A 72,089-nucleotide genomic window follows, 5' to 3' on the forward strand; every position below is an offset into this window, starting at 1 on the left:
TTGTAAGTTTATGATTAGAAATGGACATGTGAACGAAAATGAAAAGAATTAAAACATGAAATTACGGATAATGACTGTGAAGGACTTTTACAACGCTGTTTATCAAAAAAATGAGGGACATTGAAAAAGTCTATCGCAACCTCTGTGTATGTGTGTGTGTGTGTGTGTGTGTGTGTGTGTGTGTGTGTGTGTGTGTGTGCGTGCGTGCGTGTGCGTGCGTGCGTGTGTGTGTGTGAATGATTACCTTGATATTAGTTCATTACAGATTCATAGTAAATTTTTTTTGCGTTTGATTTCAACTGTAACATTTTCAGCATTTTAGCTAAGTAGTAGCCTAATGATACTCATCACCTGATAAATGGCTTTTAAAAGTACTGCATCACTACAGTAAAAGTTTGATTTTGAGTGTGTTTGCGCCCCCCCCCCCCAAATTTTTTTAGCACCAGCCGCCACTGATAGGCTATATGATTTTGAACTAACACCCCCTCAACATTTTATAACCTTTTATATTGGTGTTAACCAGTCCCATACTTTATGGAAACTGTACATTTTTCTTATTTCCGTAACTCCAATAACTGAAGCTATAGCCTCAATTTTGGGGAAATGGTGAGATTAGTGATATGTAAATTTTTATTGGCAGTCCTAAGGGATTGTGGCTTTTTATGCTTAATGCAACCAGAAATTTGTACATTAGGTGGTAAACCATTGTGTTTTTCCAATGTTTGTATCACACAGGTATTGCTTGATTTTTCAGAACATTTTAACGAAATGCTTTTAAAAAGTGGTGGGGACAAAATCAGCCATTTCAAAAAGTGGTGGGGACATGTCCCCAGCGTCCCCAGTGTAAATGACACCTATGATTGAAGTACAGGAAACATTAGCCTATATTAATCCATATATCACAGCTGAAATAACATATGGTTATTATTTAGGCTCATTGTTTCTTATTAATAATGGCAATGTTATGGTTAAGTGAATGTTAGTAGTTATCACTATAACCACTGCATATAGAGATGTTTTTCATATTTTGTTCAAATGTTTAATATATCTGCTGTTCATATGTTCATTTATTAGTGTATTATATTATTAAAATGTTTTTGATGATTTGAGAGCGTTTCTCCCTTTTCAGGAAAAGAATAGAAAATTATCGGAACCGTGATTCTTGACTTGGTATCTGCACCAAAACAAAATACTTGGTATCGTGACAACACCGTGAGTGTTTAAAAAAAAAATGATTACTTAAAAAAGGTTCTCATCTCACAATATCCACACGTTCAAAGTCATCATATACAATAAATATGTAGTGTAGTGTCACAGGTCGGAGCAGACCACAGATGTCGTGAGTCTCGCCCCTCCCTAGTTTCCACCTCAAGGAGGTCCCAAGAACACCCCAAAGACCAGACACACAAGGAACGCAAGTAAAATTAAAACAAGCTTTATTTAATTTAATTGTAGGTAGGGGAGGGGGAAGGGAATCTAAAATGTAACTCTCGGGGCCAGAGAGTGTCAGTCCGAGTCGCTTCTGACTCCGTCACGGGGGCTCTCAGGTAGGTCTTCAAAGGGCACACTGGGTCTTCACTTTGGGCATACAGGTGAGTATACAAAGGTAATACGCTGGCTCTTAGCTTTGGGCATACAGGTGAGTAGACAGAAGGGCAACTGGATCTTTACTTTGGGGCATACAGGTGAGTATACAAGGGTAATACGCTGGCTCTTAGCTTTGGGCATACAGGTGAGTAGACAGAAGGGCAACTGGATCTTTACTTTGGGGCATACAGGTGAGTATACAAGGGTAATACGCTGGCTCTTAGCTTTGGGCGTACAGGTGAGTAGACAGAAGGGCAACTGGATCTTTACTTTGTTCATACAGAAAAAGGGGTCAGTAGTCACAATTGGGCGTGTATATAGAAGAGCGGTCGTCCACCGGCACCAGTACACGTTCTTTCCACAGGGTTTCTTTCCCGGCCTAGGAGGTGATTACTGACAACATGGACACAGCACGACACTGCAATTTCCAAGTGTACACACACATCAAAGGAAAAGACTCACCCACTGCACTCCACACACTCACAGTGAATTAAGGTCAGAACCACGTGGGGCCGGAGATTCGTCCTGGGTTTCACCCACAATATCTGCTGTAATAACACACCTCCACTGTAATCGACTTCGCACTTCTGTGAAGGCTACATCACTTCGGCCATTGGCCTAGTCCTCCAAAACTCGTCTTCAGTCACAATTACAGTTTCAGTTCCAGTTCAGCTTTGGTGTGCGGACTTCCCCGCGCCCGCCCCCTTTCTGTATCAAAGCCCAGCGGGCTCCAAGCGCGAACTCGCGGTGCCAACTACCCTGCTCATTGTTCTCCGGGTGCCTTATTTATATTTCTTCTCTCCACTGAATTGCCCAATCATCGATCGCCACACTCATCTGTACACCTGTTCGCAATAAAACCCAAATTTGGGTTGCCAGGAGTTACGGGAAATGGCTGGTGTTTCAGGGACCGTTGTCCGGGCAGAATTTATCTTCGCCATTTTTAGGTTCCGCTTGAAGTCACTCCGTGACAGTAGCATTAAAAATAGATGCAATATTTGCATTTGTTTAAAGCAAAACATTTAATTACTTACTAGGCTACAGGTAAAGCAGCTCTTTATGCCTTTTAACGTCTCATAATCGGTCCTCATTTATGTCCAAGAGACTCAATAATAATCTTTTACATTTAAATCCTTAAATTTTAATATTTAAACACGTTTATATGCTGCTGCTCATCCATGTGTGTGATAAGCAAATGCGCGTTGTCGTCCCATTAATAAATTCATATTACTAACACCCTCATTAAATAACAAAAAACAATATTAATACTTTAGACCAGGTTTTAGGTGGTCAATGGCAAAGTCTATTCTAGTTGTCCTAAAAATAGCAACACGCCAACAATGCGCCTGAACACACCTTGTTTTCAGACCAAAATGCCCATGAGTGCAAAATTGGGCGCAAATGCATTTGCTATTTAAAGAGCTAAAAACTTTATTTTGTGTATTTGGTATTATTCAATGTGTTCGCTGGGTTTATGGTTAAAAAACACAAATATTTTAATAATTTTCCACAAATTGTAAATTTCTGTAGCTCCAGATTTTACTCTCTTCCTAAAATGCACAGATTTGAAAAGCTCTGTGACCCTGATTGGCCAGTGTAAGGGTTTTGTCTTGTGTTCTGTTTGTATTCTGTTTTTAGGTCTTTTATTTTGAAGTCATGTCTCTGGTCTTTTATTTTGAAATAATGTCATGTCACACTTCACAATTCACTTCCTATTTGTTTTGTATAAAGCCTGTTCACACACCCAGACACCTTCCGAAGTATTGCCAGTGTAACACCTGTTTTACCGAGCGTTTTTGGATTTAGTCATTATTTCTTGTCTGATATTCTTGTTCATGATTTTGACCCTTGCCTGTTTATGTTGATTAAGATATTGGATTACCCTGTTTGCATTTGTTTGCCTGCCCTTCTGGAATACTTTAATAAAACCTCAGCATTTGGATTCTACTTGCTCTCTTACTTTGTGTAAGCAGCCCGCTCGTTACAGAATACTTCGCCTTACCAGAATCCAGCGGAGGTTTGTAATTTCCAGCCAGCAGCCTGAAACCAGTGTTTGCATTATTTGAATTATGCCAGGACAACCGCCCGATTGAGGATTACGTTCAGGATTTTCTTAAGTTACCAGTTAAACTACAATGATGTTATGTTTAAGGCCTTTTTTTATAATGGACTAAAAGAGACTATAAGTGATCGTATGCCACATAATGCCTCACATTGGACTTTGGAGAGATACATAGAATTCGCATTGCTAATAAGTGGCTGTCCCTTTACTGTGGGAACGGTAGATGATGAGCACTACAGTTCTACCAAAGCTACTGCACAATAACCAACTCATGTTACGTCTGGTTCACTAAAGCCAGTTAAAGTCATGCCTGTCTCGTTGAAGCCTATGCCTGTCTCTGATACTAATATGGCCGCCACCAAGCCCGTCTCTGTACCCAAGATGGCTGTCACTTTACCTGCACCTGTTTTTAAGATGGCTACCTCCTTACCTGCACCTGTTACCCAAAGAGCCATTGCCACAACCACACCTGTCGTCAAGAGGGCTGTTGTTACCCCTGCACCTGCTATCAATATGGCTGCCGTACCTGCACCCGAGCCCTTTCACAAGATGGCTGTCACACCCGAGCCACTTCACAAAATGGCTGTCATAACAACCTCTCCAGTTCATCCCAAGACTGGACTATTGATGTCAAGTCTGCTGGATACCCAGATGGTGTCAGTATGGGCGTCTAGGACCCAACGTCAAGTTTTATCCTATCCTACCATGACTAGAAGGTCCGAACCTGAGCCTCATGCACATTCTGTCACGAGTGAACCGTCTGGTTCACTGGAGTCTGATTCACCTGAGTCGTCTGGTTCACCTGAGTCACATGCACTTTATGTTTCGGTTGGAAGGTCCGAATCTGAGTCCCCTGAGCTTATTGTCCCGAGAACGTCTGCTGAGCCTAAGCTTCCTGAATTGCCTGTCATGACCGTAAGGCCTGTTTCTGAGTTTTCTGAGTTCCTTCGGTCCTGTAGATCAGCAAGTATGGTCACTCCTAAGCTCTATAGACTTTCTGCCCTTACCAAAATGGCCGTGCATGACTCCCATAGACTCTTTGCCCTGCCTAAGATGGATGTTTCTGAACTCATTGATTTCTCTGCATTTATGCAGCTGTCTATTGCTAACCTGGCTATGCCAGCCTCTATCTATGCTATCTCTGTCTGCAGGTCTAGAGCGCCACCAGCGCCACCCTGGTGTCTTATGTCGCCTGTTCCCTGGATGGCCGAAGTTCCCCTAAGTATTTTTTTGGGGGGGTAGTACCCGGGCACATGGAGGAGGCAGAGGACACCGAGAACGAAGCCGAGGTGTCCAAATTCCCACTGCTACCTCATGACCCAGGTCCACGCCTGCCCCATGACCCAGGTCCACGTCTGCCTCATGGCCCAGGTCCATGTCTGCCCCATGACCCAGGTCCACGTCTACCTCATGGCCCAGGTCCATGTCTGCCCCATGACCCAGGTCTGTCAGGACCTCACGACCCAGGACCGTCTGTGCTCCACAGTCCGGGCCTGCCTCTGTTACCTGTCCGTGTCTGCCTCAAGGTCCTTGACCCTAACCCTGTTTATGTGGATTAAGCTATTGGGTTACCCTGTTTGAATTTGTTTGCCTGCCCTTCCGGAATACTTTAATAAAACCTCAACATTTGGATTCTACTTGCTCTCTATCGCTTTGTGTAAGCAGCCCGCTCGTTACAGCCAGCTAATCTTTACATTGTTATTGGCCTGAATACCTCTGACATCAGCAGGAAACATGACGCTCCTTACCATGTTTGAAAGATTTGGTTGCTAACAGGAGTTAAATTACAGGCTTTGAGTCCGAAGCAGGAGGAATTATGTTAATGTCGATCTACATCACCAATCCCAGGAAGTAAACTGTTGCCAGCAATCCGTGTGTTAGTTTTATTCCAAAAAAATAGATTTACGTCGGAGACAATAACTCACGTCATCGTTTACTTTGGGGTTTGTGCCTTTTGCATATTGTTAACATGTTTTAATACACACTTACACACCAAAGGAAATTTAAAAACGTGAATCAGACAATAGGTGCTCTTTAAACAACATGGCAGTAAATGTGAAAATGATAATTGTGCCAAGATAAAACTAACAAAAGACAAGGTTTACAGAAGTTGGAAACAATCGTGTTTGAGGCTCATGATAAGTCATTACCATATACAGAACTGTTATTATTCATCTATGCCTATACATACAGTTTTACATTCTATGGCACCTTTAAAGAAATGACGATGATGATTTAAAAATGTGTAGTAATTCTAGATTTGCATTTCAATCAAACACAGATTTATCTCAGCCACTATTACACAGTATTTAGATATTTCTGCAGTGCCTTTAATTTTAATGTTTATAATTTACAGACTTAAATAATTTTTTATAGTTACATTTAATACATTTGAATATCTTTTAACTGTCTCATCAAGATTGTTTACTATATTTTTCCTTCTGGGTATATAAGCTCATTATTAGATGGTCTTGAAGAGATCAGACATGATGTAGTCTGTGTGAACTCCATCAAGAAGTCCAGTGCCATTATTATGAATGAACCAACAAGGCTTATTTTCTCCATACTTCACATCCTGTCTGAAATCTTTCTGCCAACCTCTGTTGATAGAAAATAATGCAGCATTTTGTTAACATCAAGGTCTCACAAGTCCATGTTCAATTCAAGGGCTTAAATTCACCTGGTAACAACAAGCTCATGTCCTTTCAAAAGCATGATGGCATCTGGTTTGCTTGGATCTTCTCCTGGAAAGAGGTCGCTGACCTGAAACTCCACACCATGATAGAACTGTCCTGAAGAGATCATGACAAAACATTTCAGAAATAAGCACGTACTAAGTAAGTATTATGTGTTAAGGTCTTCAGATGTTTTACCAAGCAGGCCGTGGACACTTTTAGATAGGAGGTGACTGTCCAAGGTGTAGAACCCAAGATAGTCTTGGTGATACGGATGATTCTTCCAAACTTTGTGCAGGATGATCAGAAACTTGACTGAGTCCCTCAAGGTCACCGTTAAACTACGATCTTTGATTATCTGCAGATCCATGCTGGAGGATGAATGAAATACTGCAAGTGTTCACTTTACTTTCTTGCCTCTGTACATGTACTTAAAATAGGCTTAATTTAATCAAATCTATAAATAAAGAGCTAAATCTCACTTGGTCCCTTTGGTGGTGGCAGTATCAGACCAGAAGAATTTTGCATCTTTTCCCTCCTCAGACACAGAGATCTCCTTTGTGCTCACCATTACTCTAATACCAAACCTCTCATGAAGGATTCCAAAGCGCCCAAAATATGTTACCACCTTCTTCCCTGGGACAACCTTCTTATCTCCAATGGTTTGTCCATTGACCACAATTCCTGTGTGCAACCATCACATGTAACTATATGGACTTTATCTATATATATATATATATGTACATGTACATGTACACAGTATTTTTCTGATGCTGTCGTCTTGTCTAGCAATGGACTTGTCTTCTAGTTATGCTCACCTGTAAGTGGGTCTCTAACCAGGTTAAATATGGTACCAGGTTTGTCATCAATGTTGAAGCACAGGGCATCATTCTGTTGTAATACCTCAATAAAAAAGTGTGGATCTCCATCAACTGTTCAATTGCAAAGAAAAGCTCTGGTTGATATACAGTAAGTGAAATCTGACTATTTACCTTATATTTTAAATGCATTAATTTCTCATTACAGAAAATAAAGCTCTTACCATGACCTGCACTGTAACCTGCAAATAAAAAGTTTTAACTCAACAAATACACTTAAACATATAATATGTTGCAGTGTTACCCTTTACATGCTTGCAGTGTGGCAGCGTATAGACGTACCTGTACCAGAGAACTGAGGTTTTCCTCGTTGCTCTGTGAATAAGTGTATAGAAAGTAATGAGTGTCATATACTGTAAGTTAAATGCATTAACAAAATCCTTTTCAAGAGGTTTCAGATTTAGTACTTTTGATTGTGCCATACAGTTAATGGGCTTTTTGCGTTTAATGTGACACTTTTATAAAGCTGTATTTATAATGCCTTATAAAAACATATTATTATTACATATTCCATAAGCATAATAATCACAACAACATTTACAATACATTATTCTTTATTGTGTGTGGTTATAACTTTCAAAATGAACATATAATGAACTCCAAACAGTTACCATAGTTATAGTGCATTATAAGTACAAGTTATCATTAAAGATGCACCAATATATATCTATATCTATCTATATATCTATATATCTATATATATCTATATATATCTATATATATATCTATATATATATATATATATATATATATATATATATATATATATATATATATATATATATATATATATACATACATACACGCACACGCGCACGCACGCACGCACACACACACACACACACACACACACACACACACACACACACACACACACACACACACACACACATATATCGACCAATAATCAATATCTTATGTTACGGCCGTGTTTTGTATTTATTATTATTATTTGTGTGGTATGTTGTATTGATTTGGTTTATCCTTTTACCGAGGAGAAGCTCCGCCCTCGTGCACCTGCGGCTCATGATGAAGTTTGGGGTGGAGATAAAAGGAGAGGGTGAATGCGTGAGAAGGCTGAGTTCCCTATGCTGTTTCCATCTGAACTCCAGTCACCCGGTCGCCACTGCCACTGTCTTTAGCTCTACGTGAGCGTGGCGCACACTTGAGGGGAAGCTTTATTTGTCCCGCTGCTTTGAAAAGAGCTCCGTGTGCGTCCTGAGATTTCGCTGATGCTGAGAAACTGTGTATTTATTTAATTTTTTGGCTGTTCTATGTTTTTGGTTTTTGTTAAACTGTTTGTGAAAGTCTTTTCGTCCGCAACCCTTATAAGTAGTTGCCCGTGGCACGTGAGTGAAACGGCATTTAATAAATATTTGAATGGTGCTTTGACTCGCGTGTCCTTTTTTATGTTGCGTGAACCCCACTACCCTTACGAGCAATTTTGAGGGGTTCGTAACATAAATTGGGGGCTCGACCGAGATTCTTGTTGTAAGCATTGTTTCCCGAGAGTTTAATCAGCTGCCGGTAATTAACGTGATTTGTTTGGTGTGGAGCAAATCTGGTCTGTCCTACACATTTTCCGGTAAGTCAGAGTAAGCCAACAGGACTGTGCTTAGCGCCAGCTCTGGCTACGGTTTACTGTTTGTTATTTTTTTTATTATTTTAGTTTGTTTTGTTTGGAGGTACTCCGGGGGGGAGAGCAATCTCTTAATCGGTACCCTCTGAAGACTAGCTGTAGGATGTAGTTAGACTTCTGGTTAGGTAGGTAGGTCCGGAGTGTGTGGATTTTCCTTATTTGTCTCCTCACCGTTCGAGTAAATATGGCAACTTTTGATTTGAACCAATTCATAGATCAGCCTAGTGTTGAGGGGTTAGGGGCATGTCGGAAAAACGATTTATTTCTGATAGCTCAACACTATGAGATTTCTGTTACTAAAACACAGCGTAAAGCGAAGATAAAATCTAGTATTATGTCTGCGTTGGTTCATAAAGGGGTTTTTCCTCAAGAGGCTGTTCCTGTGGAAGCAGCTGGTCCTGCGAGATCTGCTACAGAAAGTCCTTCACGAGTACTGATCGGTGATCAATCTACTCCAGTTGCTGATGGTATAGAGATAGTTCCACCGTTTTCAATGCCTAAATTCGAACCGAGTTCTCTTTCTACAGAGGCTTCGCCTGGAGTTGTTTCAGATTTACGTTTGAAAGTTCGTTTAGCTCGTCTGCAATTAGAGACTCAGGATCGTGCTCAGGCAAGACAAGATGATTTAAAACGTCAAATTGAAATGTATCGAATTGATGCTGATACGAAAGTGCGACTTCGGCAGGTGGAGTTGCAGGCTGCTCAAAGTCTCCCTAAGCAATCGATTCCTAAAACATCTATTAGTTTGCAAGATGGCTCTGACGCAGTGGCTGGTCCGTCAAATTCGAATAGTGTTTCTAATAATTCTGTTTCTTCAGGTAACGTATCCGACTCTGTTCAGTCGTCTCAACATTTTGACGTAGCTAAAAATATTGCAATAGTTCCGCCTTTTCGTGAGAAGGAAGTTGAAGCTTACTTTCAAGCGTTTGAACGTATTGCGAGTGCTCTGAAGTGGCCAACTGAAGTTTGGGCCTTGATGTTACAGTGTAAATTAACAGGTAAGGCGCAAGATGTGTGTGCGTCCCTTTCTTTGGAAGAGAGCGTCCAGTACGATGCGGTGAAAAATGCGATTTTGAGAGGTTATGAATTGGTTCCCGAGCATTACCGACAACGCTTTCGTACTACGAAAAAATCCGCGTCTCAAACGTATGTCGAGTTTGCTCGTGAGAAAGGAATGTTGTTTGATCGCTGGATAAAAGCGTGTAAGGTTACGGATTATACCTCTCTGCGAGAGCTGATATTAATTGAGGAATTTAAGAACTGTGTCCCAGAGCGTACTGCTTTGTATTTAAATGAACAAAAAGTCAGTACGGTGCAGCAAGCTGCTGTATTAGCAGACGAATATGCGCTGATGCACAAAACTGTGTTTGTTAAGCGTTCTAATGATTTTGGGGGTTCAGCACCACATGAGAGCGTATCTGATGTTAAAAGCAAGTGGGTTCCTAGCAGTCCGACTACAAAGTCACGTAAAGAATGCAGTTATTGTCACAAGCTGGGACATTTGATGGCCGATTGTCACAGTTTAAAACGAAAAAACGAGCGGCAGGATTCAATGCCTGTTCAACCCCGTGGTACAGTTCTGGTGAAAACTGTCTCTTCGTCCTGCGCTACTTCTACCCCTGATCCCTGTTTTCAGCCTTTTGTGTTTGACGGATTTGTGTCTTTGGATGGTGTCGAAAGCCGTAAACCAGTGCGAATTCTGCGTGACACTGGGGGATCCCAGTCCTTTATACTGTCAAACATTTTAGATTTTTCTGGAGGTTCTGCGTGTGAAACTAGCACGATTGTGCAGGGCATCGAGATGGGGTTTGTAACTGTTCCTCTCCATCGTATATGGGTGACTTCTGAATTGGCGTCTGGGTGCTTTGAAGTTGCGGTCCGCCCATCGCTACCTGTGAAGGGTATTGATTTTATAATGGGTAATGATATTGCGGGTGGTAAGGTTATGCCGATGGTAAAGGTAACTGATGCTCCGTGCGGAGATATGCAGTCTGATGCGCTCACTGAAATGTTACCTGATGTATTTTCAATAAGTGCTGTTACGACCCGAGCACAAGCAAAACGTGATGTTCAGGAAAGCACTAACCTTTGTGACTCTGTTTTTTCAGATATTCTCGGAAATGAAACATTCCCAGAAGTTTTACCGGCACCTAAAATGCCGCAAAGTTCACCTGTTCCTCTTGATTTCGTAACGGATGCGTCAGTTTCACACAAAGCCCTGATGGATGCGCAGAAAATTGATCCGACTTTACAAAAATGTCGTGCGAGCGCTGACGAGATACTGTCACCGGGTAAGCAACACTTTTATTGGCGCGACGCAGTACTAATGCGCAAATGGAGCAGTACGCCGAGTGCTGAGCAGACAGATGATTGGAATGTAGTGCATCAAATTGTGCTTCCCTCGCAATTCCGACAACAGGTATTGAACTTAGCTCACGATCATCCCTGGTCTGGCCACCTCGGAATTAATAAAACCTATAATCGAGTGCTCCAGCATTTTTTCTGGCCAGGTTTAAAATCTGATGTTATTAAGTATTGCAAAACATGCCATATCTGCCAGGTAGGAGGAAAACCTAATCAGGTAGTGCCGCCTGCTCCTCTTTGTCCTATCCCTGCTGTAGGAGAGCCATTTGAGCGCGTTTTGGTGGATTGTGTGGGACCACTTCCACGCGCTAGGTCTGGATGTCAATATTTATTGACAATCATGTGCGTGGCTACTCGGTTCCCAGAAGCGATTCCTTTAAGAAGCATAAATGCTAGGTCTGTGACAAAAGCCCTTACAAAGTTTTTTACGACTTTTGGTCTCCCAAAAACTGTTCAAACAGATCGGGGGTCGAATTTTTTATCTCGCGTATTCCGTAATGTGTTGAAAGCTCTAGGAGTGTCTCACGTGGTTTCGAGTGCCTATCACCCTGAATCGCAGGGCGCATTAGAACGTTGGCATCAGACATTAAAATCAAGTCTGCGTAAGTACTGCTTAGAGACTGGAAATGATTGGGAAGAGGGGGTTCCCTTTGTTTTATTTGCGGTGCGCGAGGCGCGACAAGACTCATTGGGTTTTAGCCCTTCTGAACTAGTCTTTGGGCATAATGTCCGTGGGCCTTTGAAAATGTTAAAGGAAGAGTTTCTGTGTACAGGTCTTTCCGAGAAGACGAATATACTTGATCTTGTGTCCCGCACCCGTGAGCGTCTACATACGGCTTGTAGTGCTGCTGAAGAAGCTCTTGCCCGGTCGCAAAAGAAAATGAAGCGCTGTTTCGATCGGAAGGCAGTTGCGCGTAATTTTCAACCGGGAGAGAAAGTTTTAGTATTGATTCCTACTCCTGGGTCTGCTTTTGCAGCGCGGTTCTCTGGCCCTTACGTCGTTAAAAGCAAGGTAAACGACACGGGTTATGTTATCCATACTCCTGAACGGAGGAGGAAAACTCGGTTATGTCACATCAATATGTTAAAACCATATTTATGCCGTCCTGATGTTAAAGATGAGACCGCTGTTCTTAATGGGAGTGTTGATGTTTCCGGATTTGAACCGGTGACTGAGTCAAAGGAGAGCGTTTCGTTGCTGACGTTTACTCTGCCTACAGATGAGGTAGATGATGGATTGGAGGTATCCATGGAGGTTGTCAGGGGTGGTAGTTTGAAAAGCTCGGAAGTTTTGTCAAATATTCACTCTCAGTTGTCCTATTTGTCTGATGAACAACAGCAGGACATTCAAAAGTTGTTGGATAGTTTTCCGAATTTATTCTGTGATGTTCCTCCAGGTACTAATGTCCTTGCGCATGATATAAATGTCGGTAATGCCATACCCATTAAACAACATGCATATCGTTGTCCTGTCAGCAAACGGGAAGAAATGAAACGCGAGGTAATGTATCTCTTGCAAAATGGCTTTGCTGTTGCGAGTACAAGCCCTTGGAGCTCGCCGTGTCTTTTGGTGCCAAAATCTGATGGATCTGTTCGTTTTTGCACTGATTTTCGAAGAGTTAACTCTGTTACTGTCCCTGATGCTTTCCCACTTCCGCGTATCGATGATTGTATTGATAATCTTGGGGTGGCGACGTATATTACAAAATTAGACCTATTAAAAGGTTATTGGCAAGTGCCTCTAACTGAGCGCGCCTCTGAGATCTCCGCGTTCGTCACCCCAGATTCTTTTTTACAGTATACACGGATGGCCTTCGGCCTTCGAAACGCGCCGGCGACGTTCCAGCGTTTGATGTCTATCGTGTTGGGCGATGTTCCTAACTGTAACGTCTATTTGGATGACGTAGTCATTTATTCGTCTAGTTGGGCTGACCACTTGTCACTTCTGCGCGATGTCTTTCATCGTCTATCTGTTGCGTCTCTCACTTTAAATCTTAAAAAGTGTGAATTCGCTAAAGCGTCGGTCACGTACCTTGGAAAGCAGGTAGGAAATGGGCAAGTGCGGCCGTTAGATGTAAAAGTGACTGCTGTTCTTGAGTATCCGATACCCACTACGAGGCGAGAACTGCGTAGATTCCTCGGAATGGTTGGGTATTACCGGTGCTTCTGCAAAAATTTCTCGAGTGTTGTTGCTCCGTTAACTCGATTGTGTAGCCCTAAAGTTGATTTCATTTGGACTAATGACTGTCATCAGGCATTTCTGTCTGCAAAATCTCTCCTTTGTAGTGCTCCTGTCCTCTCGGCTCCGGATGTGTGTCGGGCGTTCCAGCTGGAGGTGGATGCCAGTGCTGTCGGAGCGGGAGCTGTCCTTTTACAGGAGGGTGCTGACGGAATAGCTCATCCTGTATCCTACTTTTCTTCCAAGTTTAATCGTCATCAACTTAATTACTCCACAATTGAGAAGGAGACTTTAGCTCTCTTATTGGCATTACAACATTTCAATGTTTATGTGGGGGCCAGTAGGTACCCAGTTATGATTTATACGGATCATAATCCTTTAGTCTTTCTCAGTAAAATGTATAATCACAATCAACGTTTGATGAGATGGGCACTAATGGTGCAGCCGTATAACTTAGAGATCCGCCATAAAAAGGGATCTGAAAACGTGGTGGCCGATGCTTTGTCCCGGGGTTAATTCAGAGTGTGTCAGAAACCGCCTTATTTTTCCTTAACTCTAAAAGGAGTTGGAGGAAAAATTTGGTCCGTTTCTGTTTTTTAGGGGGGAAGTGTTACGGCCGTGTTTTGTATTTATTATTATTATTTGTGTGGTATGTTGTATTGATTTGGTTTATCCTTTTACCGAGGAGAAGCTCCGCCCTCGTGCACCTGCGGCTCATGATGAAGTTTGGGGTGGAGATAAAAGGAGAGGGTGAATGCGTGAGAAGGCTGAGTTCCCTATGCTGTTTCCATCTGAACTCCAGTCACCCGGTCGCCACTGCCACTGTCTTTAGCTCTACGTGAGCGTGGCACACACTTGAGGGGAAGCTTTATTTGTCCCGCTGCTTTGAAAAGAGCTCCGTGTGCGTCCTGAGATTTCGCTGATGCTGAGAAACTGTGTATTTATTTAATTTTTTGGCTGTTCTATGTTTTTGGTTTTTGTTAAACTGTTTGTGAAAGTCTTTTCGTCCGCAACCCTTATAAGTAGTTGCCCGTGGCACGTGAGTGAAACGGCATTTAATAAATATTTGAATGGTGCTTTGACTCGCGTGTCCTTTTTTATGTTGCGTGAACCCCACTACCCTTACGAGCAATTTTGAGGGGTTCGTAACACTTATAATGCATTATACATACAGGCTTTATAGAAAGTGTTACCAAATTATGCAAATACTCCAACAAGTTGGATCAACTTAAAAAAATTACACGAATTGGTAACACCTAAAGAAATTAACTTAATTTCACTTAAAGTATAGACCAATTTAGAGTAGACGTCACAGTTTTGTCACTGCAAGCTGCGCATGCAATGCGGTTGCAGAAAAACAGTGGAAATGAATTAGACACGGGTGAAAAGAGCAAGATAACTCACTAGAAAATGTCCTGTTGTGCTGTTAAGTGTCAGAATAAGAATGCCAAAAAAGATGGCTTTCATTTTTATAGAATACCAGCATCGAAGACATCATTTGAAGATAAACGTAGGTGTTTATGATTAGCCTACAATAAGCCCTTAAACAGACAGAATGGAGGGAGGAAATCATCTGGAAATCTTTTAATAATTAGAATAGAAAATAAGTAGAGAAGATGTCCGGTGTTCTCTCGAAGTCTGTTCCCTCCATGTGTTTCTTATAGCGTTTTTATCACGTTACAATTATAATTTATTCAAAATAAATGTTTTTTATACTAAAAAAAGCAATAATATCACAATTTTTTTATATTTCATAATTTTTTCGTTTTCTATTATTTCTTTTTATTTCCTTATATCTTTGCTTATGTCTTCTTCCTGTTTGTTCTAAAATTATTATGTTTACATACTTAATAAAGATATAAATATAGCACACACACACGCACGCACTCACGCACGCACGCACGCACGCACGCACGCACACACACACACACACACGATGTAAAGTGTTATTTATATATAAACAGGCCTTTTTAATGTATGTTTAAACATAATACTTATATAATAGTTTTAGAACAAACACGTAAGATAAATATAAGGAAGAAATAATAGAAAACAGGAAAATTATGAAATATTTAATAAACGCTATTATATATAATACATGATAGTATTGCTTTTACATGTACTTTAGCGATTCAGACTGTAAAAATATTTGATTTAGCAAAAAAGAACAAGACATATACATTACATACATGCATATCAGTAGCCAAGCCATTTAAACTTTTTATCTATCTTAAAAATAAACGTAACGTGATTAAAACGCTATAAGAAACATTCCACTAAAGGGAAACATAGGGGAATCAGACTTCGACAGAACACCGGATCCATAAAAATCACGGTTTAATGCTAAAACACTTCACAACCCTACTGCGGAGCAGTCACTTTCTGCAACCAGTTTGGCTCCGCCCACAAAAAAACGTCATCTCTGTTTGCAAACACAAAATTGGTCTATATCTTTTTTTACTTTTTACAGTGTATGAGGGAAAGACTGAAATTTGAATAACTGCTGCTTTAACATGTTGAGCAGTTCCATGCATGTTGGTGGGTTGTGTTATCGTACCTTCAGTCAACTTATCAGCAATGAGCGTGTCGTCACTTTCAGGTTTAGTGACGACCATTGAGGTAAGTGGTGTGACAAAGTTGTACTTCAGTGAGAGTTTCAAAGCCTCATCTGTGGCGTTTCCTTTCTCCTCTGGTGAACCCTTGTCTCTGTAAGACAATATTAGAAAATTCTCACTTCTCAGAGAAAATACTAAACTGAAACACAGTTAAAATAATTAAATACAATCAATGCAAATTTTTTGACATTTAATTTTAATATTGTTCTTTTATTTTTTACAAAAGGTTCAATAGAGATCAGGATTGTTGGCCTTTTTCAGTCGTTGTGCTAAAGATGCTGACTTTTTATCCAAGAGGTCCTGGATGGTCAGATACGCCCATAGACGCTCAATGAAGTTTCCAAATACATAGTCTTCATCAGGGAATACGGTTTTCCACTCCTGAGCAATTGCCTGACCTTTCACCTCAAAATTATCCAGCTGTTGAAATTAAAGCAAAACTAGATCAGTTATAGGTGTCCCGCAAACCATTTTACAAATAAAGAGGATGTTAAAAGGATAGTTCACAGAATAATAAAAAATCATTCTGTCATCATTAACTTACCATCAAATTGTTACAAACCTGTGTGTCATGACTTCTGGGTGATCGATGGTGGTGTGTGGGGTATGTGTTTGTTTATTTACCTGTGGTGACGGTTCCTCATGTGTTCACTAACCCCGCCCGCTCGTTTCGGTAATTGTTCACCGGTGGTGTCTTGTTTACTTTTCCCTTTATATATTTCACGCCGTCCTGTCTCTCGTTGTGCGCTCATTGTTTTGGTCACAGTCTTGCTACCCTGCCTTGTCTTGTCGGACGTTTCTGTGTATTCTCTCTAGTTACCTCAGGTTTGGCTTTCGGCGTCCAGAGGCTCGTCTTCACCCGGGATCCTCTCGCCTGTGGATTATATTTGCCATCCTCATTGACTCTGTTTGTTTCCCGGAATCAGCTGGTTCGCTTCGTATTCAGGCGGTATACCAGTTGCCTTCGGGTTTCTCCGGCTCTCTCCTTTTCGTGAGTGGTAAATCCAGGTATCGCACATTGTGGATTATATGGTCTCTATTGACTCTGATTGTTTCTCGGAACAGCTGGTTCGCTTCGTATTCAGGCGGTACACCAGCCACTTCCGGGTTACGTCATCTACATCTGCATCCGCAGTGGATTACCTCCCGTCTATAAACATTGGATTTACATCTTCCATCTCCGCCTTTTATTGCCGTGTGTGGTTCTAGAAACATTGACTTTGCTCTGCATCTATCTCTCTTTCTAAATAAACATTGTTTACTTGCTATTGACTCCGAACCCTTCATTGTGACACTGTGACTTTGTTCTGTTGAACACAATGGAAGAATGTTTGTAACCAAAGAAATCTGGGGCAAAATTCACTTCCATATTATAATTTTTTTCTGACTATGGAAGTCAGAAGAGTTACAGATCTGATTTTTTACAAACATTCTTAAAAATATCTTTTATTATGTTCAACAGAATGAAAAAATGTAGGTTTGGAACAACTTGACAGTAAGTAAATGATGACAGAATTTCCCTTTAAGGAGACCAAAAAAACTGTATATTGTCAGCTGTGCACAATATGTAAACTGAATCTATCTTAGAGGGCATTTTTACATTCATAGCAGTAATAAGATAGTACATTTGCAATAAAAAACAATTGCAATAAAAAAGTGCAAAGACAAAATTTTGCTTTTTCCACTACAACATGTTATATTGATCACACAGACATGCAATCATTTTTTTTTTACTTAATAGATACCAGGATAATAGAGTGGTTCATTAATATTAGTTTTATGTACACAAACCAGTTTAAAAAATCTAACATTTTGAAATGATCTATTTTCAGACATGGGCTTTGGTCTATAGTATGATTTCAATATAAGATGGTTGATACACTCACCCCTTGGGCAGATACTTCAACCAAAAAGTTGTTCATTTCAATGTCATTAAGTTGGCCAGCGACCATGATCTCAGAGCCGTTGAAGAGCTGTTTGAAGTGGCTTTTTGTCAGCGAGTTAACAGTGTTATCAGGATAGTGAAAATTCACGTCTGAAAGGAGAGGACTTGCCACTTCTTCATAAAATCCCTTGACAGTAAATCATTAGCAAACCATCAGTGACAGTGTTCAGGTTTTCACAATAGCTCTCAATGTTAAAGGAATCTACATAATAGAGTGTTCTTACCTTTAGCTGAAGTGGAGCATCTGAATCCTCATAAATTCTGCGTGCTACTCCATTGTTCTGCTTGCTCAAAACGTCCAAAAAGCCATAATCTGCATCGTTACCAAAGGCCAAAGAGAACACACTGAAGTTCCCACCAATGGCATTACGAATGCTTTCCTGGATCTCAGGAAGACTTCTTGGATCTTAAACAGAGTATGAAATGCATAATTCATGCAATTATTCAAAATATACAGGCAAGAGCAATACAATTAAACAAGAGAGAAAACAATGTATATAAAAAACTGCTGGATAGTATAAGAACCGCTCAGCCAAAAAAAAAAAAAACATTTAGACTATGTTTACTAAACGCATTACTTTTGCTACGGTTACGCCTGGCCTATACACTTCCAGATTTTTCTACCTTTGTAAACAGAGAGTTTTGTAAACTCTGCAGACCCTGTTTTAGTTAAAAAAAAAAAACTCCTGGGTTGCGCTGCAGTATAGACCATGGACGTAAATTTAATTTGACCGGGGGTACAATAAATGTAGCATTTTTCAAGAGCAATTTTTGAGGAAGATACAAATAATACAGCCAGAATTGTACTTGTAAGGGCAAGTGTACACAAAGGAAAGCCTAATATTCTTCTTCAAACCCAAAGCCATAAAGCCACCAATTAAACCTAAACTTAACTTTAAACATAATGACAGTTAGCTAGCATTATAAGCAGGACTTTGAACCTGATTTTTTCCCAATTGGTTCGTTCCGAACAGAAACAGTATTTTAACGTTTGGGGTTTTCGGTTCAACCCTAAAATTTATGTTCCTGAACCGGTTAGAACAAAAAAATAAAGTTCCCGAACCGGTTAATAACGTTCCATGTCAGCTGGCGGACACACAAATAAGTATGCTGGTCATTAGGACATTATTTATATAATAATTTATTAGGACAAACTTAAATTATTAGTCTACATAATTTTCCTTAAGTCTTTATGTTGTCATCAAACATTAAAAAAGGCTACATTATGTAAGCGGCATAATTCTGACATGCCTACATTTGTTTTAGCATTTTACATGAATTAAGACGAGCACAATTTCTGCCATGTCGTAGCTCAATCTGCAAATAACTGAAATATGGCTACATAGCTGCAAGGCCTTTGCCAGTACAGCAGGGGCGTCGCTAGACCCCTTTTACTGGGGCACGTGCCCCAGTGTAAATATTTGGTGCCCCGGTGTAAATCTCAAGTTTACATTTTAGAAATTAAGTGTATTCCTTTACAAAGACAATCGCGGCAAAAACGGATCTTTATGCAAAGTAGTTACACAATTTAGGTTTGTAAAAGCGACGAAACAGTCGCATTGACGCGTGCACGCACGTATCCATGGACGCGCGCGTTTGCATTCACCGCGCACAACCGCATTCAAAAGGTGACGCCACGCGAGTGCTTATGAAAGCATAACGAAACTAAAGTAAGTTTCTAAATATTAATGCTAATCTCATTTTGACTCGATCAGTATTGGCTTCTGTAGATGTACATCAGAAATGTTTTGTGCAAAGAAGGGAAAGGGAAGAAGAAAGGAGAGATGACGAGTTTAAGGGATGTAAGACAAACTACATCCTCACCCTGTCAGGTCTCAAACAGAGGAAAAATCTCAGAAAAACCTCTTGTCAAGTCTATAGAATTGCATTGTTGCTGAGAAAATCAACAGATGTATGTGTTATACTGTTCTATATTTTGAGATATTAAATTAATATTTAGTTTACTAATATTTAACTCTAGGACACTAACTTACATAACAGCAGTAACTATGACTGAGATTATTTAGTATAGCAGTCATAAAATGAATGGTTTCTTAAAATATTCTTGTAAAAATAATTTAATAATCATTGCTATCATTGTATAATGTAGAAAATATTTCTCTGCTGTCATTATTTTCAAACATTTTATGCCATTTATGCTTTCAAACATGTTAATAATGTTAGGTATGATGAAGATTACACTTTTATATATGTATCTTTTGCAGTAACTGTTGCACTAGAATAGTGGGTTAAGCAAATGACATTGTATAAAAGTGTTACACACTTCTTGCACACAGCAGGCTTTAAAAAAAATCAGCAAAAAATTGGGGGCCTGTGCCCCAGTAGAGCTTTATGTCTAGCAACGCCCCTGCAGTACAGCAACAACAACTGGCCATAATCATATGACCCTTACGGAAATTAACCATAGTTTTATTGTGGTAAAAGTGTAGTAACCATGTTTTTTTGGTGTATTGATTACTATCAGCAAAACATGGTTATTTTGTAGTTACTATGATTTTACTACAGTAACCATGGATTTTTGGTTTTAACTGTAGTAAAACCATGGGTAATTTTCATAAGGGGAGAAAAAAGATTCTGCCTACAGGAACAGCAACGAAAATTGGCAATATTCATGAATGCAAAAAAATCGAATTAAATTAATAATTACACTGTCTTTATTGTATAAATTAAATATTATTATTATTCTTTTAGAGCTACAGAAGTGATTTTCTCTTTGTCTTGCGTTGTTTGATTAACATTAATGACAGACTTAAGTATGTTAATTGAGGTTACTGTCTCTTTAAGATAAGCACATACCTGGTTTCTGCCTCTAATCTATACATACACTTAAGACATAAACAAGTGTTTTTATTAGAAAAAGAATACTGTGGTATTTCGAGATCATTTTGTTTGTATGTGTCCTATGTCAAGAACATGAGAGAAAAGTGGCGTATGCGCCTAATGTCCAAATATTATGCCCGGTGCGTACATAGTATAACCTGACTCTCTGTTTATCTAATAGATATTCCTATCATCATCATCCTCATCTTCAGTGGAGTTTTGGATTTTGGAGTGTGTCTGTGTACCTGTGGTTTCCCTCTGGACTTCTATTTATCTGCCATTGACCATTTACTCTTTATCATTTCAAATAAACTTACTCTCTTCGTTTTCGCACACTGGCGGCCGCTAGTGACTGGGATGAACAAGCCCTCATAAACACATACAGTATCGCAATGGTCTTAATCCAGAGCTTCGTTTACAGCTATCTACATTAGATGATACCATCCGGCTCGAACATTTCATTCAGAGAGCGATCAGCATGGAGAATCAGATGTTGTGCATGCCATCATTTTACTGTTGCACTTTATCGCCCACCAGAGCTGCCCTCTCCAGGACCAGAACTGATGCAGGTGGACTCAACACAGATCCCACTGTCATTGCGACAACGGCAGATTTCCCAGGGTCTGTGCTTATACTGCGCCAGCAAAGGGCAGGTTATTTCGTAATGCCCCATCCGTCCACCAAGAGCTCTGGTGAGGTGAGTACGGTCCAGCCAGAAAATACACTCTTTAGACAGCCAAAATTAAGTTATTGTTTCGTAATCTCTCTGTTACACTGTCTGCCCTTCTCGACTCTGGGTCAGCTGGGAACTTCATCTCAGCCCTGCTGGACCAGCAGTTTAACATCCAGAGAGAGCCCATCCCACAACTAAAAGTTCAGTCTGTCACCGGAAAACCCCTTAACCGTTCATCAATCCAGCATCGCACCAGCGAAATCACTCTGACAGTAGGTATCCTGCATCAGGAAAAGATCAAACTTCTGGTCCTGGAGAAATCCACCACAGATGTGATACTTGGGAGACCATGTTTAATCGAACATAACCCCTGGAGCTCTCTTGGGACACTGGAGAGGTTAAATGATAGAGTAATTACTGTTATCCACAATGTTTTCCTGAGATGCCAAAACCTCATCGTCCTTTTCCAAAATTGGTATGCAGCACTACAATAGAAAGTCCTAAGAATAATTTATTTGTTTCCTTTCCTCCAGAATATGCCAAATACAAAGACGTCTTCTGTCATGGGACTGTGCGATTGACCACCTTTCGGGTGAACCAGTGCCCAAAGGAATCACCTTCCCCTGCTGCTTCACCATTCTTCTTTGTGGCAAAAAAGGATGGAGGACTTTGACCCTGTATTGATTACATAGGGCTTTAAATTTCGTTATCCTCTTCCCCTCGTCCCAGCGCTGCTTAAACAGCTCTACGGTGCTAAAGTTTGTTTACAAAACTAGATTTAATGCAGTGCTTATAATCTTGTCCGAATATGTGACGGTGATGAGTGGAAGACAGCTTTTGTGACCCCTACTGGACACTGGGAATACTTGGTAATGCCATATGGTCTTGTCAATGCACCGTTCGTATTCCAGGACTTTATGTACACTAATTTTAGACATCTTCTAAATCGTTTTGTGATAGTATACATTGATGACAATTTTATCTATTCTAATGTTGCCCTGTTGCCCATGTTCAGCATGTTAAGAAGTGTTGGAAAGACTGCATCGACAGACCCTATTCATTAAAGCTGAAAAATGTGAATTTCACAAAACAACCATCATATTCCTAGGTTATCAGGTATCCAGTCATAGAGTATGGAAGAGGGGAAGGTCAATACCATCAAGAACTGGCCCAAGCCTGTCACAGTGAAGGACCTTCAAAGATTTCTGGGGTTTGCAAACTTTTATCGTAGATTCATTAGCAACTTCAGTGTCATCGCATCTCCACTGACGTCTGAATTTAAAGGTAAACCCAAATCTAACCTGGAGTGATTAAGCAGATGTAGCATTTAACATGCTGAAGAGAACTTTCTGTGAGGCACCCATCCTCATTCACCCAGATCCAAACAAACCTTTTCCTGTGGAGGTAGACACTTTGTCTACAGGTGTTGGAGCCGTCCTATCCCAGCAGCAGGGGAACCGGCCCATCTCCATCCATGTGCTTATTATTTTTACAAGTTCAGCCCAGCGGAGAAGAACTATGACATCGGAAATCGAGAGCCACAGGTTTGCCTACTTCACAAGGTAACATCTACATTTTTGTAGTGGTGGATCGATTTTCGAAGATGTTGAGATTAATACCCCTTAAAGGACTGTCGACTGCCATGGAGAGTGCAGAACTTCTTTTCCAACATGTATTTAGGTATTTTGGCATTCCCAGAGATATCGTTTCGGATCGAGGTCCAAAATTTATCTCCAGAGTATGTAAATCTTTCTTCAAGCTTCTGAATGTGACTATTAGTCTTTCATCAGGTTATCACCCTCAAACCAAAGGCCAGACAGAATGGAAAATCTAGGAAGTGAGTCGCTTCCTCCGAACTTTCTGCCATAACCACCAGAACTCTTGGAGCCAGTTTCTGCCCTGGGCCGGGTACGCACAGAATTCACTCCACCAACAAACCACCGGCCTCACCCCATTCCAGTGCGTGCTCGGTTACCAGCCTCCCATGTTCCAGTGGACTGAAGAGCCCAGCCAAGTACCATCTGTTCAACACTGGTTCAGAGAGAGTGAGAGGGTCTGGGATTCAGCACACCACCACATCCAGGCAGCTATTCGACGTCATCAGCGGCAGGTGGATGCCAGACGTGACCCGACGCCTAACTTCAAGGTCGGGGACAAAGTCGGGCTATCGACACAGAACAGCTCCATCTGCCCTGCCAAAAGCTGAGTCCCAAGTTCATTGGACCATTTGTCATCATAAAGGAGGTAAATCCGGTAGCCTTCCAGCTCCATCTCCCTTCACACTACCGGATACATCTACTGTTTCATGTTTCTCAGTTTAAGCCATTGTATCCACCTGTCACTCCTTCTGTTTCTCCCACAGGACCTGGCGAAGAAACCCCCCTCTCGACGAGGAAACCACATCTAAACCATCCGGCAATTACTGGATTCCAGACGTCGAGGCAGGCGGCTGGAGTACCTTGTGGACTGGGAGGGTTTTGATCCTGATGAGCGATCTTGGGTACCCCGAGACGACATCCTTGACCTAGAGCTCCTGTAAGACTTTCACAACGCACATTCTGATTAACCTTCCCCCAGACCCAGAGGCCGCCCTCCACGACGTTGTGGATCACAGCCTCGGGAGCGGACCCTCGGGGGGGGGGGGGGTGTACTATCAGCCACAGACACACACAGACACAGACTCTCGGTCCAGTCTCGTCTAAGCGAATATATTGCAAAATATATTGAATATTTTGTGAACTACTGTGGACTTAATCTGGCACTCTGTTGATCTAAGAGATATTCCTATCGTCATCCTCATCTTTTGTGGAGTTTTGGATTTTGGAGTGTGTCTGTGTACCTGTGGTTTCTCTCCAGACTTTTATTTATCTGCCATTGACCATTTACTCTTTGTCATTTCAAATAAACTGTTCCTTTAACTGTGAAACTGTCTCCATCATCTTCTGTCCCTGACAGATATCATCTCTATTAAAGAGAAAATAATCACTTTATCCAATGTTGTGAATAAAATTGCATTGACAGTCTACTTACTGAAGTTTTATTTTTACTACTGAAAAACGTTGTCTCTCACATAATATCTCGTACTCTCTCACTTTGTGGGTGAATTCAAGTGATCATCCCTATGCCCTATTCTCTTATAACAGTGTTTCCCAATCCTGGTCCTCGAGCAGCCCCTCCCAAAATGTTTTAGATGTCTACTTATTTAACACACCTGATTTAACTCATCAGCTTGTTAGGGAGACGTGTTTACCATTCTGGAAGGAGGCTGATAAGTTGAATCAGGTGTTTTAAATAAGGAGACATCTAAAACTTTCTGGGAGGGGGTGCTCGAGGACCAGGATTGGGAAGCACTGTCTTATAAGATCAAAACTGTTGATGAATAAACTCTAGCGGGAGTTGCACAATTGTTTCAGGTGAGCTGTTGATTTTTGATTTGTAGTACTATTTGTATTGTTTTACTTACACAGTAATTTAAACTAAATATCATGGTGTTTTTTTTGGGGGGGGGGTCAACCCTCAGATGGAGGGACCTGTCAATCTCTTGTGTTTTGTTTGATTTTGGGATCTGTTTAAGCTCAGATAAAATATACCTAATTTTAGGACAATGATGAAAATGTTAAAAGTTTGGTGATGTGTGCATACATGTGTTTGGTTCTCCATCAGTCAGCAGAATGATCATTGGTATCGCATTTTGTGGGGCTGTACCATTGCGTTGTTCTTCATAAAGCATCTTCACCACATGTATCATAGGGTCATGCATTTCTGTACCTGAAATGAACACAAAAATTCTGATAAATACCTCTGAAATAATAGTAAAATTATTACTTGAATGAGTAAAGCCGATGTTAAAAAAATGTTGCCAAATGTTGTGCAATATCATGTTTTTTGACTATGGGAATTGGGTTGATTATGAATTGCAACAAATTAATAATTTGTGATTTTGACTTTAAGCATTCATTATTTGGTCAATGATAATTTCTTGGATATTTCTTGTTTGCATTTACCTCCATAAGCTTTAATAGTTCTAACGAATTCCTTCGCTTCTTCCACATTTTCCTGAGTTGCTTTGCTTAAATGTGGTCTCCATAAACTAAAGGCTGATGAAAACACAATAAGTGCAAAGTAGTCGTCTTCTGGAAGTTCATCCAGAATGGTCAACATTGCCTCCTTGGTCTATCATCCAGACACCAAACACAGGTGATTGTTTAACGAGGTATTTTGTTTAAAGATGTACTGACAGTAGTTTGGTATTTTACAAAATTCATGACTTACCTGTTTCATTTTATTTCCCATCATGGAGCCGCTTTTATCTATAACAAAAGCAACCATCTTTGGAACTCGTTGAAGACTGGTTGGTGCAAAAAAATGTGCAAAATATCCATTCGCAATCTGTGGAAGATAAAAGTACTTACTATTATTATTTTCATTTTCCCCTTTATAGGCCAAAATCTCACAACAAATGCTAGACTAATAAATGTCTCTCCACTTTTATTAATCCTTCCATCCCCCACGTGCATTCACATACATACTGTAAAGATCCCTTAAAGACATATGACATATTTTTCCAAAGCATCTGAAGTTTGCTAATTATCTCTATCAAGAAATTTTAGTTCATATGGAGCGCGTGATACGCTCTGTCATGCTGGTGAATGATCGATCTTAGCTTCACTTGGATAGTGACGAGCTCCCTGATCTCTGCTTCAGTCCAGTTTCTTCAGAAATTTCATCTGCGTTTAAATTCCTGTGTCAAAGAGCTGAACCATAACTTCTGTTTACTATGACATGCGCATCCTCACTGTACGGCACGCCCCTTATGCCATTTTTTCTGCCTCTTTCTGTGTATGTTACAGCAATGTATAGGTCCTCTTTACGGTACACTGTAAAAAATTTCTGTAGAAATTACAGTATTACTGGGTATTACTGGCAACTAGCTGCGTAACTTACATTAGATTTTACATTTATGTTATTTACTGGCAACAGTTTGTTCAAAGTTAAATGAAATTAAAACATTTTCAGTCTTTATCTTCTACAGTAAGTTACTGGCAACCAGCTGCATAATTACAGAAAATATTTTACAGTGTAGCGATCTCAGAACATTTACGTGGCGCGTTTGTGTTCACACAGAAGCCTCTCTGGCAGTTTTACGGAAATGTTCTAGGACCAAATTGCTGTGTGAATGGGGTTAATGTTTGCATTGTTTTAAAAAACCCACAGGTGAATGTGAAAGGGAAGCAATACTGTACCACTGATTTATGCAAAAAACTGAAAATGGAGATACAATGCAAGGTTTCTGTCCAACAGCGACAATATGATCATTTTAATGATGTGGTATTAATGTGTGTTGCATTTACTCTTTGCATCCTAATGATATCTGACCTGGATGTGCCCGATGTCATGAGCATGGTTGACATCGTATTTGATAAAGAAATCTCCATCGATGAGTGTACCTTCACAGGTAGGGCAGGTCCTCTGTTGGTCCATTGTTGGTGAAAAATACACATGGGCCTGAACAGAGGGGGATAAGAAGTTTAAACTGTCATCATGGTACTATCATCATTGTCTATAGGAAAACAAACATGATTAAGTACTATTAATATTTGTATACCTACATAATGCTGTATCAGGTGAAAAATGTAGTCTATTAATGAATCAGATGTATGCATTATTTTACCTTCTTATCAGTGACAATTTTCTCAACTAGCGGGAGCAGTTCATTGGTGATAAATGTGCCATAAGCATCTACAAATGCAATGCCCTGAGGTTCATATATATCTGCCACAATCTGAGGAGACAGGGCAGATTCATTCAGTTTCATTATTTTAGTTATCTGAGCCTTTGCGATTTAAATGCTTGGAGGTATTGTAACATCAAAGGCTGAGTCTGCTAATACTTGATCATCACAATATTGATCACCTTCAGCTAAATTGTGACCATTGAGAGTTACAGCTGTAAGTTAATAATGAACCTCAAAGTGCTGGACCAACTGTTTGGGTTTGACTCTGATCATGAGCTCATATTTGCCAAACACACGCTGAAGAAGCTCCTCGTGGGTAAGAATAAATGTGACGATGCTGTTTGCTGCAACATTCACATTAACTGAGAACTTCTCCATCTTTCGACCAGAAGCCCTAAAACATAAAAGACAACATTTTAGACCGTGACGTGGAAATTAGCACAAGCCATTTGAAATCCTTTTCGTGTTTTCTTCTTACTTGACCAGTCCAGCAGTCTGTCCAGATGATACAGCTTTCTCATACTGCTTCCTCGCCTTCTCCTTCTCCTTTACCTCACCTGTATATGTCTTGCCATCAATTTCCCTAAGAAACAAACAATCAGCTGTTGTGTCACTACAGTATGTGCTTAATATCTCCTAGTATAAAAACAGAAAAATGACTGACATGGTGAAGTTGGTAATGAAGGACGTCTTGGGCAGCTCCACTTCAAAAAAGACTTCCTGTGAGACGTCGGCTTTATTGAGAACTTTGGTGGTCATGACAGTGTGAGCATAACGTAACGTCACCTTGCAGTCCACCTTTACGCTCTGCACCTCTATCTGAAAGATTTTTAAGACTTTGTGTGAGGAACAGACCAAAATTTACCTTTAAGCGCGTTGAATGGCATGGAGGGGAATGAGGGAAGAACATTGTTGAAGAAGAGAAAGTCCAGTAATGTGATGTTAAAATCACAATCATTTCTGTTGACTTAAGCTGCATGAACACCGCCAGCGACTATCAACGGCAGAGCAAAATGATCTCATTCATTCATTTCAATGCTTTCAAATGAAAATCCTGAATGACATTCACATGTACGCATTTGGCATATGTGTTATTCAAAACAATTTTTATTTGATCATTATGTGTGTTCCCTGGAATCAAACCCATGACCTGTGCATTGCCAAATACTATTCCAACTGAACTACAGGAACATGTGTTGTGTGATGAAGAGTTCCTACCTGTGCGCTGTTCACACTTCGCTTCTGTAAGAAAGATCATTTAAACATGTGTTATATGTTTATACAGTGTAAAATTATAAATGTTTGTATACAATCTAGTTTAAAAAATCATGCATCTAATCTTTGTGCTAATGCAAAGTAATCAATACCTTTAAGAGTCTGTTCATGTCGCCCTGGATGCCCTGTGGGTGGGACTAAAAACATTTTGTGTAAACTTTTAGGCTTAAAACATACGTGCAATTTCATTTGATTTGCTTTATATTTTAATCAAAATAATGACATGACCAGAAGTCTTTAAATATTATATATAAACATTAATTTTAATAAAACATCACTACTATGTCCTGACAAAAGATAAAGGTTCATTTAAGGTAACTGGTGTTTTTAAATAATGTCCCTCATTTTAAGCGGTTTCTATCAATGACAGAAAAATAATGTTTTCTGTCCGATGACTGACATGCTATCATGAGTTAACAGAATGATTGTAAAGCAGCAAATATCAAAGATAACAAAAACTTACCCATTGTTCATTGCTCTTTGAGATGACCAACGTCTCAAAAGACCCTGATTGTACATAAATACATACAAACAGAGAGAATAACACAACAGTCCAGCCTGCAGACATGGTGCAACTGCATCAACTGCATTCAGCAATGACTTCAAACACTGAACCCCAATCACTTTATGTTTGCTTGTGCAAGAGCAAATACTAACATAGACAACCTGTAAGGGAGGGTATGTGTGTATTAGCTTTGGTTTAGTACATTTCTTTTTTTTCTCGGTCAACCCTTTTTTTTTCCAATATTAAAATATCAAATTTAAAGATGTCAAAAAGGTACAGAAATTGCCATTACATTTACAAAAAAACATCACCCCCTTTACTTTTCTCTATTTTGTTGTTGTTTAAATTAAATTTTATCATTAATCTATACTCATGTCAAATCAATTACAATTACACTCCAGTCAAGGTGTAGAAACATCTTAGCAACGATCAAGAGAAATGAGAGGCATCTGAGGTCAAGTGTTGTTGCAAATGGTCTGAATACTTAAATGTGATAAAAATCTGTTTTTTTCTTTGTCATTGTGGGATACTAAGTGTAGATTTATAAGAAAAAATTCTAATAATTTAAGTTTTAGTTTGCCACATTACAAATGTCATGATTGAGCAAATAAGCAAAGTTCACATTGAACCACAGAGCATGTTTGGACAGGTGATCTGTTTATTTTTTTAGTTGATCAATAAAGTACTTTTATAAACCACTTTCTGACACATTTTCAAGTATGGCACGTATTTCCGAAATAAACTCCACATCAAATGTACTTTTACTGTATAGGTGACAGTTTTAGACAAGAGCTTTTGTGTGTTTGTCAGATGGTCTTGAAGAGATCAGACACAATGTAGTCTGTGTGAAGTCCATCAAGAAGTCCAATGCCGATATTATGAATGAACCAACAAGGCACATTTTGCCCAATCTTCAGATGTAAGTGTTATAAATGGGATTTACTAACTATTTGCTTAAAGTCTGGTCAAAATAAACTGGTGATTTGAAAAACAAAGTTTCAAGAAAACATACTAAAAAACATTTTACTGCTAATGGTCCAAGATAATGACATAATAGGTGGGTGTGACCAGACGGGGACTTCACCTACTTTAATACAAATATCTTTTCTGGGTTAATTTCCTTAGTTTGCGGTCTACATCGCAAGTCTGAGTTGCGGGGAAAATATTGATAAAGGTGTATATTTCAATTTTAACCACCAGTGGTGTGACGCAAAAGGAAAACAAAAAACCCGGTACACGGCGGAGTAAAAGCTGCAGGACGCGAGTCTTGGCGGCCATGTTAACTTGAGCGGATGAGAGAGGTGCAATGGGAAAGAGGTGGTAGACTGAAAGGAGAGACTTTTAAGTCATACTGAGCTTTAAACCTGCGGTAAAGATAAAGTTTTAGTTTAATACTGAATAGTGCATGATTCAACGCTTTTAACAGTCCTTTATCAATTATTCGGCTCAATGGGCCAGAGTAGAAATCGAGGTGAGAAATGACGGATGTTTTGCCAGTGCCGATGTCCCCAAAAAGGAGAATGGCCGGGGTCTTGGGTAGAAAGGAATTTCTCCTTGGGCAAGTAGTGGGGGGCTTAAAAAGCTTATAGTCGGATGGCACTCAAAACCGAGCGCGGCGACACCTGGGCGGGGCCAAATACTGCAAAAAAAAGTCTAAGGACAGAGGTGAGGGACGGTTATTTCTTGGCACCTCTTTGCGCTAATTGGTTGGTTCACACGACCATGCTCCTCCTGAACTTAGAGGTGTTGTCTGTGTGCAAATTAGCAGTATTTATTCACTTAATGGAACTCCATTTTATACAATTTCCACACTCTACCCTCCCACTTTACCCCCAGAATCAGGGGTGTGAAAAGGCGCTGCTGAAACAGGGGTTTCACACTTTAAACCCTGTCCAGGAAACCGCAACTCGACTTAGACTTTAACATCAATGATTCATGACTCCACTTGGACTTGCGCCTTTTGACTCAGAAGACTTGCTACTTCACATGAAACCCTGGGGAAATTTTTTTTCACACGGCCGCACCGCTCTCAGTGTATCTGCATCTGTGAAAAAAATGTGCACCACCTGCATGCAGAGAGCACGCGTGCTGCCTGCACGACATCCAATCACTGTAGTTCCACGTTGGTTTGGATGTTGGGACCGTACCAGCAGTACAGCTCAGCAGTGGTGTAGTCTACAAGATACGCGGGTACACGCCTTATACCTACTAGGAATTGTCAAGGATTTCCGTATACCCACTAAAAATAGCGTGAGGATGCGTAACAGCATGGTTTTGTGACATTTCAAACTTTTAGTCATAATTTAGATGTGAAGCACTGACCATTAGCATGCTACACTTGCTACTTTATGCATAGTGACCCGTCACGGAAACCAGTGACACAAGTCGGCAGCACAAGTTTCGAGAAAATGAGAAACAACGTTTTTTTTTCTTCAAAATTTGTGATTTTCGTTTAATTGCAGAATCTGTTGGTTGAGATCACGAAGAAGACTCTCCATGTTTGAGATAGCGTTTTTTGTATATTTAAAAGCGTACATTTTGCGGTTGAAATCGGCTTGTTTTTCCGGAGATTCTTGCATGCAGCAGGGGGGCGTCATTGTCTGTGTGTATATTTACATACTGTATAAGCTTGTGTTTTCGCCTCCGCCCCCAAAGGGAACAGCGTGACTACTTAATAAGGATAGTTCACCCAAAAATGAAAATAATGTTACTAATGACTTACCCTTATGTCGTTCTAAACTCAGAAGACCTCCGTTCATCTTCCGAACACAGTTTAAGATGTTTTAACGTTAGATTTAGTCCGAGAGCTTTATGTCTCCTCCATTGAAAATCTATGTACGGTTTCCATGTCCAGAAAGGTAATAAAAACATCATCAAAGTAGTCCATGTGACATCAGTGGGTCAGTAAGAATGTGTTGAAGCATCGAAAATACAGTTTGGTCCAAAAATGGCAAGAATTACGACTTTACTCAGCATTGTCTTCTCTTCCGGCTCGAACGTGAAGTCACGTGACTGTAGTGGTTAAAATGACGCGTTACAAAGTAATTCCGTTATTGTAATTCTCCTACTTTTAGCAGTAACGAGTATTTTTTAATCAAGTAACGCAATTACAATTACTGAATTTTAAATGAGTTAATTACTCGCGTTACTCTACTTTGCAAAAAATGAACACTTGCAGGCAAGACATTTCTGATCTTGTCCCTAAACTAACACATCTTCTATGTTATTATTCATTGTGCCACCCACCACAGTCCTGCGACATTAGATCAGAAATGTCTAACCAAGTAACAAACTCATTTAAATTTCAGTAATTGTTACCGCGAAAAGTAGTGGAATTACAATAACGGAATTACTTTGTAACGCGTTACTCCCATCACTGTTTTTAACAACTTGTGTTGTTAAATGGCATGACACACGATTTTTACAGTGTATCAAATGTCTTGATTAAGCAAATAAGCAAAGTTCACATTGAAACACAGGGCATGTTTGGACAGGTGATGTGTTTATTTTTTTTAGTTGATCAATAAGATACTGTTATAAACCACTTTCTGACACATTGTTAAGTATGGCACATATTTTCAAAATAAACTCCACATCAAATGTACTTTTACTGTATAGGTGACAGTTTTAGACAAGAACGTTTGTGTGTTTGTCAGATGGTCTTGAAGAGATCAGACACAATGTAGTCTGTGTGAAGTCCATCAAGAAGTCCAATGCCGTTATTATGAATGAACCAACAAGGCACATTTTCTCCATTCTTCACATCCTGTCTGAAATCTTTTTGTAAGCCCCTGTTGAGACAGAGATACAGGTTTGTGGGATTTAATGAAAAAGTCACATACTCTATACGTACTATGACAAAATGTCTACAATTTATTACACCTCAGTGGACATGACGATTGTGTACATTTTTTTGCATTTTGACATTGTGACCCAGTCATGAAAACTTAGAAAGTCATTTTTGTGTGATTTACTGTTTTCTACATAAACTCTTTTAAATTTAATCTTGATAAAATATACACTGAGTAAGATTATGTCAAAGATTGAAATCAAACTTTGATGGTCATAATCTCATTATTAGATTATGAAACTTTAGCCTAGATTTCATAGGCAGGGACACAAATACTGTCAAATTTAACAGTGTATTCATATTTGCATTCACCTGGTAACTGTGAGCTTCTTTCCTTTCACAAACATGATGGCATCTTGTTTGCCAGGGTCTGTTCCTGGGATCAAGCCACTTACTTCAAAGTTAACACCGTGGTAAAACTGACCTTCGGGGTAAAATGAAAGACCAAAACATCGTTATTTAAGTTCATGTCAGGTTACCTTCAAAGAGCTATTAACTAAATGTTTTGAGAATCATTTTAACCACATTTTCATCTGAACATACACCTGAACATCTATCTATTTTCATTTACCAAGCAGGCCGTGGACACTTTTAGATAGGAGGTGGCTGTCCAAGGTGTAGAATCCAAGATAGTCTTGGTGATACGGATGATTCTTCCAAACTTTGTGCAGGATGATCAGAAACTTGACTGAGTCCCTCAAGGTCACCATTAAACTTTGATCTTTCATTACCTTCAGATTAATGCTGGAAGATCAAACAGAAAAAAATAAAAACATCTGTCATTATTTACTCACTTATATATCGATCCAAACCTGAGTGCTGTTATTTTCTGTAAACCACATAAGGAACCGATCTCAGAAATAAAGATACTAAAGCTTGTACAAAGAGTGCACATTAGTACCTCAAAGGTACACATTGGTACCAAATGAATTCATTTCATGGCTCTGCAATCAAAAAATTTTGTTATAACGGAAGTCAACGGGGAAAAAATGTCCACAAACAATAAAGGAGTGAGAAAAAATTAATCTGATGCTGCACAATCTAAAAATGCATCAAAGACAATGTTTTATTAATCTTTGACATGCCCAAGACTGTGAAAAAGGTTTAAATAAATCCTGTCCACAATCACTTTTTATATTAAAGGTGCAGTGTGTAATTTTTTAGAAGGATCTCTTGACAGAAATGCAAAGTAATATACAAAACTATATTATCATTATCTATATTTATAATGAACCGTTATGTTTTTATTACCTTAGAATGAGACTTTTTTCATCTACATACCGAGGGTCCCCTTACATGGAAGTTGGCATTTTGTGCCACCATGTTTTACAGAAGCCTTTAACAGACAAACTTTTTTTACTAAGTTGCCTCCGAAGATGACATGTTTGTCCGGTGGTGGGTACCGTAGCTTCTCTATGCATTTCAAAAGCGAGGGGTGAGCAGTGAACTGAGCCATTGGTTGCAATTTGCTACCTCACCACTAGATGCCGCTAAAATTTACACACTGCACCTTTAAATATTGGTCCTTTTGTGTGTGTCTGTTTTTTTATTTATTTTTTTTAAAATCCGTGACACCACTTATAAACTTGACAATTAAAGAGTTAAAATCATGGAATTTTTGTAAACATTTGGTAGTTTTGATCAGTACTGAGGTTGATTAACAGATTTGTGCAAAAATTGAAAAAAAAATGTCATCTGATAACTTTTTACAGCAGTTTAATTTAGTGGCCTTTTTTGGCCACTAACAACATGAAAGGGTAGTAAATTTGCCCACAGTATTGTTGTGTTTTTGAAAAATTTCAAAGCATTTTCTTAAAACATAAGTAAATATAGTAAGATTTGTTACCAAAAATCATTCCATTTGCTGAAACACAGGGAAAGTTGTGGCCAAAAAATGGCTTAACAACATTAACATTAACTATCACATAAACTATTACAATAACTATTTTACCGTCCACATCAGCAGACGATAATAATACATTTATGTTAATCGTTATGTTAACTTGAATATATATTTTATATTTCTTGAATCCATGAGAACCATGCAAGGATGCTTACTTTAGTGTTGCCACCCATCATAGTTCTCATGCCACTTCCTTGCCACACCATAAATCATTTTCTAGATCTGCCCCTGCCGGCCGACACCCACTTGCAGCTTTCCCGCAAGTGGGTGTGGTTTCAGCGCAGACAGCGTACATGCCCTCAGCATTTGGGAGCAGAGAATGCAGCTTATTTTTCCCAGATTTTGCCCAATTATTTGATTTACTTGCCTTTTTATGTTTAAATTTAGCTGAGTGGTTAATAACACATTTTCAGTGGTGTGACAAGCTTAAAACACATATTTAATACCACTCTACACAGACTTCTTCTACTATTCAAAGTACAACTTTTTTAGCTTACCTTCGTCCTTTTACAGTTCTGGTAGTAGACCATAATAATTTTGCATGTTTCCCCTCCTCAGACACCGAGATTTCCTTTGTGCTCACCATCAATTTGACACCAAGCTGTTTATGAACAATCCCAAAGCTCCCAAAATAAGTGTGCATCTTCACTCCTGGACCTTCTTTTTTCTCTCCAATGATCTGCCCGTTCACTACAATTCCTAAGGACACAGTTTTTTATATATGTCACAATACATATATTTTTTTACAGATATATTTATTGTTTCCTGACAGGATGAATTACCTGTAAGCGGGTCTCTAACTAGGTTGAAGATGGTACCAGGTTTGTCATCAAAGTTGAAGCACAGTGCATCATTCTGATCTGGGAGCTCAATGATGAAGTGAGGATCTCCATCAGCTGCCAAACCACAAGATCAAGAGGTGAACATGACTAATATTTATTCTCTCTGGTTTTTATGAAACATACTCTATGATTCTCACCCGAATAGGAAGGTTTGAGTAGTCGTCGACTGCTCATCGAACGAGGTGGAGCATGGTCACTTATAGATAAGCCTGTGTAATAGTGAGAGAGAGAATATTACAGGGTCTCCGGGTTAAGGGTTGTGATTATCAATATGTAAAAACACGGTTCACTAACTTAACAGATAAAGTAATCTCTAACACACAAAAGTAAATCTGGCTGTAGTCCACACATCCAAACGTATCATCTTAACGAAACTCACTTTAGGTGTGCTACAACGTGACTCCAATTAGCTTTTTTGAGGTTATTAACTCAAGGGTTCACATACTTTTTCCACAAGCACTATGAGGTTTTTTGGTTGTTCGCAATAAAGAAGTGAAAGATCAGAATTATTTTTAGACACATTATGTTGACTTAAATGAAGATCACATCACATTTTATGACAAATTTATTCAGAAAACTATAAAATTTCAAACGGTTCACATACTTTCCACTGTATATGCTATTATGATGCTCAAATGTGCATTTTAAATGATGAAATTCATGACTATAGAGGAGGACTTTACCAATCAAACAATGTCTTACCCAGTGCGTTCCAATTTTGATGTCTCAAGCTATTCTGGACTACTACTCCGCTGGACATGAGATCTGTGGATTCCATGGACAATTTTTAAAGTCAACTGAAAACCCATTTGTTTAAACTTGCTTTTGTTTAATGCTGTCTTAATTTGTTATATGATTTTACCTTTGTTTAATTTTGTTATGTAAAGCACTTTGTGACACTGCTCTTAAAAGGTGCTCTAGAAATAAAAATTACTTACCAGATTCTGTGTCCTCCCGTTCATCTGTAAACCAAAATACATATGTATAGTATTTAAATGTAAATATGTAATCCCTTCTTATGTTCTTTGGTGTTGTAATACTAACATTGCATTTGCAGTAATTTTTACTCAAATTAGGGGATGCAAAGTTTCTGTGCGGATACCGATAGATACCGATAGTTTGGCTTTTTACTCCTTATTTTAAATAATTATTTTGTTGTAAAATCCTAGCAGTGCAGAGTTTACAAACAGCAAACACCAAAAATAATCACAACGTGTGACACAGTATAATCTGTCCTGAACATCGGCTGTTGGCTTCAAGAAGAGAAATGCTTTTATCTGCCGATACCTATTATAGGCCGATATATCGGTGCATCAGTACAGATCAGCAATGTAAGAGTACCTTCTGTCAGCTTGTCAGCAATAAGAGTTTCTTCATCTCCTGTCTGTGGTTTGGTGACCACCATGGAAGTAAGCGGTGTGACAAAATGATACCTCAGAGAAAGATCTAAAGCCTCAGCTGTGATGTTGTCTTTCTCATCAGGAGAGCATCTGTCTCTGTCAGACAACATCACACAGTCATTTAAGCATTGTCTGAAATTATTCAAAGATTTGGACTTATGTAGCACACAGACCTTTTATCCAAGAGCTGCTGGATGGTCAGATAAGCCCACAGGTGCTCCATGAAATCCCCAAAGATGTACTCTTGATCAGGGAACACACTGTCCCTCTCCTCATTAACGACTAAACCCTTGACAACAAACTGCTCTTCCAACTGTTGAAATGAAAAAAAAAGGGTATATTGAGAAATTAGCAATGAATTAGAACTTAAATTTTTCTCTATAAATTAAAGATTGTATTTACCCCATTTGCGGACACTTCTGTTATAAAGTTTTCAATCTCAGACTCTTGCAGGCGACCGGCTACCACAATCTCAGAGCCCGCGAAGAAATGCTTAAAATGAATGTCTGTCAGTGAGGTCACAGTGTCACCGGGGTAACTGAGATTCACCTCCAAAAGAAGTGGACTGGCCACCTCTTCATAAAAACCCTATTGAGAAAATCAAAGATTAAAACTCAGGATCCTGCAAATCTATTATACACAGTACACAGTTTTTAGATACAGTTGTTTAAAAGTTTAGGGTCATTTACTCTTCATTTATTTTTTTCCACATAACAATATTCGTAAACTCAATAAAGTGACACTCCACTTTTTTGAGGCTCATTTTACAGCTCCCCTAGAGTTAAACAATTGATTTTTACCGTTTTGTAATCCATTCAGCTGATCTTCGGGTCTGCCCCTACCACTTTTAGCATAGCTTAGCACAATCTAATGAATCTGATTAGACCATTAGCATCACGCTCAAAAATAACCAAAGAGTTTTGATATTTTGAACTCTTCTGTAGTTACATCGTGTACTAAGACCGACAGAAAATTAAAAGTTGTGATTTTCTAGGCAGATATGGCTAGGAACTATACTCTAATTCTGGCGTAATAATCAAAGACTTTGTTGCCGTAGCATGGCTGCAGGAGGTGCAATGATATTATGCAGTGCCTATAAATTTAAGGTAACCAAGGGGACTATTTTTGGGCAGTGCGTAATATCACTACTCCTGCTGCAGCCATGTTACAGCAGCAAAGTCCTTGATTATTGCACCTTTGAGAGTATAGTTCCTACCCATATCTACGGAGCCCCTAAGGGGACATGGAGCAAAAATTAAAAAAGTTTAGTTTCATGTGCTCACGCGAAAATTTCATGTGCTCACGCGAAACCTTCATGTGCAGAATTTTTTGCTCACGTGAAGCTATCGCGTGAGCACATGAAACTATCGCGTGCTCACCTGAAACTATCGCGCGCGCACGTGAAAGCGCAAGTTTCATGTGCGCGCGCGATAGTTTCACGCGAGCACGCAAAACTAAACTTTAAAAAAAAAATCTGCACATGAAGGTTTTGCGTGAGCACATGGAAGTTTCACGTGAGCACATGAAAGTTTCACGTGAGCACATGAAAGTTTACTTTAGATTTTTTTTACTCTAATGTCACCTTAGGGGGTCGGTACATATCTGCCGATATCGCAACTTTTAATTTTCCGTCGATCTTAGTAGACAATGTGTCAACTACAGAAGTGTCAAGTCTTAAATAGGAAAAATATTAAAACTCTTCGGTTACTTTAAATTTTTTTATTCAATGAATTTTGCTAAGCTATGCTAAAAGTGCTAGCACCAGACCCGGAGATCAGATGAATGGATTCCAAAATAGTAAAACAAAATCTAATGTTTAACTCTAGGGGAGCTGGAAAATGAGCATCTTTTCCAAAAAAGTGTCCCTTTAAAGCTATCACAAATGTATGTTGTGACAAAAAAATAAAATAAACTACTGAATATTTATATACCAACACTATGGCACTTCGTACATATTTTACGAGGTTAGGCTACTTCATTTTGCTTTTTATTAATAAGCGTCTTGTTTTTTAAACAGTGTTGAAAGAGGCCCCATCTAATGAAATATGTTTGTACAATAATGTTTTCTTCAGATTTATTTCAGACATTGAAACATATACCTTTCAATCAAAAGGTTTCAAGAATTAACATTTTAGTCAAGTGACCCTGAACTTTTAAATTATAGTTTATATCGAGTAAGATTGTCATTCACTGAAAAAAATATATTCTTAGATTTTTAGGGTAAGTGGTTGCAAACAGTTTATTTAAGCTACATTTAAACAAAGTTTTTATTATTATTATTTGTTTAAATGTAGCTGAAATAAAATGATTGCAACCACTTTTGAGTAAATTGAATGAATATTTTTTTTCAGTGTTTCTACCTGTAGTTGAAGTGTTGCATCTGAGCCCTCATAGATTCTGCGAGCCAGACCGTCATTCTGCTTGGCCATGGTATCCAGAAGGCTGTAGTCCAAATCATTTCCAAATCCCAAACAGAAGAGACTTAGGCTTCCATTAATGGCATCATGGACATTTTTTTGGATTATGGATAGATCTTGCTCGCCTTAAACACACATTATGCAGACTATTAAATAAAATAAAGTTTATTGATTATTAAACAAATTATAAACTTAGTAGATATAGCATCTTTGGACAAAATCTATTTGGCTACAAAGTATAGACTAAAACTGCACTTTCAGGATGTTTTAAAGGGCACCTATTATGGTCATTTTATAAGATGTAATATAAATCTCAGGGTGCCCAGAATGGGTCTGTGAAGTTTCAGCTCAAAATACCCCACAAATCATTTATTATAGCTTGTCCAAAATGCTTTTAAAAAGCGCTGTTTTAATGTCTGTATCTTTAAATGCAAATGAGCTACAGCTCCTCACTCCCTTACCAATAGACAGTGAGCGCTTTTGTTTAAAAATAGATCTGATCCCTGTAAATACAGTCTGAGACAATAGTATTAGTTAGACACATTAGCGCTATAACGTCCTAACAAAACATTTAGAAAAGCTTTTGGGTCAAATTAACCAGTCAGTCACTGGCCGTGGGCGGAGCTTTATCAGTGTGATGTCACAATGACAAGAGAATAAAAAACATGTCTAATGAGATTGCTTTGGGTTAATGGTGATTAAAAAAATGAGATTTTTTTTTCATTGTAGGCTTGTCATGCAAATACACATTTATGTCCAAGGTGGATTTTGCATAATATGTGCCCTTTAAAATGTAAAAAGATTTTTTTTTTGACTTCTTATTCTTATTTAATAAATAGTCTGGGTTTTAAGATGCCAAATTAAAATGTCGTAAAATTTGTTGTAATCTGTATCAATACACACCAGCACTTGGTCTTCCATCAGTTAGTAAGATGATCATGGATGTGTCTGGGAGGGATTCGCTTTGTTCTGCAGTAAGCATATCCACCGCATGCAAAACGGCCTTGTTTATATCAGTGACTATATGGGAAAAAATCGTTGAATATGTTAATGCAGAGGCAATGCAGTAGAGTTTTTAATTCTGTGAGCTGAATGGATAAAACATGTACTAAGGGTACTGTTGTTAAGGGAAGTGAGATCACAAGCCAGATTCAAATTCATACTACTCACATAAGGCCAAATGTGTCAGAACTTACAGTGAGGAAAATATGTATTTGAACATCCTGCTATTTTTTTTATTAATTTGCAAGTTCTCCCACTAAGAATTTATGAAGGACCCATGATTTCAAACCATGACGTCTTAGTGTATTAACAACAGTAACCTTGGAAACTGTGGTCCCAGCTCTTTTCAGGTCATTGACCAGCTCCTCCCGTGTAGTTCTGGGCTGATTTCTCAGCTTTCTTAGGATCATTGAGACCCCACGAGGTGAGATCTTGCATGGAGCCCCAGTCCGAGGGAGATTGACAGTCATGTTTAGCTTCTTCCATTTTCTAATTGTAACCGGGTGGTTTTAGAGGGAAAATAACCCCCCTTTAAGTTTTGTAAAAAAAGGTGTACTACCCCTTTAAGAAAACGGCAGCTGGCGATGACGCGATTAGCGTCTGATACAGAACCAGCAGGCTTGCGCAGTGCATGAGACACGGGCTCGGTAGATCTGAATCATCTAAGGTTAAATCCATTATCTATGTGAGTAATTTGGGTGCTATTAATCTGATCTGATGTAAAAGATTGTGTTTATTTCATCCTTGATGTGTAACATGTATATTTTATGGTTAGGGCATAGGATGATCAGAGATTGTGTATTGCAACACGTGATGAGTTCCGGATCTGTTATAAAAGATACGGATTCGGTAAGTCTCAAGTGTAATATGAAGGTGCATAATGTCATGTATGTGTTATATTTACTGATAAATACAGTGTTGGAATTTACATGGTAAAAATGCTAACTGTAGCATTGGTTTTAAATGTTTAGGGTGCCACTACCGTGTTTGTGTGATTTATATAGTGTATTGTTTCACCCCAAAAAGTGTGCCCTAACATTTGTAATAATTGAGAGGATTTAAACAAATTTATACTTTCTTTGGATGGTTTATTTTGGTTCTTTTTGATATCCTTGTGAACTTTTTGTTTTGTGTTTATATACAGTTATAGCGCCCCCATTGGGTGAAATGGAGTAGTGATACTTGGATGTCAGTTTGTTCATATTGAATTGTCATCTGTTAGTGGTGAAATCCTTCATTTCCATTTTTGATCACAACTGAGAAAATAACCTATACAAATTCATTTAGTTAAAAACCTATAAATAAATATAAGCAACTATAAAACGTGATTCAGTGTAAATTCATTTATTTTGTTAAACTGGCAACAAAACTTGGTACCAGGAGTGGGGTCTCCTTTTATTTTTGATTAATATTGCCAGTGAGTTAAGTGTTAGTGGCACAGGGGTATAAAACAAACAAACACGGTGGTGGTGAAGAGGAGCATCCTGCGCAGAAGGAGTCAGTGGCAGCCGGACGGAGTGTTTGGCGACTGTGGAAAAGGGAAATTCGATGTGACAGTGCACACGGAGTGGTGACACCGGTTTTCCTGGGATTTCTCAAGTAGGCACAAACTGTCTCTGTTAGTTTAAACGTTCGAACATGTCTGACCAATCTGAGGGAGAAGAGGACGACATTCGTCAGAAGTTAAAAGAACTAAGTCAAAAGCATGAAAAAACAGTGGAGTTACTTGAGTCTTTAAAAGGGGGACTTAATAAGACTTATGTGTATGTACCCCGAGAACGTCACATCAGTCCCTTTTCAGGGGACATTGAAAAAGATGGGAGAACAGTAGATGAGTTTGTAGAAGAGGTTGAGCGTGCTTTAAGAGCTCGAAATTTGACACCAGATGATGAATGTGATTTTGTTATATCTTTGCTGCGAGGTGCTGCCTTGGATGAAGTGCGACTGCGAAGCACTGTAGACACAGATGTAGCCACTGATGTACTTACTTATCTTAGGGATGCATTCACAGATAGGCGCAGCAGTGCCCAACTCCTCCAGGACTTTTATAGTCGTAAACAGAAAGAGGGGGAGGACATTCGTGATTTCTCTCATGCACTGGCTCAAGCATTAGGTCGAATTTCTAAGCGCGCACCTGAGGCGGTCAGAGATGAAAAAATTATGCTAAGGGACCAGTTTGTAGAGGGCATCCGAGATCCTGCACTCAGACGAGAACTTCGACGTTATGTTAGGGACAAACCTGAGTCTTCTATGGTAGAAGTAAGAGAAGAAGCTTACCTCTGGGGCTCCGATGAGCAGTTGGGGAGGGTTCGAACCCCTAAAAGTCGAAGTGGTGCTTATAGCTCATTTAGCGAAAGCGCGCATTGTGCAGAAATGAAAGCCGTAGGCCACGACCCAATCACCTTATCCAAAGTAATGGATGTGGTCACTGAGCAGGGTAGGCAGATTTCTGAGCTGACACAAGCTGTTAAAGGCTTAATGGCACAACAGCAAGGGGCTGGGGACAAGCGGACAACTAACAAGCGAGCTCAGTTACGATTTACAGAGGATGGCAAGCCAATATGTCTAAAATGTCAGGAAGTGGGGCATATTGCGAGAAATTGTCCTCAGAAAGGTAGCTCTAAAAACCCTGCATCCCGTTCTAGTGAGTCGGGAAATGGAACGCCCCGGTTGCTATGAGTCGAGCAATTAGGGGGCAACCTGTAGACTCAAACCAAGATGAGCTGTTGAAGCGAGCAGTGGGAACATGTCCTCAAGTAGATATTAAAGTTCTTGGGGTGGAAGTATTGTGCCTCTTGGACACAGGTAGCCAAGTGAGTACAATCTCTGAAAGCTTTTTCCGACAACACCTTGGGGGGGACGATGAAGACATGCTCACAACAGCAGGGTGGCTTAAGTTAACAGCCGCAAATGGGCTTGATATCCCTTATTTGGGGTACCTTGAATTAGAGGTGGAAACAATGGGCAGGAAGATTCCAAATTGTGGGTTTTTAGTTGTGAAAGACCCTCCAACGGTTCTGCATCCTGTATCCTGTATAATTGGGATGAACATAATTAGTCAATGCCGGCAGTTAGTGCAGGCTGAATTTGACCAATCGTTGGAAGCAACATTGGACACAGATTGGAGCAACGCTTTCCAGCGAATGCAGATTTCTGACATACACAGGAGTAGAGTAGCAAGGGTAGCAGGGAAAAGTGTGGTGCATGTGCCTGCGGGCTCTGTGGCTACCATTATGACCAAAGGGTGGACAGTGAGCTCCGAAAAACAGCGCCTTTGGCTAATAGAGCCAACCACATTAGCCTTGCCAGGAGGGGTGCTAGTTATGCCAGCTCTGGTGGGTTCCCATAATCATACCGCTCCCATTCAAGTTCTAAATCTCTCTTGTGAGGATATTTGGTTGCACCCTAGGACTCGAATCGGTGTTGTGTCAGAGGTGACTGTAATGGAGAATGACCCAGCCAGCGAGGTAACTTTCCATCGCATTTCTGCCAATGCCGAAGAAATTTCTATGGGGTCCAAGTCACTATCGAAGCAAGAGCACTGGTCTAAAGTGGTGGCCCAGCTGGACATTGGAGGCACAGTAGAGCAGCAAGCCGAGTTAAAGGCATTACTTGCAGAATATGCCAATGTTTTTGCTCTAGGGGACGAAGATCTTGGATTTACAGACCGAGTGCAGCATGAGATCAACTTGGTAGATGATGTACCTGTAAACCTGCCGTATCGCAGAATTCCACCCAACCAGTACAGAGAAGCTAAGGAACATATCGCGCAACTGTTGAGAAAGGGTGTTATCCACGAGAGTTCAAGTGCCTACGCATCTCCAGTGGTGCTTGTGAGAAAGGCTGACGGTAGTATTAGGTTGTGCGTTGACTACCGCAAGCTAAATCTGAAAACCAAACGTGACGCCTTTCCATTGCCACGTGTGGATGAGAGCTTTGACGTGTTGCGAGGCGCTCAGTTCTTCTCGAGTATTGACCTGGCCAGTGGTTATCACCAAGTGGCCATGGCCGAAAAGGATCGGCATAAGACGGCCTTTACCACACCATTTGGGCTCTACGAACATCTGAGGATGCCAATGGGGGTGTGCAATGGACCGGCAACATTTCAAAGATTGATGCAGACGACCATGAATGATCTTATCTTTCAAATTTTGCTTGTCTATTTGGACGACATCTTAGTCTTCTCCAAAACATTTCCTGAGCATTTGGTGAGATTGAGGACCGTGTTCACCAGGTTGCAGGATACTGGACTTAAGGTCAAAGTAGGGAAATGCCACTTCCTACAGTCTGAAGTGATATTTTTGGGACATCAGATATCTGCTGAGGGTATAGCCACTGACCCTAACAAGATCTCGGCAGTGAAGCAGTGGCCGATACCCACCACTTTAAAAGCTTTGCGCTCGTTCCTCGGGTTCTGTGGATATTATAGGAGATTCGTCCCTGGCTTCTCAAAAATCGCAGGGACACTACATGATCTAGTTAACCAGTGTCTGCATGAAGGGCCTCCTGCTAAAGCTAATCAGAAGGTGATAAGTGGGTGGAGTCCTGAGTGTCAGGCATCCTTTGATACTTTAAAGGAGAAACTGACCAGTGCCCCTGTGCTTGGATTCGCTGATTTTTCAGCCCCATTTCTCCTGGAAATTGACGCAAGCAACCTAGGCTTGGGGGCAGTGCTTCTGCAGGAGCAAGACGGAAAAAAGAGGGTGATCTCTTATGCTAGCAGAAGATTGCGGAATGCTGAGAGGAATGACAAAAATTATAGCAGCATGAAATTGGAACTGCTGGGTCTCAAGTGGGCAGTAACTGAAAAATTTAGGGGTTACTTGCTAGGTTCTAAATTTACCATCATCACAGATAATAACCCCCTCTGCCATTTAAACACCGCCAAGCTAGGAGCCCTGGAACATAGATGGGTAGCACAGTTAGCAGCATTCGATTTCGATGTCCAATACCGACCGGGTCGATGTAATCATGCTGCTGATGCATTGTCTAGGCAGCCGTTAGCAGGGGAGCCCGTGGTAGATGGAGAAGACATTGAATATGATGACTGTGTAACTATCTGTGGCATGATGCGACATGGGACTACTTTGGACGCTGACTTGATTCGAGCTGGATTAGAGAGGTGTGAGGTCCGGCAGATGCGTGCCATAGAGACTGGTGGGCTGGCCAGTGCTGAAATGCAGGGGAGCACTCCTGTTTGGCCCGGCTATACTAAAGAGCAGTTGGTTGCTTTCCAGAGTCAAGATCCGGTCCTGAAGGAATTCAGGCTCTTTTGGGACCAGAAACGTAAACCTGCAGGCTTGGAGTTAAGGAACCTCTCAAAATGTGTACGTTCTTTGATGAAGCAGTGGGCTCGACTAAGAGAAAAAGAAGGATTGTTATATCGGGCAGTGGAAGATGAGCGTCATGGAGAGTATATGCAACTGTTGGTCCCTGACTGCTTAAAAACCCAGGTGCTTGATAGTGTGCATGCTGGAATGGGGCATCAGGGGATTGAAAGGACGCTGCAACTGCTGAAGCCTAGATGTTACTGGGTTGGGATGTATGGAGATGTCGAACAATGGATTAAGAGTTGCCAACGCTGTGTGCTCACAAAAATGCCTCAGCCTAAAGTGCACCCACCCATGAGATCGTTCCTTGCTAGGCGACCCCTAGAGGTGGTAGCAGTAGATTTTACTCTGCTCGAGCCAGCTACTGATGGAAGGGAAAATGTCTTGGTGATCACGGACGTGTTCACCAAATTCACGCAGGCTTTTGCAACCAGGGACCAAAAGGCTGATACCACTGCTAAAGTTCTCCTGAGGGAGTGGTTTATGAGGTATGGAGTTCCTGAGCGCCTACATTCGGACCAGGGGAGAAATTTCGAAAGCGAGTTGATTGCAGAGTTATGCAAGCTTTATGGGGTCAAGAAAAGCCGCACCACTCCCCATCATCCAACTGGAAACGCCCAGTGCGAGCGTTTTAACCGCACTCTTCATGAGCTCCTTCGAACACTTCCTCCTGAGACCAAAAAACGGTGGCCTGAACATCTAGCAGAGCTTGTCTATGCGTACAATGTTACCCCTCATTCAACAACAGGGTATTCCCCATTCTATTTGCTGTTTGGAGTGGACCCTCATTTGCCAGTAGATGCATTGGTGGGGCAGGAATCTAGGGCTAAGCCCACACATGACTGGTTGGCCGTGCATCAGAGACGGCTAAAAGAGGCCCATGAGCGTGCCAGGGCTTTTGCAGAAAAGAAAGCAGCAGAGCGAATTGAGCTTGCTCAGGATAAAGTATATTGTCCATCCATCGAAGTTGGCCAGATCGTATACCTGAGAAATCGACCCCTGGGACGTAATAAAATCCAGGATGCCTGGCATTCAACTCCATATCGGGTCATAGAGATTCAGGGGACTACTCATACAGTGGAACCTGTGGAAGGAGGTCCCATCAAGAGAGTAAATCGGGTGGATCTCAGACCCTGTGCACAAGTCCCTGCTCCTGTGACTCATAAGAGGAGAGTTGAGCTTAATGTAGAGAGGGATGACATGTCAATGAGAGATGCTGAAAGTGAGAGTTCGGAAGAAGGGGTTGTGCTTGTGGAATGTAGTGGCCCAAGTAGGGTTGAAAGTCTCACCAGAGCTGAAACTGAGACTGAACAGGAGAGGAGAACTACAGAGGTGTCTCCTTGTCACCCTGAGGCTCCAGCTGGAATCGAATTTGGGGAAGATTTTCAAGAGCAAGGTGGGGTCCCTGTTTTGCCCACACCTCGGAGAAGTACCAGATCTAATGTGGGTCAACATTCAAATCCCCATCATGAGCCTAGATCTGCCCTTAGTCACAATGCCGTCTCTCAGATTATAGCTAATTTGGGGACTGTGTTTTTCAGAGAAGCAGTTAAAGAGCTGAGAAACTCGTATACTGTCACCGGGGACGTTGACAGGTCAGCAGGGGAGAATGTAACCGGGTGGTTTTAGAGGGAAAATAACCCCCCTTTAAGTTTTGTAAAAAAAGGTGTACTACCCCTTTAAGAAAACGGCAGCTGGCGATGACGCGATTAGCGTCTGATACAGAACTTGCGCAGTGCATGAGACACGGGCTCGGTAGATCTGAATCATCTAAGGTTAAATCCATTATCTATGTGAGTAATTTGGGTGCTATTAATCTGATCTGATGTAAAAGATTGTGTTTATTTCATCCTTGATGTGTAACATGTATATTTTATGGTTAGGGCATAGGATGATCAGAGATTGTGTATTGCAACACGTGATGAGTTCCGGATCTGTTATAAAAGATACGGATTCGGTAAGTCTCAAGTGTAATATGAAGGTGCATAATGTCATGTATGTGTTATATTTACTGATAAATACAGTGTTGGAATTTACATGGTAAAAATGCTAACTGTAGCATTGGTTTTAAATGTTTAGGGTGCCACTACCGTGTTTGTGTGATTTATATAGTGTATTGTTTCACCCCAAAAAGTGTGCCCTAACATTTGTAATAATTGAGAGGATTTAACTTCTTACACCCTGAAGCTATTTTGGGGATTTTCGCCTGGATTTGGCCTACCCAATTTCAAAAGCATCCCATACCCACATGCAGAGGTTTACATACAAAAGTTTGGTATCATTTTACAGGTAACCCTTTGAAATTACATAAAACACTGTTAAAAGTGGTAAACATGGTTGTATGTGATATCAGTCCTCTAATAAACACAAAAATAAATAGGCGCGTTTTGATGTTTTTTTCTAAAGTTTTTATTTGAAAGTATATAACTCTGGCCCTGGGTATCTCAGGTCCCTGCAGACAGTTTGGTTTGATTCCAGCAATTGTCAGCTTACAGAGGAAAAAGGAATTTTTTCTCTATCATAATCTATGCAAAAGTTATTTTACTCCAACTGAAGGGAGGAATAATACCCTTTTTGTATACAATTTCTGCCTAAGAACATTTGAAGTGTCCCCATAACCACATACAGTGGAATAAATGCAATTTCTTTATATCATTTTAAAGAAAACACTTTGAAGTTACATAAAAAGCTGCTGTTTGTGACAAATATCATTATTTATGTTGTTTTTCATATGATGAAACACCAAATTTTCTTTTTTATGTTGTAAATACTGTATTTGATAGTGTATAACTCTGGTTCTGGATGTTCTAGCAGACTGCAGACAGTTCTGGTTGTTAGCAGCAGCAGACAGTAAACACCCAAAAAAAGAATGAACTCTTTAGCATGTCGCATTCAAAAGTTATTCTTATTTTACTGAAGGGTGCGGAAATACATTTTTCATAAAAATATTAATTTTTTGTTTTGCACATATAATAAAAAGCTAGGGATTAATTATGCAAACAACCAAAGAAAATGCTGTGAATGGACTCATTGTTTAGAGTAGGACCTAAAATAAAAGATGGTGTATCATTTGTGGCTATATGTGCTATCTGAGGCAGTTCACACTCAAGTTTCACCTATGTTTACAAAAGACCATTTTTTACCTTATTATTCATTCGATGATTGTTGGATATGTGTTGATAATAGAACAAAAATAACACTGTAGCCTTATTCCTGAGAGTGAGAGCTTTCATTTGATATAAGACTTGCCCATGTTTGTCATTTTTGAAAAATATGAAATATGTGAATATTATATGATATCAAAAAAATATTGGGGGGGTGATAGTGTAAATTAAGTGTAAATAACTTTCTTACAGTAAAAGATGTGTCAAAGTGATGCATATCTGCAGAAAGTAGAGACTCTAAGCTTTCAAACAGTATCTCATATGTGTTACTGGGGTCCATGACGGAGCATCAAAGATTTAAAGAATATTTTATATTAAGTCAAAATACGAAATTCTGGACCCGGGACAGGGTCCTCAGGGTTGAAGAGGTTAAACAAATTTATACTTTCTTTGGATGGTTTATTTTGGTTCTTTTTGATATCCTTGTGAACTTTTTGTTTTGTGTTTATATACAGTTATAGCGCCCCCATTGGGTGAAATGGAGTAGTGATACTTGGATGTCAGTTTGTTCATATTGAATTGTCATCTGTTAGTGGTGAAATCCTTCATTTCCATTTTTGATCACAACTGAGAAAATAACCTATACAAATTCATTTAGTTAAAAACCTATAAATAAATATAAGCAACTATAAAACGTGATTCAGTGTAAATTCATTTATTTTGTTAAACTGGCAACATAATGATTGCTCCAACAGTGGACCTTTTTTCACCAAGCTGCTTGGCAATTTCCCCAAAGCCCTTTCCAGCCTTGTGGAGGTGTACAATTTTGTCTGTTGTGTCTTTGAGCTGTAGACAGCTCTTTGGTCTTGGCCATGTTAGTAGTTGGATTCTTACTGATTGCATGGGGTGGACAGGTGTCTTTATGCAGCTAATGACCTCAAACGGGTGCATATAATTTAGGATAATAAATGGAGTGGAGGTGGACATTTTAAAGGCAGTCTAACAGGTCTTTGAGGGTCAGAATTCTAGCTGATAGACAGGTGTTCAAATACTTATTTGCAGCTGTATCATACAAATAAAAAGTTAAAAAAAATCATACATTGTGATTTCTGGATTTGTTTTTTAGATTATGTCTAAAACACTGCATAGTAGGCGTCATGTGTTAAAATGTGTAGCGGGTGCACCTTCGATTTCTGACAGCATAAACCACAACTCCAACCTTATCGAACTGGTCATACTTACAGTGTCTTGCTGTAATGGTTTTAACAAATTTTTTGGCTGCGGACACATTCTCTGGTGTAGCTTTGCTAAGCGATGGCCTCCATGACTCTATGACATCATCAAATGTGACCAGCCCAAAATAATCATCCTCATGTAGGTCACTCAATATAGTCAGCAGGGCTTCACGAGTCTACCAACAGATAATCATCAGGTGATTCAAAAGAAAAACTAATTGTATATCAGTAATCTTAGTGTTTGACTCACCTGTTTCATCTTCTCTCCTTCCATGGACCCACTTCGGTCTATCACAAATACTACATTCTTAGGAATTTGAGGCAAATTTTCTGGGGCGAAAAAGTGTACAAAGTAGCCATTCACTATCTGTAAGAGAGATTGGAGAAACACCAACATCTGAGTAATGTTTCATGATCAAGCTTAAATATTGAAAGGACTATGAAGAATAGCTTTGCTGATACTAGACCTGAATTTCACCGATATCCTGTGCGTGGTTTACATCATACTTGATAAAAAAATCTCCATCGATCAAAGTGCCTTCACAGTCTGGACATTGTCTCTGTTGATCCAGTGTAGGGGAGAAGTACACATGGGCCTATACAGTACACAAAGTACAATGATATGAGTGTAGCAGGAAAGTTTTAACATTTTGGGAAATCAGTTATAGACACTGTTTATAATGCTGTAAATCCTGAGGCTTTCATTCCAACCTTTTTCACAGTGACTACTTTCTCCACTAAAGGGAACAGCTCATTGGTGATGAATGTGCTGTTGACGTCTACAAACGTGATGCCTTGGGGTTCATTGATATCTACCACAATCTGCAAGTAAGAGACGGTACTGATATTACACAGATTACTTTGAAGTATTTTCACAAAGATTTTACAAATGACAAACCTCAAAATTCTGAACCAGCTGTTTTGGACGGACACCTATCATGATCTCGTAGCTGCCGAGGCGACGGCGCAGCAGTTCTTCATAGGTAAGAGTGAAAGTTACGAGGCTTTGAGCAGCAACATTTACAGACACTGAGAATTTCTCCATGTGTCTCCCAAAAGCCCTGGAAAGCAAAAACAACTCCCATTTCCAGTAAACGAGAAATACCTAACAACAATGTTGATCTGTACTCACTTGACCAGTCCGGCGGACTGTCCGGATGACACAGCTTTCTCATACTGCTGCCTGGCTTTTTCTTTCTCCTTCACTTCACTGATATACACTTGACCCTCAATCTCTCTGTAAAATAAATACAAATGACCCATAGCTATTACATTAGGATATAGTGTGAATGTATTTATGGCCTTTGTAAACATAGGTGGACTGACATGGTGAAGTTGGTAATGAAGGCTGTTTTGGGAAGGTCCACATCAAAGAAGACTTCCTGTGAATCATTGGCCACATTAAAGGCTTTGGTGGTCATAGTTGTGTGAGCAAACCGGGATGCAACCTTGCAGTCCACTTTCATGCTTTGAAGCTCTATCTGAGAGAGAAACAGTAAAAGAAAGATGAGGATTTCTACTGTAAATATCTTTGTGTTTACTTAAATTGCAAATTACGGTAAAGTCTTGTTTGTCAATGTAATTTCAAGGAATCTCCACTAGGAAACTGTGGGATAGACTTAGGGCGTACTCACATTATCCAAACCAAACCAAACCATGCCCCAGCGCGATTGTCACCCCTCCCTACTCCCCCAGGTAAACACACTCACACTGTACTTTTTATCGATCCGAGTCCGGGCACGCTTTCGTCATTAAGATGCGATTGATTTGAAAAAAGCAGGAATTAAAGCTCTCTCTTAACACTGGAACCCACTGTAATGATAAGTCTGTGTTTTTTATTCGGAGTCGTTTGGTGCGCGATTACAGACAGCCCTCCAATATGTCATCATATTGCTTAGTTGATCTGTCACATGCGCAGCTCGGACATTCACGTAACTCAGCTGCGCGCATCAAAAGGTTTTTACGGCGGCAGATGAAGGTGAGTGGTCGCGCAACTGACGTCTTCACCTTTTGAATCGCGCTCAGCCTTCCGCGTCTGAGCCCAAGTGAACCGCGCTCCGGCCCACCTCTGCAACCCGGCCGCGGCGCGATTAACCAATCCGCGCCCAGGCGCGGAAAAGAGCGATCACACTAGTCAAACAAACCAGGCTTTGGGGGTCAAACGCACCCGAGCGCGGTTTGGTTTGGATAGTGTGAGTGCGCCCTTAGGTCAGTTTGATAGTACTGATGATTTATTACAGTATACAGCACTATCTACATTGCTTTTTTTCTTTGAACATACAAACCCAGCATTCGGTCAAAAAGGGACAAGCAAGTGGTTATATTTGTCCCACCTGGCTGGGCTTGTCCTTTTTTGACCCAATGCTGGGTTGAAAATAACCCTGCATTTTTAAGATGGTAGTGCAATGTCTTTTTATTATTTACATCTTCATATTGAAAATTACAATTCAATTCTCTAAATTAAATGAAACAATTATTGACAGATCCCTACCACCCCAGCCCCCTTTTTAAGACCCCTTACCGTGGGTTCACACCAGCCGCGTTTGAGGCATCAAATTCTACCACGTCTAGTTTGCCCCTTGATCATTTTGTTTACTCGCTTTATTCATGCGTGAAAGACGCGCGTGAAATTCTAGTTATCAAGACATTCATGCAGAAATTCGCGTCATGGGAGGGGCTTCTGCTATTTTGCTTGCTTTCTGTAATCACGTCACTACTAGAGCAAGTTCCTGATTGGTTAATGTGCGGCATTTTTCCGCCAAATTTCAAATTTTTTAACTGGCCTGTTTGCCACGGCAACGCTCAATTTGCACCATTTGCGCGAACTAGTCGCGTGAATGAGGCGGAATCACGTCTTCCATGCCGCAGTTAATGCCTCATTCGTGCTGTGAGACTTCCAGACTTTACATTGACTTAACATTGAAATCATTCGCGATTGACACCTCTACCGTGGCTAGTCTGAACGCAATCTACACGCGCGAATGAGCCAGAATTGCGTCTAATGCGTCACGTATCACACCTCATTTGCACTGCGAGACCTCCAGACGCATGTCAACGTGTCTTTACATTGACTTAACATTGAAATCACTCGCGCTTGAGGCCTCTACCATGGCTGGTCTGAACGCGAAATTACCGTGGGTTCACACCAGCTGCATTTGAGGCATCAAATTTGCGTCTACCGAGTCTAGTTTGCCGCTTGAACATTTTGAGTTTACTCGCTTCATTTGTGTGTGAAAGCCACGCGGGAAATTCTTGTCATCAAGACATTCACGCAGAAATTCGCGTCATGGGAGGGGCTTCTGCGACTCCGCTTGCTTCCTGTAATCACGTCACTATATAGAGCAAACTCCTGATTGGTTTACGTGGTGCGTTTTTCCGCAAAAGTTCACATTTTTCAACTGGCCTGTTTGCCACGGCAACGCTCAATTTGCACCATTTGCGCGAACTAGTCGCGTGAATGAGGCGGAATCACGTCTACCATGCCGCGGTAAATGCCTCATTCGTGTCGTGAGACTTCCAGACTTTACATTGACTTAACATTGAAATCATTCGCGATTGACACCTCTACCGTGGCTAGTCTGAACGCAGCATTATAGTCACACATCAAAAGAAAACTGTGGAGTCCTTCTGGGAATCCTACGTTTATTGTTTTTAGCAATTGTGTGGATTTTCCACAGTAAAAATAATTAAAATGCACATTCATTTGTGAAAATAAGATATAGATATAACATATGAAGAGCTCAGATGCAAACACTCCAAATGCATCTGACATGATATCTTGTAAATGAGCATTTTTTATCAGCAGTGGCGGTTCTACACGGAGGCCAAGGGTGGCCCGTGCCTCTGTAGACATGTCCCTGGCCACCCCTGTGGCCACCCCGTGCTGACCAAATAAAAAAGTATATATTTATTTTGATTTTACACGCGAGCGCCAAAAGCGGAAGTAATGCGACGCAACGTTTTACACGGGCAAATTAGAGCGGCGCACCCAACCACTGTAGCCGCCTGTGGGTGCTGCTCGGCGAGTGTCTCAATTCGTTCCCAACCTCCCGATGTTGAGAATGTGTATGCAGGTTTGGGCACTGGTAAGGACTCTAGCTCACTTCACATTGGGACACTGTTCACTTGTTCTCCTGTGACGTGGCTGCGTGTTGTGATCATTTACAGCTGTTACTCATCAACAACCGGCAAAACCAACTCGCTAATTTTTTAAAGTTTACACATTGTAAAAAGCGCTGTAATTATGCTCTTACATATACATGCATAAAATTGGAGGAATATAATTAAATGTTACATATAAAAATGTTTACAATTTAAAATAAATATTATTTTAAATGTTGATTAGATTGTGGTCCCTAACTGTCTAGCAATGTGTGTTTATATGTAAACTAAAACAAACGTTTGTCTTTATAAAAGTTTGCATTTCAAAAAGTTTATTAAGTAGGCTTGCATGCTTTTCGGTTGGGGGGCTTTAGAAAAGAGCCCAGCTCCCCTTTGCACCTGCACTTACTCTTGTATTAAATAAAAAAGTATATGATTGTAAAGTAAAAAAAAGTTTACGGGGTAGTTTCCCGGAAAGGGACTAGTCCTAGACTAAAATAAATGTAAGAGCTGTCCAAACTGAAAACAACTTGCAATGCCATATCTTAAAATACAGCTTTGTTTTGCTTCAAAATGCACACAAGTAATGTATAATGTATGTTAAAACTAGTTATATTTCCTAATTAAACTAAGGCCTAGTCCTATCTTAAACTAATTCCTGTAACCACCCTTATAATTTTTAAATATAATTTCTTGCCATTTTTTTATGTGCCCCTCTGGTAAAACACTGGCCCCTCCTTGGCCCCCCTAGTGAAATTTGTCTAGAACCGCCACTGTTTATCAGGCTCTTATGTTTAGGTTATTATGTTAGTAATTTCACTTTAGGAAAATGCTATTAGTCAGTAATTGAAATGACTTAATTCCTCTTCTGTGCACTTAAAGGCGTGGTGCATGATTTTTGAGAAACGCTTTGGAAAAGGGAGTTGGGCCGAGTACCAAAACACACTTGTAGCCAATTAGCAGTAAGCAGCGTAATGTCTATTAACCAACATCATTGCCTGGGTTGCATATGTGTAGGGCGGGTCTATCAAAAGAAGGTCCAGATTCTATTGGGGTAGGGGCGTGTTTATTTAGGGGATTTCAAATGTCAGCATTGGCTTTCAGAGGTCATTCACCCAGTCCTCTAAAGGACTTTACTGAAAAATCATTGTGTTGTTTGATGGATTTTGAAAGCAAACGGGTATTTCTGAGGCCAGGATTAAACAGATTTAAAGCAAAAGTATTTGATGAACATGCCAAGAGCATTCAGTCAATATCATTATCAAATTTTTTCGTGATATTATCACTAATTTCCACGTTTTTTTCATGATATTATCACTAATTTCCAAGTTTTTTCGTGTGATTATCACGTATTAGTTCCTCAACTGCTTTTTCCTATTTTCAAACCATTGTCACTTCGGTTTAGGGTTAGATTTGGTATTTGCATTAGAATGTCACTTTGTGTATTGGTTTATACAATTTTTTCTGATTTATTTCTTTATATGTCGCCTGGCATTGGGGTTAGAGTTGATTTTGGGTAAAGTTGAGTAACCAATTCTTGATAATCAAACGAAAACAGAAATTTGTTATACAATCACGAAAAAACGTGAAAAAATAATCAACAATTTAGGTGAAATTTCGTGAGACTGGGTTGGAGGTGACGTTTAGAGGCTTTTGCATCTGAGGTATGTGGTATCTTTAAAAATGCTAATTTCACTACACAACTATCTCAGTCTACAGTATTATTAGGTTTTACATTTTAAATATTTTTATAAGCTAATTTTTATATCAGCATAATTTTCTACACTGTCAGAGAAAAGGTACAAAACTAAGGACCAATTTTGTCTTTTTAAAGGTACTATTAAATGTTTTGAGCTCCTAACATTTTACTGGTACAAAATTGATCCTTAAAGAGATAGTTCACCCCTAAAAAAATGAAAAATCTGTTAAAATTTACTCATCCTCATGTTGATCTAAACCTGTATGAGTTTCTTTTTTCTCATGAACACAAAAGAAGATATTTTGATAAATGATGGTAAGCACACAGCTGATTGTAACCATTGACTTCAATAGTAGGAAAACAAATATTCTGGAAGTATTGTGATAAATGATGAAGATATTTTGATACAGTAAATGATGGTAAGCACAAAGTTGACGGTACCCATTGAAATCCATCGTATTTGTTTTCCTACTATGTAAATGGTTACAATCATCTGTGTGTCTACCATAATTTTATCAAAATATATTTTTTGTTCATCAGAATTTTTTTTTTATACATTTCTAAATCAACATGAGGATGATAAATTTATGAAAGAGTTTTCATTTTTGGGTGAACAATCCCTTTAAAGGTACACAATTGATTCTTAGGGTATAATATTGTATCACAAAAGGTACCACCCCAGCGACAAAATAGGTACTGTTTTACAGTTTTTTCTGACAGTTTATACTTTAAATAAGCAACACAGTAACTGCTATTAAAGGAAACACTATGTTATAGACTAGTAAAACACAGGGTGTAAAATCTTACCTGTTTGGATTTATCATGATCTCTGATGCCCACAGTGCCTTGAGCCTTAGCAGTCATAGCCATACAAACACAAACACACAAACACAGCATAAAATTTACTGGAGTCATGATGAAGTATAGACTGATCTGACTTCAGCGCTGCTTGCTAATGTCCTTAAACCAGAGAGCAACATACACCGATGAATAAGTGTCTGTGTACAGGACCAGTATAAGTTGCCAAAGGGGTGTGTAAGTGTACCCAATAATCTTCCCAGAAACACCACCCAAAACAGTGCAATCCACCTAATATACACAGTAGCAAACAAACAGCATAATATCCAACTAAATACATTTCTTTATCATCATTCACATGGCTACATAATGCCATATTGTAGCTTAATAAGTATATTATATCACAAATAAATTTACATTTACGCATTTGGCTTCTGACTTACAGTGAATACAATATATTTCTTGTATATGTGTTTATTGGGATCAAACCCATGACCTTGCATTGCTAACATAATGCTTTACCAGTTGAGGTATACAGAAAACATTATCAGTAAAGAGGATCAGAACATTACATGGGTTATGGGTTTTTGCCCACCCAACCAATGCCCACAGCCGCATAGCAAAACACCCTAAGCACCCAGAATACAAAATATCCAGCAATATCCTAATGTTGATCTGTATCTGTGAAACAGTGAAGCTTTTGACTGTGGTTGAGTTTTGATGTGTTCTTTACCAAAAGCACATCACATCCAGCTTCCTGTCTCTCCCACTAAGAGTACATATGCTGTTTGGGTACTATGATGAGGAACTCTTTGGACCATCAGTTTGCTTGGATAACTTTAACACACAACCTTTCATTTATCAAAAGCACCTTTGCACAAACCACAGCTCTGTCTGTGAGAGAGAGAGAGAGAGAGAGAGAGAGAGAGAGAGTGTGTGTATGTATTACAAAAAGCGGCCAAATGTAAAGTAATCAGGATGGTGAGAGAAATAGAAAGAGAAGCAACAGAATCTTGGGGGTTTTCTGAACTCTGTGTCACGTCTGGTCAGCATTGCTCAGGCGTGTTTGTATTTACATACCGCTCCCTTTTTAACAAGTCTGAAGTCAGCTGTGATGTCATTTTCAAAAGGTCAGAGCCCGAATCAGAGACTGCTGTAAATGACCAATAATGTAATTAAATAAAAAAATCTGAGTTGCATTGGACTATATAAGGGCATGTTAATCTTCGCCAATAAAGGGCTGTGGTATAATTTGACTCAACTACAGTAAGTTATTATGCACATTTTATTATTTTTAGCACTGAATGTGTGTCTGTCCATGACAGAATGTAGATTTAACTGTAAAGTGTTGGTTTAAAGAGTAACTAAACCCCTGGTCAGAGCCTGACTCCACCCACTGCAATATTTGAAAAATGCAAGAAAAGTGGGCAGATCCCAACGGAGAAAGAGGGGACGAACTAAGTGTGTGGTGAGATCGTAACAAGGCGTGGTGAGCTTGAACCTGCTTACGTCAGGAGTTATTTCTTGGACCCAACATCCAATAGGAAAATTCAACTGCAGTAGCCACCGTTCAACCTGAAGAGGGCAGCACTCAGACGTTTTTACACCATATATTGTAGTATTGAAACACTTTATATCCAAATGTCAAAAAACTTACTAAAATCAATGAACAGCACTAATAAAGCATCATTCTTACAGATCATTAACTAAAAAAAGTTGGTTTAGGGTTTAGTTACTCTTTAACATGTTTGGTTGGTTCCACCTTCTTAAGCCCTGTTGCAGATTTTGGTATATGTTACTGCTTTATTAAATTACAGAAGTTGTTTAAAAAGCCAGTTGTACTCTTCATTTGGGGTGTAATGAAAAGTAATGTTACTACTGTAAACTGGGAGTAATAAGTAAAGTAATAATATTACTTTTAAAAGGAGTAACTAACTAGTACTAGCCCAACACTTACCACAACACATCACCAGAGGCGGTCTTAACCAGAGGTGGAAAGAGTAATAAAATACTGTACTCAAGTAAAATTAAAGTTACTTTAATAATATATTTTACTCAAGTAAAAGTAAAGTTACTGGTCTAAAAATCTACTCAAGTAAAAGTAAATCATTTTAACTTTACTCAGAGTAAAAGTTACTTTTTTACAGTGGGGAGAGGTGGAGGATTCTAGTATAGTTCAAAAAGCACAAGGGAATGTAAATCTCAAACTAGTTGTTTTTAATTGTAGGAACATCTTTACAATTAAAGTGCAATAACAAAAAGTTAATAAAATAAAAAGCTTTTTTAAAGTAAGAAACATTTATGGAATTGTTTAATGATTTTTACATGTGAGTTATGCACTTTTGAAGGTGGTCAGCAGCTAGTAAATACAATCACTATAGTAAGGTTGCAATTGATGTATTGCTGGTAACATACATTATTTTATTAAACTATATCTAGTTTAAATGAGCATATAATGAGATAAATGTCATGCTATATACTTTTGACACGTTTATTGTCTTCTAGCTTCCCTGACCTGGGTACCTGATGTTAGACCTTTATTCTTCTCTCTCTCTCTCTCACTCTCTCTCTCTCTCCAAAGTCTAATGACCTGCGCATTCTCAAGGACATTCTTAAGTTGTGTTTGACTTGACGCGAAGCTGCTAGACCTCGGAAGATAATGCGCATGGTATTAAAAATGCGTCGTGCAAATGAGTGGTAAAAACCCAGTCGGCAATTTCGTACTCAAGAGCATGAATCCTACCTTTTATATGAAAGAAACAATCGCTTTGCGTCAGTGGAAAGTGGTCACTTAAATATGACCAGGGGTTTCTTTCATAAGATTTGAACTGAGGCGGGTCTGCATTAGCGCGCGCCTGTCGCGTCCATCTCCATGGTTCTTTTTGCGCGTTCCCCTGCCCATCAATCATCCATTGCGGGTCTTTTACTCAGTAACGGATATGATTTAAAATGTAGCAAAGTACAATAATTTAAACAAAACATACTTCAGATTTTAAAAACTACTCAAAAAAGCAAAAGTACACAAAAACTACTCAATTAAAGTAACGTGAGTAAATGTAATTCTTTACTTTCCACCTCTGGTCTTAACATAGAGGCATAGGTAGGCGGCTGCTTGGAGGCCCAAAACAGCAGTCATATTAGGGGGGCCCCCAACCAACCTAATAAATAAATAAAACCCTTATCATCATGAACAATTCAAAAGTATTGTAAATTGTATTAATATTCTTAAGAAATATGTTAAAACTTTGAAATAGTAGTTAAAATGTCCAGTTCATCTTTATCTGTCACTACACACATACACCCCCTTTTTTCACAATGAAATGGACTAGTCCATTACTAGTCAGAAAAAAAAACTCAACAATACACTGTGGGCAAATTCACTTTCATTATGTTTGTGAAGAAAACATCCACTAAATTAAACTGCTGTAAAAATCAGATAAATATTTGTTGTTTTTTGCATAAATCTTTAATCAACCTCAGTCCTGATTAAAACTGCTCAATGTTTAATAAAAAATCCAGGGTTTTTACTCTTTAATTGCCAATTATTTTTTCAAAAACTCAAAACTGATTTGGGGAAGCACACACAACCCACCAAACATGGAACGTCTGGGAGACATTCAGATCATGTCTGTATAACGTCCGTTAGTTCAGACACACTTTTAAACGTCTGCTGGACGTGCAGTAGAGGTTCAGTGTCTGGACATCACTCTTGCACCCCTCTTGGATGTCTGTGAACGTACCAAAAAGGTTCAGTGTATGAACATCAGACTACGACCCCTTATGGCTGTCTGTGGACGTGCAAAACAGGGTCAGTGTCTGGACGTCACTCTTGCACCCCTCTTGGATGTCTGTGAACGTACCAAAAAGAATCTGTGTATGAACGTCAGACTACGACCCCTTATGGCTGTCTGTGGACGTGCAAAACAGGGTCAGTGTCTGGACGTCACTCTTGCACCCCTCTTGGATGTCTGTGAACGTACCAAAAAGGTTCAGTGTATGAACGTCAGACTACGACCCCTTATGGCTGTCTGTGGACGTGCAAAACAGGGTCAGTGTTTGGACGACACTCTTGCACCCCTTTTGGATGTCTGTGAACGTACCAAAAAGGTTCAGTGTATGAACGTCAGACTACGACCCCTTATGGATGTCTGTGGACGTGCAAAACAGGGTCAGTGTCTGGACGACACTCTTGCACCCCTCTTGGATGTTTGTGAACGTACCAAAAAGGTTCAGTGTATGAACGTCAGACTACGACCCCTTATGGCTGTCTGTGGACGTGCAAAACAGGTTCAGTGTCTGGACGTCACTCTTGCACCCCTTTTGGATGTCTGTGAACGTACCAAAAAGGTTCAGTGTATGAACGTCAGACTACGACCCCTTATGGCTGTCTGTGGACGTGCAAAAACAGGGTCAGTGTCTGGACGTCACTCTTGCACCCCTCTTGAATGTCTGTGAATGTACCAAAAAGGTTCAGTGTATGAACGTCAGACTACGACCCCTTATGGCTGTTTGTGGACGTGCAAAAACAGGGTCATTGTCTGGACGTCACTCTTGCACCCCTCTTGAATGTCTGTGAACGTACCAAAAAGGTTCAGTGTATGAACATCAGACTATGACTCCTTATGGATGTCTGTGGACGTGCAAAACAGGGTCAGTGTCTGGACGTCACTTTTGCACCCCTCTTGAATGTCTGTGAACGTACCAAAAAGGTTCAGTTTATGAACATCAGACTATGACTCCTTATGGATGTCTGTGAACGTGCAAAACAGGGTCAGTGTTTGGACGTCACTCTTCATCCCCTTTTGGATGTCTGTGAACGTACCAAAAAGGTTCAGTGTATGAACGTCAGACTATGACTCCTTTTGGATGTCTTTGGATGTGCAAAACAGGGTCAGTGTCTGGACGTCACTCTTGCACCCCTTTTGGATGTCTGTGAACGTACCAAAAAGGTTCAGTGTATGAACGTCAGACTACGACCCCTTATGGATGTCTGTGGACGTGCAAAACAGGGTCAGTGTCTGGACATCACTCTTGCACCCCTCTTGAATGTCTGTGAACGTACCAAAAAGGTTCAGTGTATGAACATCAGACTATGACTCCTTATGGATGTCTGTGGACGTGCAAAACAGGGTCAGTGTCTGGACGTCATTCTTCCACCCTTTTTGGATGTCTGTGAACGTACCAAAAAGGTTCAGTGTATAAACATAAGACTATGACTCCTTATGGATATCTCTGGACGTGCAAAATAGGGTCAGTGTCTGGACGTCACTCTTGCACCCCTTTTGGATGTCTGTGAACGTACCAAGAAGGTTCAGTGTATGAACGTCAGACTATGACTCCTTATGGATGTCTGTGGACGTGCAAAACAGGGTCAGCGTCTGGACGTCACTCTTGCACCCCTCTTGAATGTCTGTGAACGTACCAAAAAGGTTCAGTGTATGAACATCAGACTATGACTCCTTATGGATGTCTGTGGACGTGCAAAACAGGGTCAGTGTCTGGACATCACTTTTGCACCCCTCTTGAATGTCTGTGAACGTACCAAAAAGGTTCAGTTTATGAACATCAGACTATGACTCCTTATGGATGTCTGTGGACGTGCAAAACAGGGTCAGTGTTTGGACGTCACTCTTCCACCCCTTTTGGATGTCTGTGAACGTACCAAAAAGGTTCAGTGTATGAACATAAGACTATGACTCCTTATGGATATCTCTGGACGTGCAAAACAGGGTCAGTGTCTGGACGTCACTCTTGCACCCCTTTTGGATGTCTGTGAACGTACCAAAAAGGTTCAGTGTATGAACGTCAGACTATGACTCCTTTTGGATGTCTTTGGATGTGCAAAACAGGGTCAGTGTCTGGACGTCACTCTTGCACCCCTTTTGGATGTCTGTGAACGTACCAAAAAGGTTCAGTGTATGAACGTCAGACTATGACTCCTTTTGGATGTGTTTGGATGTGCAAAACAGGGTCAGTGTCTGGACGTCACTCTTGCACCCCTCTTGAATGTCTGTGAACGTACCAAAAAGGTTCAGTGTATGAACATCAGACTATGACTCCTTATGGATGTCTGTGGACGTGCAAAACAGGGTCAGTGTCTGGACGTCACTCTTCCACCCCTTTTGGATGTCTGTGAACGTACCAAAAAGGTTCAGTGTATAAACATAAGACTATGACTCCTTATGGATATCTCTGGACGTGCAAAATAGGGTCAGTGTCTGGACGTCACTCTTGCACCCCTTTTGGATGTCTGTGAACTAGAGATGCGCGGATGGGCTATTATTTCATCCGCAACCGCATCACAAAACTCATCATCCGTCCGCCACCCATCCGCACCAACGTTTCTGACCAGTTTTCAAAACCGCACCCGCCCGCCATCCGCTGACTGGGCGATGCAAGGCGCTGCTGATGACAGCCACGAGACTAGAAAGCCCTAGAATATAAGCAGTGAACTCAGGCTATGTTTACATTAATGCGTTTATCCTTTAATACCCGTTACTTTTGCTACGTTTACGCCTTTCATCTCCACTATATCACCGTTTTCGACCCTCATAAACGGATTCGTTCGTCAACGCTGCAGACCCTGTTTTAGTTTGAGAACTCAGACGTTGCGCTGAATGTAAATGTAGATGGAGTCTTATGTGAACGAACAGCTGATGTTAACATGACAGCGCATCATTTTCAATGTAAAAATTATTTTATTCAGGTAAATGGAGGTTTGCAACGGAGGTTTTGACAAAAATAGTAAACATCTACCAACCAGCTATTATACACCCTATATCGGATTGTTTTAACATGTATCATCATAGATAATGTCTATTTTATATTTATGTTTGAGTATTGTTGGGTTTGAATATTGTTGTAATGTGTTTATGTTTTGTTTAAATTTAGTTAGCTTATTAAGAAAGATAGACTGTAATTTTAAACGCCATATAGGGCGTTGTAAAGGCCAATATGAAGGGAGAATTGTAATGAGTCAGACATTATTTTCGAGTTTAATTTAAGTTTTGTTTTCTACTTTAAAATGAATTTCGTTTCAGATAATTTGTATCTTAATTTTAATCGATGTTTTGTTGATAAGTTTTGTGAATATAAATTAATAAAAACAATAAACTCAACGTCATTAATATTTAATGCTCGTTTAGCCGCTTGCGCTTTTAGCAATTTCAGTGATTTCTGCTGAATGCTAGCGGAGGACGTGCACGGACCTCGCACACATTTAAAAATTAATGCAATAAGCATTTCTGTAGGCCAAAGCTATACTTCACCTCTTACTATGTTTGATTGAAGTTTGCATTTGCTGAAATTTATTTTTGCTTCAAGTTCGTTTAGTAATGTTCACTTGAATGCTTTCTTATTAAATCATAAAGACCAGTCTCCGATCGGCGCACATGACATGGGACAAAAATAAATAAATAAATAGCCTAAATTAAACGCACAAATTAGGCTACATAGTCTGCACTGGTGTCATCCTGATTTACCACTTTGTAAAACTTATTCCAGGCAACCCTTTTCTGACCTTTTATTTCCTTTGTTTTTAATTCTCTTTTTTTTTTAATTTGCCACGTACCTCCTTCGCCGGCGTTGATAAGAGCTGTGTCAAAATGCGTCCTCATTTCTCCGCGCTGTTAATGATAGAACGAATGGATCCTTAACAGCCGAGGCTTTCCCAAACAATTAAAACCTTTATTAAATAAAAGTGTATTTAGAAAACTTTTTCTTGTCACTGTTTTAGTATTATAAGTTATGTTTTGTGTTCATATTATTCGGTTTATGTTGTGTATATTTCTAAGGTTGATTATTTGATATACTGTTGTTGAATAGTTTAATCTACATCAATGTGTCATATTTTCTAAAATAAATTCATATTTTTCTGATTACATGTTTATTTTAATAAGTCAGAAATGTCTCCGCTGTTTATTGCTGACAGGCGCGATGGGCGCTACTGGGGGCGCGTGCAACAGGTGACCCAAATTATGGGTCCTCAGAAGGCTAAACCGTCTCATTTCAGTTCTCTTCGCGGACTTCTGAGGCTGCCACCTTGAAAGACAGAGTGCTCACCTTTAAGGTCGCATGCTTTGAAGGACAAAGCTAATAACAAGCAGTCGATCCGCCAACCGCCCGAATTTAATTAAAATATTATTTTTCGTCACGTCATCCGCCCGATCCGCGGTTTATCCGCGGAGTCCGCGGCTGTAACCGCCAACCGCGCATCTCTACTGTGAACGTACCAAAAAGGTTCAGTGTATGAACGTCAGACTATGACTCCTTATGGATGTCTGTGGACGTGCAAAACAGGGTCAGTGTCTGGACGTCACTCTTGCACCCCTCTTGAATGTCTGTGGACGTACCAAAAAGGTTCAGTGTTTAAACGTCAGACTATGACCCCTTATGGATGTCTGTGGACATGCAAACCCACATGGAAAGAACCTATATGAGGATATATGCACATATATGAAACCTGCAGCTTATATGCACATACAGTCTATGCTGGATATACATGTAGACAAAATTGAGGTGCATATATGTGCATATACGGGCCATATTGGTCTCATGTATTGCTTGTAAATATCCACATGTAAGCCCTATACATACAAGATATGTCTCCTATATTGCTCATGGCAGGATCTGTTCATTTTTTAGCTAATACCTCACATTGGCATCTGTCATACATGATGCCTAGCTCATATTTTCTATTATCAAGGCAATAACTAGGAACTAACTAAAAAATTATGTAAGAACTTATGTATGAGCAAACACGTGAAATTGGTATCACATAATTGGCATGTTATGGAATTTAAGCTATGATGTCTACACGTTTTCCTGAAACATTTACAAGGCCAATTTTTTCTTGTATGAAGATAGTAGATGTCTATGGCTGTGCCAAAAATATTAAACATATAATTTTATTAAACAAACGTCTTTTAGAGGTCTGCAAAGACATCGAAAAACCCTGTAAGGATGTCACCTGGATTTCAATAATGAACATTTAAAAAACATCCTTTAAAAGATGTCTTTTATACGTTTAGCAAGCATGTCAGTAGGACGTCTATAATTTCAACACAAAAAATATGTCTAGAAAAGACGTTGCAAAAACTTTCATTCTGGATACTACATGGGCTTCTTTTGAACGTTCAACAAACATGTCAGTAGGACGTCTAATTTAAACACATAAAAGACGTCTAAAAAAGACGTTGAATGAACTTTGTCCCTGGCTCCCCACTGGACGTCTTTTAAACGTTCAACATCATGTCAGTAGGACGTCTAATATCAACACATAAAAGACGTTTAAAAAAGACGTTGAATGAACGTTGTCTCTGGCTTTCCAGTAGACGTCTTTTAAACATTCAACAAGCATGTCAGTAGGACGTCTAATTTCAACACATAAAAGACGTCTGAAATAGACGTTGAATGAACGTTGTCTCTGGCTTTCCAGTAGACGTCTTTTAAACATTCAACAAGTATGTCAGTAGGACGTCTAATTTCAACACAAAAAAGACGTCTAAAAGAGACGTTGAATGAACGTTGTGTCTGGCTCCCCACTGGACGTCTTTTAAACGTTCAACAAGCATGTCAGTAGGACGTCTAATTTCAACACAAAAAAGATGTCTAAAAAAGACATTAAATGAACATTGTCTCTGGCTCCCCACTGGACGTCTTTTAAACATTCAACAAGCATGTCAGTAGGACGTCTAATTTCAACACAAAAAAGACGTCTAAAAGAGACGTTGAATGAACGTTGTGTCTGGCTCCCCACTGGACGTCTTTTAAACGTTCAACAAGCATGTCAGTAGGACGTCTAATTTCAACACAAAAAAGATGTCTAAAAAAGACATTAAATGAACATTGTCTCTGGCTCCCCACTGGACGTCTTTTAAACATTCAACAAGCATGTCAGTAGGACGTCTAATTTCAACACAAAAAAGACGTCTAAAAGAGACGTTGAATGAACGTTGTGTCTGGCTCCCCACTGGACGTCTTTTAAACGTTCAACAAGCATGTCAGTAGGACGTCTAATTTCAACACAAAAAAGATGTCTAAAAAAGACATTAAATGAACATTGTCTCTGGCTCCCCACTGGACGTCTTTTAAACGTTCAACAAGCATGTCAGTAGGACGTCTAATTTCAACACAAAAAAGACGTCTAAAAGAGACGTTGCAAAAACTTTCATTCTGGCTACTCAGTGGACGTCTTTTAAACGGTAGACAAAGACGTTATAATGACGTCTTTTGGACGTGTTTTTGTTAAGTGGGAATTACTTATTTTCAATATACAAAGTGATTGTGCACTGGATTTTTTAACGGTTTATCAGTCTTGGGCATGTCAAAGATTAGTAACAACATTGGCTTTGATGCATTGCTAGTTTTTGTGCAGCATCATATTAAATTTTTTTCTCCATCATTTGCCCCATTGACTTATTCTCCATTGGTTTGTGTAGTGCTACACTTCGTGTGTTCTCTGCTTTCCATCTTCATTTTGGAGTAAATATTTTTTGTTTTGTTTTATCAGATGTATAATAAAAGACAGATCAGCTGCACCGATTCTTCCAGAATAAGTCCAAGCTCATGGCAACTCATGAACTGGTTCGGACCGCCACATTTCAACAAAATCCAGCGTTAAACTAACACACACACAAATCGGATTAACAAACTATATCCATTGTTTACATAAAGCTGGGTTTATTGGAAAGCTGAACAAGCTTAAATTTCCTTCACAAACAACACCACACTTCTCTGGTGACGTTTATTTCGTCTCAGCTCTTGGTTGGTGTGTGCGTCCGGTTTAAGTGCCCATATAAGGACTTCCACTGTACTTCCTGCACTGAAATTGCTCATAAGAAATAAAGGAAGATTGTTACGTATGAATCTTTTATGTTCGGAAAAAACTTTCAGAAACATAATCCAACTCAATTCATCACACGTCCAACTGCTTTCTTGACACTTTGCCTATGTTTTGCATGAAGAATCCAACTCTTAAACTTTAATAAGTCAGAATGCATGAAATAGCTTTAATCACCCTTAAAGTTTAAATTTACAACATGAAAATGTACCAAAAGCCTACATACAGTCCAAGAAAGCCCATATAACTTTGCAGTGTGACATCTATCCCGGGTCTTGTCTATATACTGTATAGACCATCTGAGTCTGGTTTATTCAGTCATAACATGACTCTGCTTTGTGCTCTTTTCCAAGCAGTATCAATAACACACCTTACCTTTAAAGTGTATTTTTGTTTGTCTTTTATCTGTTTATATTTGGATGCTACTGTTGCATTTTACTGTAATAGATTTTGTGCATGCAGTGGCAACACCTAATTTTGTTGTGCACAATTATGATTACAAGTCTTAGTAGTTCATTCAAGTGTTTGGTCAATAATGGACACAGTACCACAGTGAGGTCACCTTTAGTTCTGTAAATTCTCACTGGCTCATATTGGGAGCGGCTGTGTTGTCACAATCTCCATTTGGTAGGTGACATCGCCATGGAAATTGTTTACTTTTGTACAAGGATGTTTCTTGCTCCAAAGACGATCATTTACTCTATTTAGAGATATTAATTAATACAGTTTATTCTTAGTGTTTGCCTCAAGAACTTTCAGTGTATTGTGTTTAAGAACTGCATTTTGCTTCTTTAGCTGTGATTAGAAGTGCGTGTGTTTCCTTAAGGGCAAGGGCAGAGGAATTGACCCGGATCATGTCGGAAGTTCAGGAGTTGAGTTGTATTTGAAGGAGTCGGCTAGGCCAGAGGGAGATCAGGGCGGCTGAGGCTTGTTAACTCAGAACAGATGTGCTTCTTAAAAATAGTAAAGGAGGAGATAGATATAACATTCATAGTGGAATGGTATTTTGTTTATTTTTTTATGGCTGTTTTACATTGCTGAATCATAATGTGACATGATACAAAACATATGTGTACAATAACATTTCTATTTATGTAAAGTTTACATATTTTTACACTGGACTGTCCAATCAAATGTCTAAGGTGAAACACCAGATGGCGGTAAAGTCCCAGTGTTAAAGTAGTTGTGTTGTCCTCCAGATGGCAGCACAGGCTTTCATGTGTTTCCTAGATCTCTGCCTAAAGCTCCTTATCCTTAATAACCTCAAATGAATGATTATTAATGTGCTGACGACTGACAGAAATTATGCATTATCTACCGGATATTTTATTTGGTATTTAGATTGGATGTGTAAACAAAGAGTTTATTTAAATTAGCCAGTATTTTGAGATTATTATTATTAGGCTATACTATTTTATGTTTGTATATTATTTATTTTACAGTTACAGTTTGAGACCGTTTGATCATTCTGACAGTATCGAAATAACATTTTATTAAATCTTTATTCTACTCTCATTCATTCATATGTTTACAAATAAACATACTATTTTTTTTGCTGTATAACCTGTAAAACCTAAGAAGGAGGTCTGATTTATAGCCTAAAATACATCATACAATATAGCATTTAATTGTTATTTAGCCTCCTAAGACCCGAGTTTTGGTTTGTCTTTTTTTTCAATTTCTTCCAGCTATTTTGGGGTTAGGAAGAACCAATAAATATAATAACCAAATATTTTTAATTGAACATGAAGCAATGTAATTGTCCACGTTTGTGTACAACAGGTTCCAGTACACAGAATTAAGTATTATGGTGCAGACAACAAAAACAATTTGATGTCCACGACACGTATTATTTATTGTCAGACTATTTTGTGTTTCTCTAACCAAACATCAAGACATTTGCACATCAAATTATCATATTTCTCATTAAGACATCATGTTTTTGCATTTAATTACATTTAATTGAATCACATTTAGTGATTGTCTAGATGTAACAAAATATTTTATGTCACTTATATTTATTATTTATTTATTATAAAATTATGGGGCGGTTTCCCGGACAGGATTTGGGTTAATCCAGGACTAGGCCTTACTTAAATTATGTCATTTAAGAAGTTTTTATAAACATACTTTACAAAAAACACTCCAGATGTGCATCTTGAGACAAAACAATGTCACTGATATATGATAAATTTAGTGTTTTTAAATGAATGCAACTCAAACATGCATTAAGTCTAGGACTATATGATAAACCCTATCCGGGAAATATATATATATATATTATTGACAAGAGATATAATAAATATAACCCTAACCCAATCCTAACTGTATATATATACGGTTATATTTATTATATCTCTTGTCAATAATAATTCTTTAACTATTTAAAAGCACATATTGCTCTTGTGTGTTTAGCGTGCTGTTCTAGTTACTAAGTAGTTTTTGAAACTCTCTCGTTACTATACAGCAGTCTATTCACATTGCTGTAGTCCATCCTTATTATAATGTAATTCTAGACTGTTTATATATTAATATTAATCAAATCTATCAGTATATTAATATTTCCCTGTCAATAAATGATTGTAGAGTGAGTAAGTGGAGTAAATATAACCCAGGCGTATTATAGGAGACAACATTTGCTCATTTTATAACACCTGGTGAGCAACTGCACAATTAATGGTTAGATAACAATAACAGCAAAATTAAGTTGGAAATTTACCTTCATATATAGTAAGCCAAGCAAATGTTTCACAACCAATTATACAGCTAAACTGTCCTACTGTGACATTGGTTTCTTATGTCTGCAATGGCCATGTTTTCGGTAAAGGAGGGATATTTAAGGTTTTACCATCAGTCTTTCTCTAGTTTGTCAGACTATTGTTGTTGTTCTAGTCCATTATTAATGTTTCTGTCTCTCCATACTATTATCATTTTAGTCTGTCAGTCTTTTAATGTTGTTCTAGTCTTTCAATATTTTAATGTAATTAGTCTGTGGGTATAATAAGATGCTGCAGTCGGTCGGTACTGTAATATTATAGTTTTTACATCAATTTATTAATATTGCTTTAGTCAGTCAGTACAGTAATGTCAATCTAATCTGTCAGTATTTTAATGTTATATACTGTCTAAGTTGTCATTATTATTGTTACTTTAGTGTGTCAGGCTATAAATGTTTAAATGTTGCTAGACTTCAGTCTGTTAGTACTGTCATTGTAGTCTGTCAGTCTTTAATTGTCTCTTCAGTCTCTCATTTTTGTCTCTCCGGTCTGTCAGTACTGTAATGTCATTGTAGTCTGTCAGTCATTTAATGTCTCTCCATTCTGTCAGTACTGTAATGTCATTGTAATCTGTCAGTCATTTTTGTCCCTCCAGTCTGTCAGTACTGTAATGTCATTTTAGTCTGTCAGTTGTTAAATGTCTCTCCACTCTGTCAGTACTGGTATTTCATTTTAGTCTGTCAGTCTTTTACATCTCTCCAGTCTAGTACTGTAATTTCATTTTGGTCTGTCAGTCTTTTTACATCTCTCCAGTCTGTCAGTACTGTAATGTAGGGCTGTTCCGAATACCATTTTTTGAACTTCGAAGCTCTAGTAGAAATCAAATTGAATATTCGAAGCTTCGGAAGGAGGGGCTGAACATATTTTTCTTTGTAATAAAGGCAGGAATCTCTGTGTGTTTATGTGCGTGTGTGTGTGTGTGTGTGTGTGTGTGTGTGTGTGTGTGTGTGTGTGTGTGTGTGTGTGTGTGTGTGTGTGTGTGTGTGTGTGTGTGTGTGTCTGTCTGTCTACAGTTTTGTTATGTGGCGGATGTGTTGCTGCGGACCCAAGGGAGTGTAGTACCTTTTTTTCGTGCAATATGGACATGTGACACGTTTAGAATTAATAAACTTTAAAAATACTACAGAACAGCGCAAGCTGAGAGCGGCGTTCCTGTCACGCGTCCTGCGAGAACAGCATTAGTGAAACAAAACACAAGAGCAATACTTTTAAAAAGGTAGCCTAACATTTTTCTAACAAACAAAAATTCCCGTATCAGAAATTAACAGCACAGTAATTACTGACAACATAAAGGGTAGGCTATTTAAATAAAACAACGAAAATAAATGAACGAAGTTCAACAAACTGTAATAAAAGGTAGCATACTTTTAAAATCAAGTTTATTTACTAACACTTACATCATCCAGTATGTTTTTTTATCAGCAGAACAATAAAGATGATATTTTGCAGAAACCCCAGTGCTCTGTTATGCAAGTCAACCGATCCGCACACTTTAAGAGTTAAAGCATATATATCCAATACAACAGTAATCCCCCATAACTCCGTGTGACATATTGACGTCTTGTGAAGCAAATCAATCAGTTTTTGCAAGACACTGAACGTTATTTACAACACTATTAGCGTGAATGCCAAAGCAGGAAGCGCACTTTCCATTTGAGGCGATCTCTTCCACTGGTGGCGTTTGGTGGCTGTTGGCTATGGATGTTGGTCTCTCTGCGCCACCTATAGAGCGGTAGCGTGAAGCGCACTTCCTGCTTGGCAAAAGCTCTGCATTAACGCTGTGAAATATTTATATATATATATATTCGAATCTCAAAAC

The 72,089-nt window shown here is 39.4% G+C and overlaps 2 protein-coding genes across 2 annotated transcripts; both read right to left on the reverse strand.

Annotated features, from left to right (window-relative positions):
- Positions 1-5,556: 5,556 nt before the first annotated feature.
- On the reverse strand, positions 5,557-29,096 carry LOC135719164 (inter-alpha-trypsin inhibitor heavy chain H3-like). The gene is made up of 22 exons (XM_065241749.2): positions 28,931-29,096; positions 28,560-28,604; positions 28,411-28,434; positions 27,857-28,011; positions 27,671-27,775; positions 27,424-27,586; positions 27,130-27,240; positions 26,835-26,963; positions 25,731-25,847; positions 25,463-25,631; positions 25,101-25,226; positions 18,169-18,350; positions 17,886-18,071; positions 16,283-16,419; positions 15,942-16,090; positions 7,485-7,517; positions 7,367-7,384; positions 7,143-7,256; positions 6,807-7,008; positions 6,523-6,695; positions 6,330-6,441; positions 5,557-6,249 (listed from the first exon to the last, which is right to left on the reverse strand). Exons 1-22 carry the CDS (start codon positions 29,033-29,035, stop codon positions 6,111-6,113), a joined length of 2,694 nt encoding a protein of 897 aa, XP_065097821.1. The 5' UTR covers positions 29,036-29,096; the 3' UTR covers positions 5,557-6,110.
- A 3,403-nt stretch (positions 29,097-32,499) lies between these two features.
- On the reverse strand, positions 32,500-56,823 carry itih3a.2 (inter-alpha-trypsin inhibitor heavy chain 3a, tandem duplicate 2). The gene is made up of 21 exons (XM_065241747.2): positions 56,663-56,823; positions 51,382-51,536; positions 51,188-51,292; positions 50,954-51,116; positions 50,767-50,877; positions 50,523-50,651; positions 50,306-50,422; positions 50,063-50,231; positions 40,288-40,404; positions 39,328-39,509; positions 37,370-37,555; positions 37,141-37,280; positions 36,909-37,063; positions 36,506-36,529; positions 36,270-36,332; positions 35,705-35,776; positions 35,508-35,621; positions 35,223-35,424; positions 33,394-33,566; positions 33,135-33,246; positions 32,500-32,763 (listed from the first exon to the last, which is right to left on the reverse strand). The coding sequence occupies exons 1-21, from the start codon at positions 56,768-56,770 to the stop codon at positions 32,625-32,627; spliced, it is 2,736 nt and encodes a 911-aa protein (XP_065097819.1). The 5' UTR covers positions 56,771-56,823; the 3' UTR covers positions 32,500-32,624.
- Between the last annotated feature and the right edge of the window lie 15,266 nt (positions 56,824-72,089).

The sequence above is a fragment of the Paramisgurnus dabryanus genome, chromosome 14, assembly GCF_030506205.2.
Source record: "Paramisgurnus dabryanus chromosome 14, PD_genome_1.1, whole genome shotgun sequence".
Classification (NCBI taxonomy): domain Eukaryota; kingdom Metazoa; phylum Chordata; class Actinopteri; order Cypriniformes; family Cobitidae; genus Paramisgurnus; species Paramisgurnus dabryanus.

Excerpts from the sequence above, each read along its gene's own strand:
- LOC135719164 (XM_065241749.2), bottom strand. The coding sequence starts at position 29,035 with ATGTCTGCAGGCTGGACTGTTGTGTTATTCTCTCTGTTTGTATGTATT. Across the intron at positions 28,435-28,559 it reads ACATGAACAGACTCTTAAAG|AAGCGAAGTGTGAACAGCGC; the intron begins GTATTGATTACT and ends TCTTTCTTACAG. Across the intron at positions 18,072-18,168 it reads ATGCTCCACTTCAGCTAAAG|GGATTTTATGAAGAAGTGGC; the intron begins GTAAGAACACTC and ends TTTACTGTCAAG.
- itih3a.2 (XM_065241747.2), bottom strand. The coding sequence starts at position 56,770 with ATGACTCCAGTAAATTTTATGCTGTGTTTGTGTGTTTGTGTTTGTATG. Across the intron at positions 37,556-39,327 it reads ATGCAACACTTCAACTACAG|GGTTTTTATGAAGAGGTGGC; the intron begins GTAGAAACACTG and ends TTTTCTCAATAG. Across the intron at positions 32,764-33,134 it reads AAGAAGCTCACAGTTACCAG|GGGCTTACAAAAAGATTTCA; the intron begins GTGAATGCAAAT and ends CTGTCTCAACAG.